The sequence below is a fragment of the Homo sapiens genome, chromosome 4 (genome assembly GCF_000001405.40).
Source record: "Homo sapiens chromosome 4, GRCh38.p14 Primary Assembly".
In the NCBI taxonomy this organism is placed as follows: domain Eukaryota; kingdom Metazoa; phylum Chordata; class Mammalia; order Primates; family Hominidae; genus Homo; species Homo sapiens.
Genome location: NC_000004.12, coordinates 13,019,061 through 13,091,149, shown reverse-complemented (window position 1 = coordinate 13,091,149; position 72,089 = coordinate 13,019,061). Strand labels below are relative to the sequence as shown.

At 39.1% G+C, this 72,089-nt stretch overlaps 1 long non-coding RNA gene across 1 annotated transcript; it reads left to right on the top strand.

Annotated features, from left to right (window-relative positions):
- The first annotated feature begins 41,863 nt into the window (after positions 1–41,863).
- On the top strand, positions 41,864–66,896 carry LOC124900668 (uncharacterized). The gene is made up of 2 exons (XR_007058050.1): positions 41,864–62,923; positions 63,229–66,896. It is a non-coding gene; the product is annotated as an uncharacterized LOC124900668 (long non-coding RNA).
- The last annotated feature ends 5,193 nt before the right edge of the window (positions 66,897–72,089 follow it).

The following is a 72,089-nucleotide window of genomic DNA, read 5'->3' as shown; positions in this document are numbered from 1 at the left end:
CTTGATATACTGTGGATATTTTGTGATCCAGTGGGATAATCTTTTATTATGCTTAGTATCTCAGCAGCTAGCATGCAGGGTCAATGTACGACTAGTATGTTTAGATTGAATGTGAAATGAGATTACACCTGGTCAGACAATGCCCAGATTAGGGAGGTCATATTCTTTTATCTTTATGGCATCCCACTTTTCTTCTTTCTTTTTTCTCCTCTAAATAATTTTTGAAATTAAAAAAATCCATACATGTTTCTTAAAGAAGATTTTTAAATATCCCTATAAAGAACAGATCAAGAAAATTAAAATCTATTTGCAATCCCACCACCCAAACAGACTGATAACATACCCTTCTCTCTATATTTTTATGCATGCCTTTTAAAAGCTATTACATATTCATGTATTGCTATGTGCTGTAATAGAGTAGCACCCAAATATAAACAGGTTAACCAATAGAATTTACACTTCCCTCAAATGAAGTTCAAATGGATGACTCTGATTACAGGGTGTCTCTCCTCTCAGCAATAGTTCATAGACCCAGGATTTTGCCACCTTGCGATTCTGGCATCTTTAATCCAGGGCTTCCAAGATTGCAGGTGTAAGGAAAACGGCTGGGGGATCTTCAAGGAACATTTTATTGGTGGAGCTGGAAGTAGGCACAGTGCTTTCTTTCATAGTCCATTGCCTAGAACTTAGTAGTAAGTTGGTAGTACATTAAGTAATAAGTTGGTAACGTGATCACCACTAACTCCAAGAAAGACTGAGCCATATCAGGTAACTGAGAGCAAAGAAGAAAAAGGACACAGGTTTGATGAACTTCTCGCAGCCCTTCCACAACATAAAATAATTCTCTGTGTACATTATTTATAGGTTATGTTTTTTATTAAAAATTATCACAAGTTTTTGTCCATATTACTACATAATTCTTCTAAACAGCAGATAAAATTTGGGTCCTAATATTACAAATGCAGACTAAGTGGTGTAATAACTTCCCTGAGGCTCTTCAGCCAATGCCTGGCAGAGCTGTTCCTCAGCCCTGACTTCTTTTGCAGTGCTGCGACAACAGGCATTTGGAATTGCAAAGGGAAGAAAAAAACAAAGAAAACAAAACTGCTGTCATGAGAGAAACCAGGAAGATAATCTAGAGAGCGTCTTAAAACTTGATTAAGAGAGACCACTGCTCAGATATTTCAAAATGAAAAAAGATAAACAAAAACTCTCAACAAAAATGCAATATGGATGAGGCTTGGTGGGTTGCAAGTGTTTAAAGAGCTCATCACTTTAAGTAAGTGGTTGGTTTGGCCCATGGCCATTGTTCTTTGAGTTAGCTTTGACCCTTAACAACTTAGTTGACTGACTGGCTAGCATGCCAGGCCATTCAACCCAAGCCTGACATTTACAAGAGAAGAGAACTAGCCTCTCCTGTTTGTGAATACCAACATTGACTCTTGGAACCAAGAAAATGTTTTGTTAGGCTATTTCATTTTCTCACAATATCCCATTGAGGGTCATGGGTTCCTGAGGTGTGAAAATAACTGGGAAAATTCAGAATTCAGCTAATACCTATGTGCCGAATTCTGAGCACACATCAGGCTTGTAGAAGCCAAGAACATGTTTATCAACACACAGAGCAAAGTTTCAAGCTTCCTGTATAATGACCTCTCAATGTGATATATGTATGTTGAGTGCCCTACTGTGACTAAGAGCTATCTAAAAAAGAAAAAAATATAGCCACCTCCTGAAGCATGTATAAATTGCTTTTTTAGACCCTATAAAATTTTAGCTAGCACCAAACATAGAACTTCATTCATCATCCTACAAGTGAGGACTGCCAAGGGAAGCCAGCTCTTCCTGAGCCGAAAGTGGCAACACTCCAGGATTGGCAGAAATCAAATGAATCATTTCCTGCTTTTAGTTTTAGATAAATAATCAGAAAAGATTGTCTAGATTATGATCCAAAAGACATTTTTCATAACTCTGAAGACCCAGAATCCTTAAGAACTTCATGTGGAAGCCCCCTATTTCTAATTATTTTATTGTACAGTACTGAAGCAATGGCAGGTAAATTCACAAAATCCAAACCAAAATTTTAATACAGTGAAGACTTATGAAACTCAGGGTGGTGAGTGTATTGAGCCTGTCTTTTTATTTTTCATATTTTGATGCTGTGACATCTGAGGCTCACTGACACTGGAGGGGCAGCTCCTCCCAGGATTAGCTAATTCCTAGAGATGGTAAACAACTTGCCTGAGAGCCTGTTCTTAAAACACAAACCAACCAATCTAGAGTCCACCTCCCCAACCACCTCTTCTATCCAGCTGTCACACTCTGGGCCACTATTGACCTGCTCTCATCACCCCAGGGCTAGGTACCAGACAATTAGGGACATCCTCTATGCCCCAGGACCACTGAAATTATTCAAAATAGCCAATTTTAATCCTGCTTTCCCTCCCTAACTCATTTCTTCCTGCAGAAACCACAGTAAAGGTTCTTGTCCACATTTCCCTCTACTCCCTCGGTATCCCGACCCATACTGTTGCCTTCCCATATGGCTCCCTCATGCTACGACGCACCCCTTCCTCTTGGGATCTATGAGCACAACAAACTCTCTTTTCAATGGCAGCTGTCTCCTTAACTGTTGGCCTTGTCATCCCTGAATAATAATAAGACCTACGTTTTAAAACAGTGAAATGAAAGAGCATGAAAATAAGAATTGAGGACATGGGTTCCAGTCCTGATTGTGTCATTGCTTTCCTGGGAGACCTTGATCAAATTTCCTAATTTCTCTGGGTCTCAATTTCCTTGTCTCTGAAGTGAGGCAACTGGATTTCTCTAGATGAATCCTAAAATGTCTTTAAATGTTCAAATTCTATGAATTTAGTCTTTTAGCAGGTAGATAGGAGGTTTATGATAGAGACTTTCAAATAATGTGATATTTTCATGAAGCATTTACTGAGTACCTGCTATTTGACAAGCATTGAGCTAGGCACTAGGAATCCAAAGATGGCTAAGAAAAATTTCCTGCTTTCAAATTTCCTGGTTTTCAAAATTTCACGCTTTCAAATGCATAATGCTGTTTTCACATCTATTGTGTTGCTTGTAGAGATTTACAAAACATGTCTGCTAGCTTTCCTGAGAAGGCCTGCCATGCACCAAAGACAGTGAAAAGCACTCGTGTTAAAAGATTAAATATAAGCTGAGGAAATATAAAATTGACATTAAATATACAGAGTAATGTATACAAATATCATGATGAAATGCCTCCCAAATTCCCTTTCCCATTGCATATGTGCAGACATTTATAAACTGCATAGTTAAGCAAGAAAAAAGGATGTCATCTGGCCCCAGAGGTGGCATGTTGCTTAGGCTATTCCCGAGCTTCTATTTGATATTGGAACTTCCTTAATTTTTGATTCTTTGTAATTGTACTTACTGCTCAAGCCCTCTGGGTTCCTTGAGAAAATGCTTTTCATACCATAACACCTTCTATTTTATTGCATCTACAAAAGTGTCAAATGCTCTTTTAACACTGTAGTAGAAGAAATCTTCCAGAATTTCTAGCTTTAATTTTTTTTTGGTGAGAGTAGGACAGATTCCATTCTGAATTCCACTTTTTGGAGTCTTTGTCGACGACTTTTCCTCCCCCAATTTTATATTTTCTTTATTTTTTTGCAGCCTCCCCACTGGCATTAGCCACAGTTAAAACTTTCTACTGCTGTCTCACTGGAATTTTGCTGTTCCCCTTTTCAGGTATACTTTCCTATGTTTGCAGCAGGGATAATATTTTCAAAAAAATATTAAAACAAGGTATTTTCCTTCCCCATAAACTGTGTTGCCTAGCAGTTTCCCCTGCTCAATGAATCAATGCCATTCATTCCTTTCAGGAGATTGTGGCTACCAACCAGAACAAAGAATTCATTGCTCAATTTTGAGTTTCATAGTAGATTTTTTAAAGTGCATAGTGAGATAATAGTCTTGACAGTCTCCTTTTCATAAAGAGAGATTATTTTTCTTAAATTTCCCAATTTTATGTATAAAAGACGAGGCTGAATTTCTGAGCTATATTTGCCTTTAGCCATTGTGTAGGGATGATAAGAAAGAATATGTATGTTTATTTCCAATAGGAAAGGAAGAACCATGCTAACACGGGGAAGAGAGCCAGGAGATGGGGATGAAGATGCTGCCTAGGGCTTTCTAAAGCAATATTCACTCCTTGAATTTCTAATCAAGTTGGGTAACATGTTAGACATATTATTGATAGGCTGAGAGAGAAGCTGAAAGAAAAACAGCTTGCCTCAATTTCTTTTTGAAATTTTAGAAAGAGAATGACTGAGTGTCTAAAATGCATAAAAGGAGACAGTAGTCAAGTAAAAGTGGAGTTCAGTTGAGGCTAAAAAGGGTATCTACAAGGTCACCTCCAATTTTCCTCAAAGACGGTGGGTGACATGGAAGGAATCTCCAAGTTCGGAGGTGACCCTGTTTGGGACAAGGAAGGTAGTGAGAAGTGAGAGACTGGACTCCGTGTTCAAGGAGCATGGGGCAAGGGCCCTCTGTAGAGGAGGCTACAGGATGGAAAAGCCCAAAGAATCCAGTCAGATGAACAATGCAGGAATGTCAGAGAGTTCATAAAGGAAGCAAGAGCAGAGACGGAGGGTCCACTCATCAGGGGAAGATGGCTGAGCTTCTGGGAGAAGTCACAGCAAGGAGCAGCAGATACCTCCCACGCAGCAGCTCTGAGAGTAGAGTCCAAGGTTTAGACTTTATAGTAGCCTAGACCAGGAAGCATGAGCTACCCTTAGGCCAGAAGTTGGTGGGAACCAGCAAAGAAGCTAACACACAGCCCAGATCCCCACTCCTGTTTCCATACTGAGATAAGCTTTCCCCTATGGTCCAACTATGTGTAGAGATGGAAATGGGAGGGCTCTGGGGAGAAGCACTAAAAACTGAACATTTACCTTGAAAAGTCCAAGTTTGCGTATGTGATGATTGTCTTACATTCATTAATTGGTTATCATTTGTGGCACACTTTTTAAAAAATATTGTGCAGGCATGCCTTGGAGATATTACAGGTTTGGCTCCAGACCACCACAATAAAGTATCTCTGTGAAGCAAGTCACACACATTTTTGATTCCTCAGTGTACATAAAAGTTATGTTTACACTATACTGTAGTCTATTAATTGTGCAATAACATAAAGCCTTAAAAACAATTTACATATGTTAATTTTAGAATACATCATTCCAAAAAAAATTGCTGACACAGAGACACGAAGTGAGCACATTCTGCTAGGAAAATGGTGTTGATAGGCTTGCTTGATGCAGCATTGCCATTAACCTTCAATTTTTTAAAAATGCAGTATCTGTGCAAAGTACAATAAAATGTGCTATGCATATATTTAGTGGAAGAGATAAGGGTCTTAACATACACATTAAAATCCACATGTGTTTGAAAATACACATCTAGACAACACATAAATGCAATGAGACCTTATGATCCATGAACATCATTGCACAGCCATGAAAGCTGTTGGCATGCCTAGTTCTAGGTTACAAAGCTAGTTCACAGTGACTCCAAGATTAGACTCAGATGATGAGGCAGGAAGCAGGGGGCTGGGAATCTTCTCATCTGAAATGTGTACATGCTCATTTTGGTTGTGGCAGGTTTTCTATCATTCTTATAAGATTTTATGAATACTTACAATGTTTTATAGTATGTTTTCCTAGTTTTACTCCTTAGAGAATTCTAGACATACCTAAAATGAAAACACTTTATTATCATGGTAGTACTCACAATGTAGTCCCCAGACCAGCAGAATTGGCATCACTTGCGTATATGTTAGAAATTAAAATGATCAGACTCCACCTCAGAACTACTGAATCAGAAACTGTGGGGGTGATGGGTCCCAGAAATTTATTTTAGCAAGGCCTCCAGGTGATTCTGATGCACAACGAAATGTGAAAATCTGCTGTGCTAGCGTATTGCAATGACCAGTGTATCCAGAAAGTCATCCATTTCTTCCTGCTAAGGGCTTATAAGTAAAACTTATATAAATACTTTTAAAACAGAGATGTGGCTACCTGGTAAGTTCAATAGCTAAAAGAGCATTTCTGTCTTTATCACTTTCCTCAATACCCACTGGAAAACAATAAAAGAAGGTAAAACAGAGAGAAATAATAGAAATGTAGGTGGATGTGTATATGCTAAATGCTGGAAAATGTGAATTGGGTCAAGAGAGGTATTGAGCTAGGACGTATTTGATCTCATACTTTGATTAAGACACAGACTTTCCTAAAGGTTAGTGTCAAAGTCTTGGAAAATCTGGTCAGTAACTTCTCCTGAGTGCTGTAAGTCTTGGATAAAGAAGGTCCCTATTTGACACTGATGTGATAATGGAATGAAACTGACAAAAGTCAATGAACTCATTATCTAGTGAGAAGAGAGAGAGACAGGAAGCAAATTGAATAAATAGATCTTACAAGATATTAGAAAATGAGAGATGTGGTGAAGAAAAATAAAAGATAGAAAGTATTAGGGTTGAGAACTTACCAAATTTTACATGGGTGATCAGTGATATCCTCACCAAAGAGGTTTTATTTGAATAAAGACTGAAAGAGGGTGAAGAAATGAGCCATACAGACACTGATTGCTGATATGCTCATTGCACATGCTCATTCATTGCACGAATAGCTGATGCAAATGGCCTGTGGTCAGAGTACACCTGGTGCATTTCAGATGCTGAAGGAAGGGCAGTGGTACCAGGTGGGTAAGTGAGAAAGACAGAGTTTCAAAAAGTCATAGAAATGAAAGGCAAGGTGCTATAGGTCCTCCAGCACACTGTAAGGACTTTGGCATGTACTGAATAACAGAAGAAGCCAGAGAGCTTTGAGCAGAGGGGGATATGATGTAGCTACTGCGTTGAGAAGAGTCTGTGTAGATGAATTTGGTGGCCTTTGCAACAATTCATGTGAGATATAATGCTGTCAGTGGTGGAGGTGAATACTCAATTTTTCCTCACAATAGGACTATTCAGTTTACAAGTTTTCACCATAAAACCTCTTCAAAAAGAATCTCGTTTTTTACATGGTTCCTTTTCTTAGGTATATAACAACTCTTACTTAAAAAACAAACTAAATAAACATGCTGTAAATAGTTTATTGCAATGTTACACTTTTATGCAAATATATGTTCCACAGTTTACTCAACCTAACAGCTTCTAATCAGAGAATATCATATGAAAAAATTAGAATTGCACTGCCTGTTTGCAGGGACCAAAAATGTTTTTGAGTGAAATGAAGAGGTTGGTATCTTTTAGGCTTCTTAGTCTCTTGTGTGCACACTTTATGTGCAAGTGTTTCTAAGAAACTTCAAATTTAGCCTTAATTTGCTCTGAAAATGTTCCCTCATTCTAAGTTTATTTTTTTTTTTTATTTAACAAAAATGGAGATGGGGTCTCACTGTGTTGTCCAAGCTGGTCTTGAACTTCTGGACTCAAGTGATCCTCCTGGGTTGGCCTCCCAAAGTGCTGAGATCACAGGCATGAGCTACCATGCCTAGCCTATAAGTTTATTTTCAAGAGCAGTTTAAGTTCAAGAGCACTGGAATGTTGAAACATTAAAGTACATGAAGAAAATATGCCAAAAGAGGAAGAGACTTCCTAAAGAATGACACCCTCACCTTCACATGCTGCCACCACACTGTCAAGATTTCTCTTCCTTTTTTGGGGGAGTTCAATAAGTTATGTCTATGTCTTGGTTGTGTTAGCAGTTTGTACTAGCAGACTGTGACTGATATGGTTTGTTTCTCTGTCCCTGCCCAAATCTCATCTCAAATTGTAACCCCCACATGTCAAGGGAGGGACCTGGTGGGAGATGATTGAATCATGGGGGTGGTTTCCCCCATGGTGTTCTCGTGATAGTGAGGAAGTTCTCATGAGAACTGATGGTTTAAAAGTGGCAGTTTCTCCTGTGCTCTCTGTGTCTTTCCGTCCACCTTGTGAAGAATATGCCTTGCTTCCCTTTTGCCTTCTGCTGTGATTGTAAGTTTCTGGAGGCCTCCACAGCCATGCAGAACTATGAATCAACTAAACCTCTATCCTTTATAAATTACCCAGTCTCAGCAATGTTCTTTATAGCAGTGTGAAAACAGACTAATATAGTAAATGGGTACTGAGAGTGGGGTGTTATAAAGATAACCTGAAAATGTAGAAGTGACTTTGGAACTGGGTAACCGGCAGAGGTTGGAACAGTTTGGAGGGCACAGAAGACAGCAAGATGTGGGAAAGTTTGGAACTTCCTAAAGACTTGTTGAATTATTTTGACCAAAATGCTGATTGTGATATAGACAATGAAGTCCAGGCTGAGGCGGTCTCAGACAGAGATGAGGAACTTCTTGGGAACTGGAGTAAAGGTCACTCATGCTATGCTCCAGCAAAGAGACTGGTGGCATTTTGCCCCTGCCCTAGAGATCTGTGGAACTTTGAACTTGAGAAAAATGATTTAGAGTATCTGGTGGAAGAGATTTCTAAGCAGAAAAGCATTCAAGAGCTGGCTGATTCTCAAAGTGTTCAGTCATATGCATTTACAAAGAGATTATCTGAAACTGGAACTTTTATTTGAATGGGAAGTAGAGCATAAAAATTTGGAAAATTTGCAGCCTGACCGTGAGGTAGAAAAGAAAAAACAATTTTTTCTGGGGAAAAATTCAAGTCTGCCGCAGAAATTAGCATAAGTAATGAGGAGCTGAATGTTAATAGCCAAGACAACAGGGAAACTGACTCCACGTCACTTTGGAGATCTTTATGGTAGCCCCTTTCATCACAGGCCCAGAGGCCGAGAAGGAAAAAATGGTTTCCTGGGCCAGGCTCAGGGCCCTGCTGCTCTGTGCAGCCTTAGGACTTGGCACCCTGTTTCCTAGCCACTCTAGCTCCAGCCATGGTAAAAGGGGCCAATGTGGAGCTCAGGCTATGGCTTCAGAGGGTGCAAGCCACAAGCCTTAGCAGCCTCCATGTAGTGTTGGGTCTGCAGGTGTGCAGAAGACAAGAGATGAGCTTTGGGAACCTCCACCTAGATTTCAGAGGATGTATGGAAACACTTGGATGTCCAGGCAGAAGGCTGCTGCAGGGGTGGAGCCCTCATGGAGAAACTCTAGTAGGGCAATGCAGAGGGGAAATGTGGGGTTGGTGCTCCACACAGAGTCCTCACTGGGGCACTGCCCAGTGGAGCTCTGGGAAGAGGGCCACCATCCTCCAGACCCCAGAATGGTAGATCTACTGACAGCTTGCACTGTGCAAGGCTTTGTGTCCCCACCCAAATTTCATCTTGAATTGCAATCCCTTTATGTTGAGGAAGGACCGGTGGGAGGTGATTGCATCATGGGGCGATTTCCCCCACACTCTTCTAGTGATAGTGAGGGAGTTCTCATGAGATCCGATGGCCTGCCACCTTGTGAAGAATGTGCCTTGCTTGCCCTTCACCTTCTGCCATGATTGTAAGTTTCCTAAGGCCTTCCCAGCCATGCAGAACTGTGAGTCAATTAAACTTCTCTTCTTTATAAATTACCCAGTCTCAGCTAGTTCTTTACAGCAGTGTAAAAATTGACTAAAAAGTGACTATATGTCAAAACTCACAACAAAATACAGCAAAAAGGGTGAATTGTATTGTATGTGAATTATTAATAAGAGATTATGTGAATGGTAGGTATATATATAGTTGGAGAAGACCTGGAGACAGTGATCATACCTAGAAGACTTAGCCGCAAAGTCAAGGGAAACTTCAGGACCCAAGTAGAGAAACCAAAATTCAACAGAGGCATTGACAACAGTGCCTCCCTAAGGGGATTTGTTCTAAAGGTGAGCAGAGATACGGAGTCAAAGCTTGAAAATAAACTAGATATTATTTTTTAAAATTAGATAAAGGAAGGCTATGGAAGAATTCCAGGGTAATGGGAATTATCTAATATAGTGGAGAGAGTAATGATGTGATGGAGAGAAGGAAGACTTGCTAGAGAAATGGAATGTCCTTCAGTATGCTGGAGGGGGTGTGGTGCAGGGTCCAGGAGGAGGCTGGCCTTAAAGAAGAGCATAGCTAGATCAACCGTAAAAATAAATGCTGGTGGTTGGGTACAGGTAGGTGGGTGGAGGGAGCACGTACAGGTTCTCTTCTGACTGATTTTATTTTCTCAATGAAACAGAAAGCCAGAGAGAGGAAGCCAGAAGGTATTGAACTGTGAGGAGAAAAGAGAAGGTAGGAAACAGTTGCCTTGAAGGGTGTGAGATGGATATCAGCAAATGTAGTGTGATCCTAAGATACTGGAACTATGAGTTAAAGTGCATTCAGAGAACATGAATCTATGGTTTCCTTCAGCTTCAGAGAAAAAGATACCTTGGATTGGTTTTGTCATGAGAGTACAACAGATGGTGAGAATGACAAGATGGGGAAAGTAGCTTTGAGAAGATGATTTTAATGACTCCGCTGGCCTCATTAGTTCCAACTGGAAAAATCCCTTGCTATGGACTGAATCGTGTCCCCCAAATTAATATTAAACCCCTAATCCCCAGTATGATAATATTTGAAGATGAGGCCTTTGGAGGTAATTAGGATTACATTAGGTCATGGAGGTGGGGTTCTCCTGAAGGAATTAGTGCCCTTATAGGAAGAGACAGCAGAGAACTTCCTCCGGCACATGGAGAAAAGGCCATGCGAGGACATGGGAGAAGGCATGAGGATGACCCTTACCAGAAACCAAGTCTGGCAGGATTTTGATCTTGGACTTCCCAGTCTCTAGAACTGTTGAGAAAATAAATGTTTCTTGTTTAAGCTACTCAGGCTATAATAGTTTGCTATAGCTGTGCAAGATGATAGAGACATCCCCCTCTTATTTACCAAACATGTTGAATACACTCCCTCTCATGACATCTGTATTTTCTTGCTCCTGTGCTTGAGAATACTTCTAACTAGTATCTGCATCTTCAAGTGTGTGCTCAAATGTCACATTTTCAATTAAGGTCTTTGCTAGTTGAAACTTTAAACCTATTTAAAGTTTCAGTCCCTTCACTGTATAACACCCCCATATTCTCTGCCTCCCTTACCTGCCTTATTTTCATCATACCATGTAAACTTTTTAATGTTCTGTATACCTTACTTATTTAATTTTTATTGTCTCTCTCCCCATTAGATTGTAAACCTTACGAGGGTAGAGATTTTTGTCTTTGGCTCACTGCTATGTCTCTAATGCCTCTTAAAGACCTTGGAGGATAACAGGCACTCAGTAAATATTTGTTGAGCCAATGAATGAAGTCAGAACATTTTTACTATTTGACATTATGTCTGAATTAGAAATCAACATTCAAACATTTCGCACTGTTGTCAATGCCTCCGTTGAATTTTGGTTTCTCTACTTGGGTCCTGAAGTTTCCCTTGACTTTGCGGCTAAGTCTTCTAGGTATGATTTTAGGTCCAGCCCACCTAATTTCTTAAGGCTGTATATTAGGACAGTATAATATGTGGTTCCTGTACAGAGCTCTCATTAGAGAGAGTATCCAGGGTTCAGTTGATTCCAGTTCCATTTTAATCTGTGGTTCTTTCTTGCAATTCCAAACTTGAGGTTGACTTTGGAACATCGTCTTTCTTGAGTTCCCACAATATTTGCTCTAGACTAATGAAAAAATGAATGATCATAAATATAATTACTCTGAAGGCCTGAGGATATTTTTGGTACACTTGGAAGGAAGATGGATTTGAAAGAAAAGCAATTGACTGCAGAAGACTTTAGGTATTTTTCTCTGTTGAAGTTTAGGGGTACCAAAAATAAATAGCATTTCTTATCCCCATTTGGGTTCTGAACAAATGGAGAATAAAAAAAATAAAGAATATGACTCATGTGGGCCAAAATATCATTTTAATTAACGCTAAAGATGAAGAGATGGCTCAGGGTGAGGGCCAAAGGGTCCTGTGTCCAGGACAAGGCAGACGCTACTACTCTGCCACTACTGTGGGCAGAGCTGGTTTTGACTCAGTCAGCAGGGGTAGTACTGTCTCCAGCAGACAGCATTGGCTCCTCACAGCCAGCCTGCTCCAAAGAGGGAAAATTGGGAAGGGCGGAACTATAGTCAAGGAGCTCATATGATGTTTTTTTCTTGTGAAGAGAGTATTTCCCAAACTTATCTGTTCATGGAATCTTTGTCATGTAGGGTCTTGCGGGACTGGAGAAAGTCACTTTGAGAAATGCTGGCATCGATAATTGAGATGCCTTTCACCTCTAATATTGCACAAAATTACACAAGTATCAGTTCTCTTTGTGAAGTTCTACTGGCTCCTTTCATTGGCATACATTTAATAAACCCCTATAATATGCCAGTCAATGTGCAAGACATTGGATGGCTAAGAACAGACAAGAGAGACAAAGATAAGTAAGATAAGTCCTTGCTTTCAAAGAACCTATAGGTATGATGGCTACATGCATTTTTACGACCACTTGTGGATGTAGTTAGATAACATGTTACAACAGCATATTGTGAAGGATGCATTGGTCATTGGCTAGGTGGCTTGAACAAGGGGTTTTTGAGTTTGTTTCTTGATATGATCTCAAGTCTAAGAATGGAAAGTGATAGAAAAAAAATCCAGTTATTTAGCTGTACCAGACAGTCGAATTTTACTTACTTCAGATTTTTACCAGATTAAAATGTAAGTAAGTGGAAACACCAAGTCACATCAGGTCAAACCTTTTGCAACCTGTGGGCCTCAGTCATGTAGAGTCAACAAAGGGATATGCGTTCAAAACTCATCGTCACAAATAAGTGGCTGCAGGAACTTTGGCAAACCATTCACCCTTTCCAAAACTTTGCTTGTCCATTGGCAAGATGACACTATGACGACAGTTTTCTTACCTTCTAGCACCCTGAAGGGCAGGTGGAAAAAGGGATGTGAAATTCATCTGCAACTGTGTTAATGATATGCTAAACTAATATAATTACATCATTATATGCTCATGAAGTGTTCTGGGACTATCTGAAAAGTAGCCACAGCCTTATTTAATATCCTTGATTCTGAATTTTAATACAATCTGGAAATATACAGATAATATTCACATCAACCAGTTTCATTTTCTGTCCTAAATCTTGGGGTAAGATCTATGATTTTTAAGAAGATGCTTTTAATATGTGAATTATTTAAAAAACATAGAGAGGGTTGCACTAACATCCTATGAGAAAAATCTTTGTTTTATAATCAATTTCACAAAGTCAATTCTTTAAATGTATTAATACTAAAAAATAAACCACCAACAACCGAAAAAGGCATGGGGAAAGAGAGATATTTTACCTGTAATATCAACATGAAGATATTTTTATGGTTGGGTAAAAAACCTCTTAAATTAGGGGTTGTAATGGAAAGTTTGACAGGCTCAAAGAGGGCAGTTCAAAAATATATTCTTAACACTTAACACATACTGTACATGAAGTGTATTTTTAACATGCTATAGGTTTATTACAGATTAAATACTTAAATATAAAAAACAGCCGAAATGTTTCTTCAATATTTGCTTAATATAGTCAGAACACGTTGGGAATTGTGAGCATGAAGAGTACACGTTAAGTGTTTAACATCAAATGCAATAAAATGTTTCATTTGAAATGTTAAGCAGGCGATAAAAATGTCATGTGAGATGACATAGCACAGTTTCACACACAATTCTTTCTAATTAAGGTGAAACTACGGAGAGACTCTTGATTGGCTCAGAGTTGTGATCTTGTGAATACTCTTGTCTGATTCGTGCCTGGATCCATTTTCCCTCCAAGCTGTCTGTTTTTAAGGGCATCTGAAATGGAACTTTTCTTTAGGATGTCACCTCCTCTTTGAAGCCCTTCCTGACTGCTTTCAGAAAAGTTTAGGAACATCTCTTTTCTGCACCTTATGCCAACCTCCATGCCATTATATGCCATTTATTTTATCATATTGTTAGACATCATCAATTTTTTGGCAACTCTTTTGTTACTACTGTGTGACCTTGGGCAAGTTACTCATTAACCTCCCTGTGGCCCAAGTTCTTCTTTTGTAAAAGGGAGGTGATCATAGAACTTAGTTCGTTGGATTATTGTGGAGATTAAATGAGTTAAAATCTGTAATGTGCTTAGAATAGGTCCCAGTACAAAGTGTTAGTTAAACACTTAACATGTACACTTTGTGCTTAAAATTTATGATGTGTTTGGGAGGCTGAGGCAGGTGGATCACCTGAGGTCAGGAGTTTAAGACCAGCCTGGCCAATATGGTGAAACCCCGTCTCTACTAAAAATACAAAAATTAGCTGGGTGTGGTGGCACACGCCTATAATCCCAGCTACGTGGGAGACTGGGGCAGGAGAATTGCTTGAGCCCAGGAGGCGGAGGTTGCAGTGAGCCAAGATTGCACCACTATACTCCAGCCTGGGTGACAGAGTGAGACTCTGTCTCAAAAAAAAAAAAAAAAAAAATTATGATGTGTTCTGGATATGTTAGGTAAATATTTAAGAAGCATTTGAGGTTTTTCCCTCGTTTGAAAGTACTTACAATACAATAAACATATAACATGTTAAAATACTTTTCATGTATATGTTAAGCATTTGTTTTTTAACTGTTTGGGATTTTCTATTTAAAAGTTCAGTTTATATCCCCCACAGGACCATCATTTTCAGCATATTTTATGCCCATTACCACTGTTGGCCTGTGGTAGGGGCTTATAATTGTTATCAAACAAATAAGTGAACGGATGAATGTAGACACCCTACCAGATGACCAGATAAACGTTTGACTTATCAGTCTGATTAGGTTATTTCTCTCTCTCTTTTTAATAGTTTCTAGAGCTTCAGAAATTCCCTATTAAATGTCATTAATTAGAAGACCACTTCTAAATCACAAAAGTCTTGCCTTTTGAACTGAAAAAACACCTTGCAATTAATTCGTCCATAAACTATTATTTCAAACAAGGAAAAAGGAAATGAGCTTTGGCAACTTCTGCAAACATTAGAAAAGCACTTTCTAATTCTGTGAGTGTGGTTAGATATGCAAACTCTCCGTGCCTTAGTTTCCATATCTGCACAGTGGGAATCATAAAATATCTACTACACAGGCTAAATGCATTAATATTTGGAAAGTGCTTGGAACAGTGCTGGGCACATAGTACATTCTCAATAAATATAAGTTATTCTTACCATATTATTATCATATTTTAACATTATAATCATAATTATATAAGGTATATTTATAATAAAATATATAAATATATCATTACGTAGTGTTGCCACAATTATTTAGCATACCGAAGATATTCCGTGTCGTTTTTGCCCCTGTATATTTTCATTTTTGTTTTTCATTTCTATCTTTGTCAATAAACCTGGAAGAAGAGGAATTATGTGCTTTAGTTCTATTGTCTCTTCTCAAAGTTCCTCCCCATGATTCTGACCGGCATAGGTTTTTGAAATATGATCTAGTTTCCCATATCCCCCGGGGCCCTCAGCACCCCACCCCCCCAGCACCCCACCCCCCAACAAATATTCCCACAGAGCAAGGATGGAACTCCACTACAAATAAAAGTAGACATTACCAAGCAGAATGTCAGTGTCTTAGATGAAAAAGATGTTAAGATAACTGATTAAAAATCTTCCTCCTTCTGGCCGGGCGCAGTGGCTCAAGCCTGTAATCCCAGCACTTTGGGAGGCCGAGGCAGGCGGATCACGAGGTCAGAAGATCGAGACCATCCTGGCTAACACGGTGAAACCCCGTCTCTACAAAAAATTAGCTGGGCGTGGTGGCGGGCGCCTGTAGTCCCAGCTACTCAGGAGGGTGAGGCAGGAGAATGACATGAACCCGGGAGGCGGAGCTTGCAGTGAGCCGAGATCGCGCCACTGCACTCCAGCCTGGGTGACAGAGCGAGACTCCATCTCAAAAAATAAAAAAATAAAAAAAAGTCTTCCTCCTTCTTTTTAAAAGAAAATATTGGTGGCTTTAAAACAAAAGTGAAACTAGTAATTGAGTCCAGCTGGCTCAGCTGCAAACAAAAGTCTGTCTCCTAGCGTCGGTGTGGCTCAGGGCACTTGGAAATTAATGGTGCGAAATTAATTTGAAGTTACAGCAATTTTGTGCACAAGTGCTTTTAATTCTAAGCTCAAATTTGAAGATTGTTGTGTTGCCTCTGACCTCAGTTTTTAATCTGTGCACCATTAATAGGCCCATTATTACATTTAGAAAATTTTCAGGATTTATCCTCATTCTTGATAAGTTATCACAGTTTGTAATGGAATCTTTTCTTTTCTCAAAATCCTGTGTTACTATTTAACTTTAAGAAGATTTTCTATGCCTTTATTTCTTTACCCTAAACATGTGAGTGATTTCTAGAACTGTGGGCAAGAAGTCATACAGTTTCTGAAATCCAGCTATTAATTCCTCAGAATGCTCTGCTTTTAAGGCAAGTGCAGAGAAGGAAGTAGATTTCTTGAATTTTAGGCACTTTTCCTAATATGCACTTGACAAAACTTAGGAAGGAGCATTGGGAACTGTGGAACACTATACACATGTAACAGATTTTTAAAAATAACAGCTTTATTGAGATATAATCACATACCATAAAATTCACCCTTTTAAAGGTGTACAATTTAGTGGTTTTTAGTACGTTCATAGAGTACTGCAACCATCACCATTATCTAATTTCAGAACATTTTCATCACTCCCAAAAAAAACATGATACCCATTAGCAATCACTTCCCATTTCCTCCTTTCCCAACTTCTGGCCACCACTAATCTATTTTCCATTTCTATAGATTTCCTATGAATTTATATAGATTCTGGACATTTTATATGAATAGAATCATATGACATATGGGCTTTTGTGCCTGGCTTCTTTTACTTAGCATGTTTCATTCATCCAAGTTGTAGTGTGTGTCAGTAACTCAATTACTCAATATTATTTCTCAACAATATTCTATTGTGTGTCTATAACACATTTTCTTTATCCATTCATCAGTTGAGGGGCATTGGGTTGTTTCCATTTTATTTTATTATTTATTTTTTTATTTTTATTTTTTATTTTTTTGAGACGGAGTCTCGCTCTGTTGCCCAGGCTAGAGTGCAGTGGCGCAATCTCGGCTCACTGCAAGCTCCGCCTGTCGGGTTCACGCCGTTCTCCTGCTTCAGCCTTCCGAGTAGCTGGGACTACAGGTGCCCAACACCATGCTCGGCTAATTTTTTTGTATTTTTAGTAGAGACGGGGTTTCACCGTGTTAGCCAGGATGGTCTCGATTTCCTGACCTCGTGATCCGCCCACCTTGTCCTCCCAAAGTGCTGGAATTACAGGCGTGAGCCACCGCGCCCAGCCGCCATTTTATTTTTTAGCTATTGTGAATAGTGCTGCTATAAACATTTATACACAGGTTTTTGTGTGGATATACGTTTTTATTTCTCTTAGGTGATTACTAAGGAGTAGAATTGCTAGGTCATATGTTAATTCTATGTTTAATGTTTTAAGGAAATGCCAAACTGTTTCCCAAAATGGCTCACAAGTCACAGATTTTAATTCTTCTTTGTCTTCTTATTACTCCTGCAAGTGAGAGGACAAAAAGGAAGAATGCAAATATGACTCTGAATTTGCTGGTGTAGATGGTTTCATTGTGGTATAGTTCATTAACTCAGTAACATAGGAGGAAGAACTGGTTTCAAAAATTGAGTGGGATGTTTGGTTTTGGAAGGCATGAAGTCATAGTTGGGTTCTTGAGGAGCCTCAGGTAGGATTTTTTCTTTTTCTTTCCTTTTCTTCTTTGAGATGAAGTCTTGCTCTGTCACCGAGGCTGCAGTGCAATGGCAAGATCTTGGCTCACTGCAACCTCTACCTTCTGGGTTCAAGTGATTCTCCTGCCTCGGCCTTTAGAATAGCTGGCAGTACAGACACGTGCCGCCATGCCCAGTTAATTTTTGTATTTTTAGTAGAGATGGGGTTTCACCATGTTGGCGACTGACATTGAACTTTTGACCTCAAGTGATCTGCCTGCCTCGGCCTCTGAAAGTGCTGGGATTACAAGAGTGAACCACCACGTCTGGCCTAGGTAGAGGTTTTTAGGAGTTAGTTGAACATTCAGGATTGGAGTTCAGGAAAAAAATCTAATCTGGAAATTGGATTATGAGGATAATCCAATCATTATCTGATATTTCTTTCTTAAATCACATTTGCTTTTCCAAATTCCTTCCTCTGTCTCCCCACACCTCTATTTATATTCTTCCTTTTTGAAGTCCATTCTTCAAGTTTCTCCAGCAATATAGTTTCTTCTTGGCTCATTAATAAATTTATCATATTCTTTTTTTAAATAACTGAGTACTGGTACAGTGATTTGTAGCTTTTGGTAGGAAAAATCTGGACGATAGGATAATAAACCAGGAAGATTCTGTGGCATGTGGGAAGTCGGGAGACACCAGTAGCACCCGATTTCTTCTGGTAGAATGAGCTCATTACCTCCTTTAAAAATTTGATAGCTTTTTGTTTGTTTGTTTAAAATTATTAAGACTGACAACATGATAGATGCTTGAAAACTATCCCCCATTTCAGCCTTATGATAGCTATGAGATGTCGGTATTTTTATGCATCTTACAGCAGGGATTCAGGTCTTTTTTTTGTCCCCTCATATATCCCAAGTGACTATAACAATGCCTGGCACATAGCAAGTGCTAAAAGAAGTTTTGTTGGAAGAGACACGGCTCCAAGAGGTAAACTTACTTGTTTGCCTCAAACTCCTAGGTGGTAGAGAAGAAAGCCAGCACCAGGTCATGTTAATTTTAAACTCTGGGCTGGGCGCAGTGGCTCACTCCTGTAATCCCAGCACTTTGGGGGGCCAAGGTGGGCGGATCACGAGGTCAGGAAATCGAGACCATCCTGGCTAACACGGTGAAACCCCGTCTCTACTAAAAATACAAAAATTAGCCGGGCGTGATGGCAAGCGCCTGTAGTCCCAGCTACTTGGGAGGCTGAGGCAGGAGAATGGCGTGAACCCTGGAGGCGGAGCTTGCAGTGAGCCGAGATGGCGCCACTGCTCTCTAGCCTGGGAGACAGAGCAAGACTCTGTCTCAAAAAAAAAAAAAAAAAAAAAAAAAAATTTCAAACTCTGTGCGTGTTACACGATTCCACATTACCTCCAGCTTCCTTATCACTCGAATGAGGGGAATATACAAGATCAGAGTTTCTGATGTTCAGTCTGCACAACTTGATTCATCTCTGGGTTCATCAAGGCTTTGCTCCAATAAGTCGAGGAATGCTGAGTGATTCAAAACTGATCAGTTTCTTTACTTTAGGGCTGCTCAAAGTCTTTCATATGTTAAGGTCCATCGTGAATCACTGAGGGGAACAAGAAGTATGTTTACAGGTTTCTCCCATATCCTCTATCCTTGTTCCTTGTGCACGTGTGCGTGTGTGTGTGCATGCGTGCATGTGTACATGTAGTGTCTTTTAAATATCTCCAAGGAATGCAGTTTTAGAGTAGATGGTCTCAATTTCCTGAGTTCGTTTTTGATTGATTTTCTTCTAGTCCTATAGTTTGTTGATTTGCATTGTGGCAAGAGAACAAATTAAGGTGAAATCCTATTACAGCAAATATGGTTGGAAAAATATTACTATAACAATAATATTTTAAAGACCTGGCCATAAGCCTAGAGTAATAGAGGCTTGCTGATTTCTCTAGAGTAGAAATCACTGCTCCAAATGAGTACAATAAATGCTTTTCTTCTGCTTCATTTTTACAATAGAGTGAAAAAAAATTCCCTAGAACCTTAGTATTTGTTGTTTACCCTTCCAACAAATATTCATTGACTGCCTCCCAAGCACTGCAGTTCCCCATGGGGAATACCAAGGCATTCCTGGCCGGGGATTCCAGATCTTCAGGTATTCACAATTTGTTGAGGTAGTGAGAAAAATGTAGAATCACAGAGTCAGTGGCAGAGCAAGTAATAAATTCTCCTCTGTACCAGACACACTGTACAATGTAAGAAATTATTGAAGACAACAAATGAAAAGCTACAACAAGATTGTTTAGACTTCAAGGGGAAATAGACGAGGTTATAAGCTTTCTGAGGGCAGCACTGATGTGCTGTGTCATGTCTGAGCTTGGCCTGGAGTCTGCAAAGAGTGGTTTGGAGGGACACAGCACTGAATAGATGACCACCTGCTAGCTGTGTACTTGCTCTTTTCTCTGTGCAGCGCTCTTCACAGCTGAGTCTGCTGATGGACCTCACTGAAGATCCAGTCCTGCTTCAGCTTCTGATCAAACACCTCCAACTTCTGCTCCTCTCCCAGGCCCTGAGGCTTGAGGAAAGTGAAGTGTATGGGCTCTGCATTCCAATATAACAGGGCATCAATCCTGATGCCACAACTTTTTCTCTCAGCCTCCCTGAACTTCTCTTTCTTTTACTGTGAAGTATATGTAACACATTTTAAAGTTTTATGGCAATGATTAAACAAGATGATGCATGGAAAGCCTGCAGTCCAGTGCCTGTCCATGAGTGACAGTAGATTTTGCTATGGGGTTATGTATTTAGACTCAACCATGGGTGCTGGGCTCCTCTCTGCCCAGTCTCCTTTCCTGTCTACCTGCTATGGCAGAGCAGGAGTCTGAGCACTGGCACCTCAGAATCACAGCCCTTCTTTTTCCCTGCTGGTGGAGTCATTTTTGCAAGCCAGACTTATGCCTGTCTTTCCTTGTTTAGTTTCTTTACAGCTACCCTGCTAGGACCTTAGCCCATCCAAACGAGAGTTCCCTGCAACTGTGTGTGTGGGGTTATTTATATTAGGCAGGACTCTTTGCTGCAAGCAATGGACACCACTCAAATTGGCTTAAAAAGATAGTAGTTATAGGCCAGGTGTGGTGGCTCATGCCTGTAATCCCAGTACTTTGAGAGGCTGAGGCGGGCAGATCACCTGAGGTTAGGAGTTCAAGACCAGCCTGGCCAACATGATGAAACCCTGTCTCTATGAAAAATACAAAAATTAGCCAGGTGTGGTGGCAGGCACCTGTAATCCCAGGTACTTGGTGGGCTGAGGCAGGAGAATTGCTTGAACCCCGGAGGCGGAGGTTGCAGTGAGCCAAGACTGTGCCATTGCACTCCAGCCCGGGCAGCAAGAGCGAGACTCCATCTCACACACACACACGAAGAGGAAAAAAGAAAATAGTAGTCATAGTAACAATGCTGCTGTTGCTGATACTAACAGGAAAGTGTAGACTCATGAAAATGGGAAATCATGGCTACATTGAGGGTTGCAAATAGACTGGAAGACTCCATTGTTGTCCATTTTGTAACTCTGCTTTGTTCTGTGTTGGCTTTCTGCTTTGAGCCGCTCTTTCCCTCATGACAGCAAAGATCATTTTTAATAGCTCCAAGCTTATAACATTTCAACTCGTAATGATCCTAGGGAAAGTAATATAGCTCTCCCTTCCCCGTCACCTATATCATTCCCCTAAAACTAACTCTAATTGGCTCAACTTGGGTCCCTGTTTCATTAGATTATCAAACCTGTCCAGGACCCAACATGTGTAAGAAACACTGCCCTAGAAGTGGGTCTCCGTATGAATTCATCAGTACAATGTGCTAAGTCTGTTCTGAGGCACTGGGGTGCAACGTGGCACAGGGGAACATTTGGGAGTTCTTAGCATGGGGAATCTTTTCCCTTCCAAGTGGGTCCCTGCTGCCAGTGGGAAACTTGAAGGCAAAGTTGGCTTTACAGAGGCAAAAGGGAATTTGTGCCAAGGTTAGAAGGCCCAGTGGGACTTTGTGGCAAAAGGAGACAACAAATGAAACAAATAAGAGGTTGTGTGTGGGGAGCTGAGGACATGATGCTGGAGGGAAGGGCAGGTGGATTTTGTTATTGTGAAGACTTGAATGCCTCACAAAAGAGTCATGGGATCACAGAACATTGGAGCTGTGAAGACCTTTAGACATCATACAGAGGAAGAAACCAAGGTGCAAAAAGGTGCAATGACTTACTTAGGTCCCACTGGGCTAAGAAGGAAGACACCAAATCAGAATTCTCATCTCTTCCAGCCCAGCAGCTCTCTTTTTGCCGTATGATGCTGCGTTGGGTCTCTTGGCAAAGATTTATGCAAACCTTCGTGTGCCTGGTGAAATGCCATTGTTCTTTGCTCCTTTTGCATTAATCCTCTCTCTATGTGGCCAGCTCCAGAAAGAATGGGTGGATTCCTTAGAAATAACTCAGGAGTGAAGGGTGTAGATGTCACCGAGAAGCTGACCAGGACACCCAGGACTCAGTGAGGCTGGACCACCATCTCCTGGCTCCTTCTGCAGGTCTCCCATCTGGCAAACCTCCTTATTGCCCCTTGCATCGAGGGAGACCCTCTCTAGGCACAACAGAGTCAGAAAGAAACAGCATGCACTTTTGATAGTCCTGGTCTTGTTCCAAATGAGAATGCCTGCTGTAGAGAAATGCAGATGCCTTCTCTGTCTATTTGTGCCAAAAAGGTACTCTCTACCTGCAAAATTACAGAATTATTAGTTCTTGAAAATGCACGACTTCTACCCCTTCCACCGAAATTTAATCCAACTCAATTAAAACATCGTGGCAGCCTCTACAAGGGCACAGATGCCCTGGAAAATCATTTTGGGGGTGTTTTCCCTGGCTGTGAATGGTTCCTCAATGTGGAGGCAACCACCCATGTGCTTAAAAATGAAAACAGTCCAGATGGTAATGGAGCAATTCAATAATGTTAACTTGCATTTACAGAGCAAACTTCTTTTTAAGGTTAATTTTGGTTGGGTTGATCATGAACAGAATATAGCCTGGGCTTTGTCTCAGCTATAAGCTCTTATTTTCTCTTTGCTCACTCTTCTTTCCCTGATGACTGTCCTCCTGTGTTTGCTTCTGTTTCTCTCTTGTTCCTTAAGGTCTATGTACAGGTGACTCACAAAGAAGCCACAATGACTGATGCTGTAGAAATTCTCTGTCCAGCCAGTGTTTCAAAGGGGCAATAGACAATATTGGTGACCCTACACTGGTATCTACCCCAAGACCCATTGAATTAAGGCTCTATCTTCTTAATAGGCTGAGCTACTTATCACAGAGCAGAGTGCCAATCGTTAACATTTTGGCTCCTGCACACTGACCCTCACCCATCTAACTTCTGGTGTCCCACCACTTTAGTCAGACCTGGACTTTCCTGCTTTTACCCTGGAATCAGAGCCTAGGTAACTCCACAGTCTCCTCCCCAACTGTCAAAATCCTTCCCACTTACCATGACTATATGTCTTCACCCTTTTCCCTTCCTGGAGCCCTCGGTGAAGTTTCTATAATTTCTCACCATCTATTACCTACTGCCCCATACTACTGTACTTGTTTTACTGTTTGACAGTGTATCTTGCTTTCAGCTGGGTGTAAGATCTTTGAGTTAGGAATAGTTTATTATATGGCCTGATATTCTTCTCCCTTATGTTTTCTGCACAGTAAGTGATGAATAGCCATTTGTTGATTCCTTGATTTTTTGTAAACTGAAACTGTCTTCTCAGTAAACAAAGCTTTTTGGAAGTAGATTTAGACACACATGAGGTTCTGAGATTTAATTATAAACTCCCAAGACCACAACTCAGCTGGAGGGACACGGTAAGGGCATGGGGTCTGGAGTCTGCAGGTTGGGACTTGTAGCTGGGCTCTGATATAAATTAGTCATGAGATGCTGGTGAATGCACTGCTCTTTGAACCTATTTGCTCATTTATAAAATGAGATAAGAACCACAACAAAAAATGCCTACCCCCGATTGATGGTGAGGATATAATAAAAGCATAAAGCAGTGCTCTCAAGAAAGCATGGGGTCTGGAGTTCACTTCCTAAGATCATCTCTACCACTTTCTAGCTGTGTGACCTTGGGTAAATTACTTAACCTCTCTGTGTCACAGTTTTTTTTTTTTATTTACACAATACCTTCCTCTTAGGATTTTTATCAGTATTGAATGACAGTAATTAGTAAAGTGATTAGAATGTTGCTTGGCATATTGCTTGTTAAATAAATACACATCTAATTAAAAATAAAACATATAGCTGAGCACACAGTTTACTGCTCAGTTACTGTTGGACTCTGCTACTTCTGTAAGGAAAGCTGCTGCTGCTGCTACCACTGCACATGAGTGTTTGGCAGACAGACTCATTTGCCTGCTGACATTGATCTTGGTAGTGGAAACTAAAGTTATACTGTAATTCAACTCCAGCCCAATCAGCTGTAGTCCCAACTTAGTATGACTTGCACAAGGATCCAGAGAAAGACTTGTCTATTTGTCCCACCAGAACAGATATGCTGGCTTCTGTCCCATAGTAGATTCTAGAGGGGCTCTGTCTTGTTTCTAGCCTGGGAGTTATCCCATTCATGCAGAGAACTGTTGCAAAACTCCTCATCTGTGCCACCATGACAGCCTAGCCAGCTTCCATCTCACATTAGCTCCTAAAGGGGTTCTGAAGCTTAACTTCAGACCCTCTTTGGTGCAGCCTGTGAGCAATCCCAATGACATGGGGAACTGCTGGGCAATATGATAGGCTTGTAGCTTCCATCCCACAGTAGATCCTGAAGGGTCCCTGTTTCTCTGCCGCAGACCCAGAGTTACCAACACTGTGCAGACAACTCTGGGGAAATGCATTTATACAGGCTTGCTGGCCTCCATACCATAGAAGTTCCTGAAGGGGTTCTGAATCTCACCTCCACTCCTATTTAGCTGTGGTCTATGAACAGTCCTGCAAACACAGGAAACTACTGGGAGTCTTGTCTGCTAGTACCACAGTTGGGCTTGCCAGTATCCATCCCATAGCAGGTTCACAATTAGCCCTCAATCTCAGTTTCAGTCCCTTCTATCTGTGGTCTGGGAACCATTTCTGCCAAGCTTAGGTCCCACTGGAAGATGCACCCATGAGTCTCTATGGCAGGCTTGCAAGACTCTTTACCTCAGTGTATCCTTAAATGGCTCTGGAGCTTGCTCTCACCCCGTCTCAGTGATGGACAGAGAGCTGTTCTGCCTGCCTGCAGGTCTGGAAAGAGGCATATCCTGCAGGCTGATGCCCTGATCTCAGTTCCACTGTGGATCTTAAAAGAGCCCTATAAATTGGCTGTGGCCCTTCTGAAACAGTCTGAGAGCGGTCTTCCTCAATCAGGAACTTACTGGGAGACATGAATGTTTGTGATCCAGGAGTCAAGCTTGAAGATCTTGGTCTCAGCTGTGGACCTGAAACAACCTTGTATCTCAGTTCCAGTCCATCTTAGCCACAGACTAGGCAGTATAGGCAGCCCAGGGATCCATTCTGTGATCCAACAGGGACACCCTCAGAGACCCTGAGGAAGCTACATCTGTCGTTGCACTTGGTAACAGGCCTACTGCCTGTGAACTCTGAAGCAGACACTCATCACAGCCTCACAGACCAAAATCCTGGAGATAGTCAAGTCCTCCTAGGTCCCAGATAGGCCCCATACCCACCAGTTCCCCTGACATAGGCCAAACAAATGTGGCCTTCACTTCAGACAAAGCATCAACCATATGATGTGGATCCAACCCCATTCAACTGCAATTCCAGAGGCAATCCCGTTATTCCAGAGACCTAACAGGAAAATACTTCACCTTGCTGAAACCAGTCTGTAATGACTAAAAGAGGGGTTTGCTTCTTCAAATTCATGAACACCAGTGCAGGACTATGTGGATAGCTAAGAATCAAGCAAACATGACATCACCAGATGGACCTTATAAAGCCCCAGTTGTCAACTCGAAAGAAGAAATGAAGAGATACTAATTGCCTACAAAAAATTCAAAATAATCATCTTAATGAAGTTCAGTAAGATGCAAGAAAATACAGGTAGAGAACTAAATAAACTCAGAAACACAATGCATTAACAAAATGAGAAGTTTAATAAGGAAATAGGAACGATAAAAACAAACCAAACAGAAATCTTAGAGCTGAAGAATACCATGACAGAACTGAAAAATTTAAAAATTTCAACAGCCGACTTGATCATGGAGAAGAAATAATTAGTGAACTTGAAGACAAGTTATTTGAGATTACCCAGTTAGAGGGACGAAAAGAAAACAAGATTGAAAAAGAGTAAAAAAAGCATAAGAGACATCAGAAAACATATGAATATCTGTATTACAGGAGTACCTGAAAGAGAAGGGGGGAAGAAAGCTTATTCAAAAAAATATTGTCTGAAACTTGAATCTTGGGAGGGATGTGAAAATTCAGACTCAGGATTCCAAGCAACAAAATTCAAAAAAGAATACTCCGAGAGACCTTAAAATCAAATTTTCAAAAGTCAAAGACAAAGAGATAATCTCAAAGGAAGCAGAAGGAAAGAAACTCATCACATATAAAGGAACTCTTATAGGGCTGTCAGTGGACTCCTCAACAGAAATCTTGCAAGCCAGGAAGGAGTGGGATGACACATGTAGAATGCTAAAAAAATTGCTAACTAAATAAATTTTATTTTATTATTTATTTATTTATTAAATTTTGTTTATTCAATAAAGCTGCCCTATAGAAATGAAGAGTTAAAGACATTCCAAGACTAAGGGAGTTCATTACCATGGTACCAGTCTTACAAGAAATGCTGAAGGATGAAACAAAAGGATGACAAGTAACAGTATAAAAACATATAAAACTATAAAACTCATTGCTAAAGGTAAATCTATAGTCAAATTCTGAATAATAATCTAAAGATGGTATGTAAATCATTCTTAAGTCAAGCTGATGAGTTAAAAGACAAACATGTTAAAACAAGTATAGCTATAAAAAACTGGTTAATGAATATACAACAAAAACAGATGTAAAGCATACTATCAATAACATAAAATATAGGGGCAGAGAGAAGTAAAAGTTTAGAGTCTTTATATGCAACTGAAGTTAAGGGACTATCAGCTTATGTATAGCCTCGTGGTAACAACAAAGAAAAAAACTTTTAGTAGATACACAAAAAGTAAAGAAGAAATCAAAGCATACCACTGCAAAATAATGCAACAAGTCACAAAGAAAGACAATAAAATTAGAAGACAGGAACAAAATAACTACAAAACAGTCATTAAAAATTAACAAAATGCTGGCAGTATGTCTTATGTATCAATCATTACTTTAAGTATAAATGGATTTAATTTTCCAATCAAAAGAAGCAGAGTGGCTGGATGAATTTTTTTAAAAAAAGTTAAAAACAAGATCCAACTCTACGGTCCCTAGCAGAGCCTTACTTTAGCCTTGGAAACACAGACTGAGATTAAATTGTTGGAAAAAGTTATTTCAGGCAAGTGGTAACCAAAGAGAGCAGGACTGGCTAAACTTCCATCAGACAAAATAGTCTTAGCTCAAAATGTAAAAAATGACAAGGAAGATTATTATATTATGATAAAGGAAACAGTTCATTGAAAGGATACACATTATTAAATATATCTTCTCAGTATTGGAGCATATAAATACATAAAGCAATTATTAATAGTTCTAAATGGTGAGATAGACTGTAATGCAATAACAGTAGGGGAACTTTAATATTCCACATACATTCAACAATGGGCAGATTATCCAGACAGAAAATCAGTAGAGAGACAGTGGACTTGAACAACATTTTTGGCCATGTGACTCTAATAGACATATATAGAACATTCCATCCAACAGCAGCAGAATGTATATTCTTCTTAAGCACACAAGGAACATTTTTCAGGATAGATAATATGTTAGGCCACAAAACAAGTTTTAAACCATTTAAGAAGAATGAAAGCATATTAAGTGTATTCTCTGATCAAAATGGAATGAAACTAGAAGTTAATAAAAGGAGAAATTTCAGAAAATTCACAAATATATGGATATTAAATAATATGCTTCTGAACAATGGATCAAATAATAAAAGAGAAATTTTAAAGATATAATACCTTGAGAAAAATGAAAATGCAAACACAACATTGAGATGAAGCAAAACCAGTTTTCAAAAATTGCCTTTTAAGCAATTCTAAAAGGAAAGTTGATAGCAACATATACCTACATCAAAAAAGGAGATCTCAGATAATCAACTTAATGTTATTATACCTCAAGGAACTATAAAAAGAACAAACTAAACCCAAAATTAGCAGAAAGAAGGAAATAATAAAGGTCAGAGCAGAAATAAATAAAATAGATACTAGGAAGAAAATAGAAATGATTAATGAAACTAAGTTTTTTTTTAATACAAAATTGATGAAATTTTAGCTAGACTAATGAAGAAAGTGAGAGAAGACTCAAATAAATAAAATGTAAAACAAAAGAGGATTGCAACTGATACCATAGAAATACAAAGAATCATGAGAGACTAATATGAACAATTATGTGCTAAAAATTGGATTACATAGCAAAAATAATTTATGGAAACATACAACCAATCAAGACAGAATCAAGAAAAAATAGAAATTTCGAACAGACCAATAATGGGTAAGGAGATTGAATCAGTAATAAAAAATATCTTATCAAAGAAAAGCCCAGGACTAGATGGCTTCACAGTGGAATTGTGTATATATACATATATACAAGTATATACAAGATATACTTGTATATATACACACAAGTATATATATATCTACAAGTATATATATCTACAAGTATATATATATACACACGTATATATATATACGTGTATATATCTACAAGTATATATATATACGTGTGTATATATATACAAGTATGTATATATATACAAGTATGTATACATACAGGTGTATATATATACAAGTATGTATACATACGGGTGTGTATATATACAAGTATGTATACATACGGGTGTGTATATATACAAGTATGTATACATACGGGTGTGTATATATACAAGTATGTATACATACGTGTATATATATACAAGTATGTATACATACGGGTGTGTATATATACAAGTATGTATACATACGGGTGTGTATATATACAAGTATGTATACATACGGGTGTGTATGTATACACAAGTATGTATGTATACATACGGGTGTGTATGTATACACAAGTATGTATGTATACATACGGGTGTGTATGTATACACAAGTATGTATGTATACATACGGGTGTGTATGTATACACAAGTATGTATGTATACATACGGGTGTGTATGTATACACAGGTATGTATGTATACATACGGGTGTGTATGTATACACAAGTATGTATGTATACATACGGGTGTGTATGTATACACAGGTATGTATGTATACACAGGTGTGTATGTATACACAGGTATGTATGTATACACAGGTGTGTATGTATACACAGGTATGTATGTATACAGAGGTGTGTATGTATACACAGGTGTGTATGTATACACAGGTGTGTATGTATATACAGGTGTGTGTATGTATACACAGGTGTGTATGTATATACAGGTGTATATATGTATACACAGGTGTGTATGTATATACAAGTGTATATATGTATACACAGGTATATATGTATATACAAGTATATATATTATTCTTGTTGAACTCTTCCAAAAAATTCTTGTCGAACTCTTCCAAAAAATTGAAGAAGAAAAAATACTTCCAAGTTAATTTTACAAGGCAGCATTACCCTGACAACTGATTACCCTGATAAGCCAGCCACAGACACTAGAATAAGAGAAAATTATCCCGAACAATATCCCTGAAGAATGTAGATGCAGAAGTTCTATACTAACAAATGTAATCCAACAGCACGTCAAAAAGATAATACACCATGATCATGTGAGATATATCCCAGTGATGCAAGGATGGTTCAGCATACAGAAAGCAATGTGATACCATATTAACAGAAGGAACAAAAATCATATGGTCATCTCAATAGATGCAGAAGAAACATTTGACAAAATTTAACATCTTTTCATGATAAAAACTCCCAACAAATTAGCCACAGAAAGTCTGTACCTTAATACAATAAAGGCCACCTATGAAAAGTTCACTGCTAACATTACACTCAACAATGAAATGCTGAAAGCTTTTTCTCTAAGATTAGACACCCGATAAGAACACTCACTCTCGCCTCTTCTATTCAACATCATAGTAGCAGTTCTAGAAACAGCAATTAAATAAAAAAAGAAAGTAAAGGTATCCAAATAAAATAAGAAAAAGTAAAATTTTCTGTTTGTTATGATGTGTTCTTCTACATAGAAAACCCTAAAGATTCCAGCCAATAACTGTTGTCAGTGATATACAAATTCAATTTGTAGGGTACGAAATAAACATGCAAAAATCAACAGCATTTCTTTACACTAATAATTAACTCTCTGAAAAAAGAAATTAAGAAATAAGCCTCATTCACAATAGCATCAAAAATTAAAATAAAATTCTTAGGAGTAAATTTAACCAAGGAAATGAAAAATCCGTTTACTGAAAACTGTAAAACATGGATAAAAGAAATTTTAGATGACACAAATAAATGGAAAAGTATCCCATTATCATAGATTGGAAGAATTAATTATGTTAAAATGTTCATACTACCCAACATGATCTACAGTCCCTGTTAGAATGCCAATGTCATGTTTCATGGAACTAAACAAACAAACAAAAAAACCAAACCAAAAAAAAAAACTTTGGTATTCATATGTTACCACAAAAGACCCCGAATAGCCAAAGGAACCTTGAGCAGAAAGAAGAAAGCTGGAAGCATCACACTCCCTTACTTCAAAACCTACTAAAAGCCATAGTAATCAAAACAGCACGGTGTGGGCATAAAAACAGACACATTGACCAATGCAACGGAATACAGAGCCGAGAAATAAACCCACACATTTATGGTCAATTAATTTTTGACTAAAGTGTCAAGAACATATAATGGAGAAAGGATAGTCTCTTCAATAAAGGGTGGTGGGAAAACTGGATGTTCTGCAGAAAAATGAAATAGGACCCTTATTTCACACCACATACAAGAATCAACTCAAAATGGATTAAAGACTTAAATGGAAGACTCAGAATTGTAAACTATAAGAAGAAAACTTAGAGGAAATGTTCCACAACCTTGGTCTGGTCAAAGACTTTTTGATATGACCCCAAAATCACAGGCAACAAAAGCAAAAATAAACAAGATTACATCAAAGTAAAAAGCTTTTGCTAGGCATAGGAAAAAATAGAGTGAAGAGACAGCCCATGGACTGGGAGAAAATATTTTCAAACCACACATCTGGTAGGGGGCTAATATCCAAAATACATAAAAAACTCAAACAACTCAATAGCAATAAAACAACCCAATTAAAAAGCAGACAAAAGACCTGAAAGATGCTACTCAAGACATACAAATGGCTGATAGATACACTAAAAAGGGCTCATCATTACTAGTCATCAAGGAAATTCACATTAAAGCTACTATGAAATATCTCTTCACACCAGCTGGAAACGCTATTATCAAAAGGAAAAATGATAACAAGTGGCAAGGTTATGGAGAAAAGGGAACACTTGTGTACTATTGGTGAGAATGTAAATTAATGTAGCCAGTATGGAAAAGAGTAGAGAAGTTCTTCAGAAAACTAAAAGTAAAATTATATGATCCAGTGATCCTACTACTGGATACATGTCCAAAGGAATTAAAATCAGTGTTGCAAAGATAAACCTGCACTTCTGTATTCATTGTAGCATTATTCACAATAGCTACGATATGGAAGCAACCTAAATGTCCATCAACCAATAATGGGATAAAGAAAATGCATATATACACAATAGAGTATTATTACTTACACAATGGAAGCCTTAAAAAAGTGGAAAATCCTTTAATTTGTGACAACATGGTTGAATCTGGAGGACATTATACTAAGTGAAATGAGCCAGGCACAGGAAAAGAAACACTTATTGAATGGCTGCATTATGTCAGATGCTACAGGGCTCTAGAGATGCACCAGTGAACACTACAGTTCAACATTCCACATTCTAGCCCAGCCAGTCAATAACCGTGAAAGATATACATCTGATCGTTTGTCAGCAGGAGAGAGAGAAAGAAAGCAAGGCACAGTGACAGGAGAGTCAGGAGGGCGTGGCTTTACATGTGTTAGTCAGGAGAGCCCACAATGAGCCGGTAATATTGAAATGACTTGAAGTGGTGAGGGAGTGAGCCATGGTCTTTCTGGTGGAAGAGCCATAAGTAAGTGCAAGTGCAAAGGCTCTGAGGCCAGAGCTTGCCTAGTGTGTCTGGGGATCAGCAGAGATTCCAGTTTGGCTGAACAGAGGGCTTGATGGTGGGGGTGGAAAGAGGTTAGGTGAGAGAAGGGAGAGAGTTGAAAGGTGCACTTTGTCAACCACTGAAAGAGCTTTGGCTTTTATCAAGACCGTGATAGAAGGCATTGAGAGAGTTGTTAGAGGAAGCATGGATGATCTGACTTGGCTTTAACAGAATCTCTTTGGCTGCAGGGTTGAGCATAGACTATGAGGGAAGCAAGGGTGAAGGAAGGCAGAAAGGTTAAGCTTTGCTTTTGCATTAATCCTATTGCAGATGATGATAGCTTGGATGAGAATGGAGGAGATGCAGGAGGCTGATTCTGGGAATTTTCTTGCAGTGTGCCCTAGAGCTTTGTCCTTTTTCTTGTCCTCACTAACACTGACTTCAGCAGCAGAAAATCTGTAAACACACAGGTTCACAAGACCTCTGGAGGATATAGTATAAGTTGGAAGGCTGGATGACAGAACAGGGATCCGTTATTTTTAAAACAAGCTGGAGCAGTGGACTCAGGATAGATTATTCTGTGGCAAATGCCTGGCTTCCCCAAACCAACCATATAGATAGATGGATTATGTTATCAAATTGGCACTCTGACAAATTTAAATTAGCAGTAAGCTCAGTAGGTATGATGTTCCTCTCAAGAAGTGAATGCTGGCCGGGCGCATTGGCTCACGCCTGTAATCCCAGCACATTGGGAGGCCGAAGTGGGTGGATCACTTGAGGTCAGGAGTTTGAGACCAGCCTGGCCGACATGGTGAAACCCTGTCTCTACTAAAAATACAAAAATTAGCCGTGTGTGGTGGCATGTGCCTGTGGTCCCAGCTACTCAGGAGGCTGAGGCAGGAGAATTGCTTGAAACCAGGAGGCAGAGCTTGTAGTGAGCAGAGATTGTGCCACTGCACTCCAGCCTGGGACACAGAGCAAGACTCTGCCTCAAAAAAATAAAAAAAAAAAGAAGAAGTGAATGCTATATTAATATAGTACTTAAGAAAAGGGAGGAGAAAGCTCATTTTTTTCCCTACTCTAATTAAACCATGTCTCGTATATGGACATTGTAATGATTTTCATATTCTCAAAAGGTTAGGCAAACTGAACAGAATTAAGACAAATATAAACAGAGTGATTATAATTGTCATGTAATTATAATTGTAATCAACTATGTAACATAAAATATGATTCAAAGAATTAGAAAAAGAGATCTGAAAAAGAGAAGAATTTTGCAGGGTTGGGGAGAGTAATGAATAGTTTTAAATAATTAGCTGCTCTGCCTCTGGGGTAGCCATTCTTTTATTCTTTTATTACTTTACTTTCTTAATCAACTTGATTTCACTTAAAAAATTGATGGCTGTCATGGCTAGCAGAGAATACTTGGATTTTCCTGTGAGACTCCAGTGTGGACATATTGGCAGAAGCCACAAACACGTAGTTAAATTTCGTGTAAAAAAAAGTCCACCATCCAGAGTACTTCAAAGATGAAATGGTTTAATGTTAACCGTTGTGAGTTATCTATCACTGGAGGTGCTCAAGTTTAGGCTATAACCCTGGATGATCCTGCAGAAATCTCCCGTCCTAAAGATCCTATTTTTCTATGCTTCTACTTTGCTGGAACTACAGCACTTGTATCTTATTTCCTGAGTTGGATTGTAAATTCCATAAAGGCAGAACACATTATTCATCTTTGTTTTTTTCCACAACACCCAGAACAATGTTTTACTTATTTTTGATGCTAAAAGAATTCTTGGAGAAAGAACAAGCACGTGGTTTGTGAAACTGTTATAGATTTGATTTCAACACTGTTTTAGACACACACTGGATTTGTCAAGAGGTTCTATAGGGATATACTACTTCTATTTTTGACTGACATATCCCAGGAAGAGGAAACAGGGTTCATTTTTAATTTTAATCTCATAGCTGAATTTTTAAGCCTCTATTTGCTTTCCTTTTGACCACAGCCCTGCTTTGGGAGGATCTGCCCAAGCCGGGAGCCAGATAGCCGAGGAGCCAGTGGGAGGGTGTGATGGTCTCACCAAGGCAGCCAGGGGCTGGGAGTAGCCAGGAACAGTGCTTAAGCTACAGTTCTCAGGGCCTGCGAACGGTCAAAACTGTGTGTTATCAAGTCAAGGGCCCAATTTATGAAGCTAGAGTAGGGCCCTGGCTAGAAGATAGGTCTGAGTGTGACATGCCAGGTGGACCTTGCTCAGAAAAAGACCAAGCTAAAGTAAGGGATCTGCAATTGCTGCAAACAGCTGTCAGTGGTGTATGGGGGATCAGATTAACTTATGGCATGAGACATCCTTGATAGGAGCTACTTTGCCTAGTCAGCCTATGACCATGGACCTGGAGTGAACTTGTGGTGCTCAGAATGGGACACAAGCCTTGTTCTGTTTTCTCTCCATCTTGCTGTGTCTTCCAGGAAGCAACAAAAGAGGACCAATTCTGCAATTGTCCTTAGAGGACAGATGCGATGCCATATCCAAGATCCAAAATAATGTCCTTTTGTGTTTCCTTCTTCTTTTGTTTACGAGCATGATGAGAATCAGGGAAAATGGGTAGACAGTCTTCTTGGTTCTATCTTGCCAGGGCTTATATCCAAGCTTGTACACTCACCACACTCACCACAGTCCAGGCATCTGCTGTTCATTATAATTATTTAAATGAGCATCTCCAAAGTTTTGAGGCCATGTCTTCTCAGCCCCCATGGGGTACCTGGAAAAGAACCATTTCTGGGTCAGTGTTATTGATGAGGCTGGGGCTTGAGGGTCTCAGCCAGGTGTCCAGAGCCTCGTTATCACCACAGACCATGTCTGCCATTGGGGAACACTCTGTTTATTTTTCACTGAGTGGGTTTGAATGATTCCCTTCCGCTGTTGTGCCATTTCCCTTAAGTTAAATGATGGACTCTGAGAAGGCCTACTATTCATCCAACATCTGTTTCTCTGATTTTCTAGGCTCCTTGTTGTTTTGGAGTGCTCAAAAATCAGTGTTTTAAGTGCATGTGGGCATAATATTTAGTATATTAATACACACTAGAGACAGTCCTGCCTACTAGAAAGCCAGGTACTACAGGGTTATAAAAGTCATTTGATACCTTGTAAAGCCCAAGAAACCTCGCCAATGCCCAGGCCCCGTTTCTTGATGTAGTCAGGTGATAACACGTGTACACTTGTACAGCCTTCTCCAGCAAGTGCCAAAAGTTCATGCTAAGTACTACATAAATTGTCACCTAATTAAGTACTGTTATGGTTTGGATTGGGGGGAAGTGTAAACTTGATTCTCCTTGGAGAGCAATATGCAGAAATATGATGTGGAATTAATTGTATGGGTCCAGGTCAAAGATCAAAGTACAAGTGGAATTGCCTTTGCAAAGGGAGAATTTGTAAAAGATTTTTGTTGGCATCTCAATTATTTCATTTTTTATTATTTGATTCCTGCCAGCCTACAACCCTTTCCCTGTCTTTAAATCTCTCCTTCTGTATCTTTCCAAACTACTTTGTATAGCATTTTGCATACTAAATAATGTCAATTGTCTGGCAGAGGCTAAGCTATTGTGTATAATTCTCTCTCACCATGAAATTTTCTTAGTTCCTAAAATGTAATTTAATGCCTTGCAATTCAAAGCCTTTGCTTTTGCACATTTTCTTCTCTCAAATGGAAACCTCATTTTCTTCTTCTCTGGCTGGCATTTGGGGACATTCTTAATGTTTAATTCAAAGGTCTTTTTACCTGTAAATCATTTCCTTATTAGCTTGAGTCTGAGGCAACACCTTTGCATTTCCAAAACACAATGTGTTCCTTCTGATCTATAATTTCTATAAGTTCAATGTAGTACATATTATAACTTATCATATTGTATGCTCCCTGATTTACTTGTTAACCCCTCTATGTAATACACTGTTTGGGAGAAAAGATTTTGTGTTCCTGGCACTAAATATGCTAATTGTCACACAGTGATACTAGTAAATATTTGTGAAATGAATAAACTAATGCATGAATAAATGAAGTTATATCCAGGGACCATGATGAGTAGAGATAAGATTCATTTTCCCAGTTGGAATCTTTCTATGAACAGAATTCATCTGGTTGTGTTGCGGTACTTTTCTCATTTTCAAATTCAGCTCCATTAAAAAAAGTTATATGTGGAGGAAGGAATGATGGGAAAAAAGAGAAACAATTTATTTATACATGTCAGTCTGACTCACCTTATTTGCTATAATGCCCTCAGGGACAGTGGTGGAAATATTTCATTTAACTTGGCAGGGCAAGAAGAATGAGTTTGGAGAACACATTCAAACATCAGCAGCTCAGCTGAGGGAGCTGGAGTCTTTATTTCCAATCCAATAACTGAATATGTTCTCATGGTGGGAAGAACAGAGTGTAATAACTTTTTGTGAAACTCAGCTGGCAATGCTCATGAGAAAACGCCTTGCTCAGGTTTGAATGGCCTGAGCTCAGGAAAGGCCCTATGAGGCTGAGTCTGTTTAAAATATCTCTCTACTTGAATCATCTTGGTACCAGATTTTTCAAACTCATGGTGCCTTGGATAGCTTCCTCTCTCTAGAATTAAGTGTGTATGTTGGCCAGGGCAGGCGAGGCAATGGCAATCCTGGCTTAGCTGATTCCTGGAGGAATGTTATAGCTAATTGGATAACAAAGTTGAAAGAAACGACTCAGAAGAACAAGACATTGCCTTCAAATAAGTTACCTTCCATTAAGGTTACCTTCATTTATCTGGAAGCCATCTTTCAAGTTCTTGAAAGTAGCTTAGGCTGAGGCTTACAGTCCAGAAGAAATCCTGCAGCCTATTATAGAGAAACAAAATCTGGAGGGGAGTGTTAGGGTTTAAGAGATGGGAAAGAGCCATAAATACTGCCTTGTTCCTCTGCTCTGGCTTCCTTGTCTGGGCTGAGAAATAAGACAAAAGAGTAAAGCAAATAGAGCCAGAACACTACCTTTTGATTGACAGTGACAAGAGTGGAGGACATGGCTTAGTGAGACAGAAAGACTGCCCAAGTCATAGACAATGCATAGGATTTCAAATCTTGGGGTGAAGAGTGACCAAGGAAAACAAGTATACCCTAAGGGCAACTTTCTCCCAAGAAGGAGGGAGAAGTAAGAACCGGTATAAGCATGCCTCCCTTTATTTCTGTAAAATTGACACATTAGACATATTAGACATATCTTTCCTCTTCTGCTAAGGTAGTGTGTAAGGGGACAGTGAGACCAAGAATATTCTGTTGACAAGTCTCCTTTCAAGTGGAAGGAAAGATCAGAAATGGGACAAAGCATTCTACCCCTACCCCATCACAAAGTCAACACCCACCATGTGTCCCATATGTTGCTAACATGAGCCGATGTGGCCCTCACTACAACCCACTATGTGCAAGGTGCTGTTCATATCCTCGACTCGGGCACACATCTGGATCCAGATTGTCTGGGATTGTTATCTGACTTCCTTATTTGCTAGCCTTGTGACTATTGCAAATGACACAACTTCCTGTGACTGAGATTCTTAAAGGACAAAATGGAGACAATAGAAGTGCTTCTCTCACAGGTGTCATGGAGATTAATTAATTAGGACATGGAATCTAGAACTATAGTCTGTGTCATACTGAATTTAACAAGCAGTGTAAATGTGTGATATTATTATTTTTGTAGATTAAAAAGCAAAACCAAAACCACAGAGAGGTTGAGTAATTTATTCACAGTGCCACAGATAACAAAGGACATTCGAGAGGTTATTTGAATTTGGGTCTGTCTGGCCCTGGTGCCTATGCTTTATGTTGCTTCATTATACATCTCTCAAATGGTTGTAAGCATGTGAGGTAAGAGCGAAGTCCACATGAGATAGATATGCTAACATTTAAACTGATTAAATTGATCCTCCGCCCACTCCCATGGGGATCAGTGCTACCTTCATTAACTACAAGGTGGGTACTGGAGTCCCATAAATACACACATTATATTATTTTAATTACTCTTTCTGTATGCCATCTGAGCAGAAAAAATTCCAGGAGCCAGAGTGCCTAACAGGCCTTTGTGGGACCCTTCAATTAAGAGTTATCAAATGTACTCTTCCCTTTGTTGGGCCCATCTATGTCTTGAAATAATTGCCATTAATCTTTTTGTGTCCTGGACCCATAGGAAATATGTTGGTAGCTATGGCCCTTCTTCTACACACATATCAAAAGTTGCCTACATATTGGGAAGAATTCAAGAACCCCCAGGGTTAATAATCATGTTTCTTTTCTTCTTCTCTGCCCTTTGTTCTCTCCTCAATTAACCCAAATGATACCTAAATTCTCATGTCCCATCAGCTCAGGTTCTCCAAGGAATCCTCTCCCATCCTTCAGGCCACTGTGGTCTCCTTCATCTCTGTTTTCTGGAAGCTCATGAAGTGTTTATTACAGGGTCTGGCCATTGTCTTGTCTTGTTGTTCAAGCTGCAATGTTTTGTGTTACCCATTTCTCTTTAGAGGCAGTTTTAGAATTTCTTTCTCTGCTAAACCAAATAATTAGTGCCACAAACATAATAGGCGCTGAAAATGTGAATGTGGAGTGAACAAGTGAAAGTATTATGAAATTGGCCAGGTGCTGTGGCCCACACTTGTAATCCCAACAGTTTGGGAGGCCAAGGTGGGTGGATCACCTGAGGTCAGGAGTTCGAGACCAGCCTGGCCAACATGGTGAAAACCCGTCTCTACTAAAAATACAAAATTAGCCAGGCATGGTGGTGACACCTGTAATCCTAGCTACTTGGGAGGCTGAGGCAGACGAATCACTTGAACCCAGGAGGCAGAGGTTGCAATGAGCTGAGATCACGCCATTGCCCTCTAGCATGGGTGACAAGAGTGAAACCCCGGCTCAAAAAAAAAAAGAAAGAAAGTATTATCAAATGATTTAATGAGAAAGGTGGGATGTATAACATATTAGTGCATGGTGTTTCATGTTCTTTCCTTTCTTGGGGACTATATTAATATTTGTATCTCTTGCCCCTGTATCTGCTAATCCACCAAACTTTACATCAACCTGCTTCTCTCCCTTGAATAGCTCTAGGATTTACCAGCTCATGTGGAGAAATGAGGTCACATTAACATTGATAAACACATTTCACTGGCTTAAAGTTCCAACTTCATACCTTCATAACCGTAGATCCCTACTACGGAGCCTCTAAATTACTTCCAGCAGTCACAATAGATAATGAAATGTGTGATCAGAAACACACCCCTTCATGATCCTTGTCTCCATGCTGTTTTTTGGGGTCTGATGACGGACACACCACACCACTGTTTTGCTGTGAGTGTGTTGATGAGACTGCACTAGGCTAGGTGCCCTACTTACTCCCACTGCATGGCACTTCTCTGTTGGTGGCCACTCTCCAAGGCAAGAATGAACTTGCACCAACTCAGTGTCATGCTTCAATATCCGAACCCTCGAATAGCACCTTAGGATCTCAGAGAATCTCCCTAAACCACTTCTTCTTCTTCTCTCTCTTTCTCTCTCTCTCTCTTTCTCTCTTTTAATATAGAACACGTCACAAATTTACACATCATCATGGAAATAGTGCATAGTGGGCCATGCTATTCCTCTCTGGATCAAATTTGCACAGAGGCCATGCTATTCTTCTCTGGATCACTCCAGTTTTAGCATATGTACTACTGAAGTGAGCATCCCCGAAACCACTTCTTAGCCTTCTGGCTCTAGCTGAATTTTATATAGATGTTATGATTTCGTTCCCAGGTTTGATTGAGAAACAGATGACTTCCCATTCTCATCCCACTTCCCACCTCTCCTTCAGGTGCCCATGGTCAATATTCTTTCCTTCTCCCTCAGAAAAACATAAGCAATGATAGCAGCTAATGTTTAGTGAATGTTAAGTATAGCCAGATTTTTTTTTCTGTATTTTCATGTATTAAAGTGTATGATCCTCACAACTTTCTGAAGTAAGTAATATTATTTTTCCTTGTTTTACAAAGAAGATAAGTGAGGCATAGAAATGTTAGGAAACTTTCCCGAAGACTCATAGCTAGTAAGCTGTGGAGCTGAAATATCAACCTAGACAATTTGGCAGGTTGCAAAATGTTAACTACTGGCTATATTATCTCTCATAGATAACTAACTTGAGGCTTGCTAGCACATTCCTGGGTCCCAAATGCACATCCCCAATTCGTGTTTCGTTCTCCATTCCATGTACAATCTCCTACTGCTATTTCCAGATCCAGATTTCATTCTTGTCTCTAGACTTTCCGGCCTCTCTCTACCAGGTTTGACTGCTTCCTTCTTGGTGCCACTGTCACTCCTGTCAATCATTTCAGTTATAACACTTTTATTACCGGGTGTATTTTTTTTTATTAATAAGATGCCATATTTCACTGACGTATACTTTACATTCAATGAAATATAAAGATCTTAGGTATACAGTTTAATCACTTTTGATAAATGCAATCATCCATATAATCCACCTCCCTATAAGATACAGAATTCCATCACCTCAGGAAGTTTCCTCATGCCACTTCCAGCTGACTTCCACACATCCTTCTCTCTTAAACCAGCCAATGTTCTGATTTCTTTCACCACATGTTTAGTTTTGTCTAGAACTTCATATAAATGAAATCATATAGTATATGCCCTTTCATGATTATTTTTATTTCACTCAGAACACTATATGTGAGATTCATTCATATCGTTGCATGTATCAGTAATGTATTTCTTTTTTACTACTATGATGTAGTTTTCCATAATATGCATATATCAGAATTTATTTATTCAATGAATATCATGAAATTTCTATTTCTGTTGGGACATTTAAGTTTTTTTAAGTTTTTGGCTTTTATGAATAAAGAGTTCAGAATAGTTGTGGGAAAATATTTTTGTGGACATAGAACCTAAGTTTTTATTTCCCTTAGGAAAATGCAGAGAAGTGGAATTCATGGATTGTAGGGTAGAGTATATGTTTAATTTTCTAAGAACCTGTCAAATCAGTTTCCAAAGTGGTTTTACTATTTTACATGCCCACCAACCATGTGTGAGAGTTCCAGTTGCTTTTCATCTTCATCAACTCTTGTTATTGTCAGCTTAAAATATTTTAGCCATTTTAGTAGGTGTGTAGTGGATATCACCATGTGGTTTTAATTTGAATTTTCCTGATGACTAATGATGTTGAGCACTTTGTTACAGGCTTTTAACCATTCACATATTTTCCTCTGTGAGATGTCTGCTCCAGTATTTCGCTTTCCCCCTTTCTCCGCACTGCCATTTTTATGTAGTTTGTTTGACTTTTTATTTTTGAGTTGTAGGTGTTCTTTATATATTCTGGATACAGTCCTTTGTCATATTTATTCTGCAAATATTTTTCTCCCACTGTGTGCCTTGCCTAGTCATTTCTATTTTTTTTTTTTGGTGGATAAAAGTTTAAATTTTGATCAAGTCCGATTTATCAGTTCTTTTCCTTTTTTGACTAATACTTTCAGGGTTCTGCCCAGAAAATCTTGCCTATATCAAAGTCATGAAGATATCCTCTTATACTTTATAATCTCTCTCCTACTTTTAGGTCTATAATCTATTTTGTGTGTGTAGTGTGAAGTAAGAGTTTATTTTTTATATATACATATATATGATATATATTTTATAATATATATAAATCTTTTCCTTATGAATATTCAGTTGTTTCAACACAATTTTTTGAAAAAACTTTCTTTCGTCATTAAATTACTTTGAATATTTCATCAAAAATCAATTGACTGTAAGAGTGGAAGTATATCACTTACCTTATTCCCACTCTTAGGGGAAAAGCTTTACATTGATTGGATTTTGAATGTTAAATCAACCTTACATTTCTTAAATGAACCTTGATTGCACTCTTGATCATGCTGTGTTGTCCTTCTAATATATGATTTTTGAATTGCTTATTTTATTTAAAAATAATTTTTCTATGTTTATGTGGGGTGAGAATTAGGAGAAGTCTAAGCATGAATAAGGATTGAACTGTTGAGTAGTGTCTTGACCAGATACTTTCAGTAACTGAATGAAGGTTGTTTTATGGCTTAATATAACTGGAGGACTACAATAATAAAATAAAGTTATGTTTCCTGACAACTTTTCATCTTCTTCTCCTGAATACATTTGAGAAAGGCAATAAAAGGTGAAAATGTAATGTTTTTAAAAAATCTTATCCAATGAGTTGTGCTTATCTAATTGACTGGCTACATTTTGAAAATGCTCTTTAATTACTAACAGCTATTTCATAGATTTCCTATCCAATTCTCAGATCAGATAAATTCTGTTTCAAATCATCTATAGATCAGCACAAATTTGAAGCCTGTTGCACTTAGGAAGTTAAACATTTTACAATCTATTTGCCAAGGTTGTCCCATGACTCAAGCCTGGATATTGAGGAACCTGGGTGTCAAGGAATCACTTTCTCTGCTTCAAGATCTTTGGTCAGAGATCTTGAGAAGGCTTATTATATTGGTTTGGTGGGAGGTTCACCTAAATGTCTTGGAAGTTTCCTTTTGATGTTGAAATATTTTATTCCGCAAAGGCAGGGATGGGAAATGGGAGCAGGAACTAAAGAGCCCACTAATGATGATGGACAGGTAGGCACGAAGGCTAAACTAGAAGCTATTTTTGGTGACTTCTGTTGCACAAACTGCCTCTCTTAGCTATTTCTTGGGTAAATCTCTCCAGTTCCACTTGGAAAGGCAAACAGCATTAAAACTAAAGAAAGTTCCATAGCTGACTCTATGGGCATTAGAATTATCACCCAACAAAATTGCTATCTGCAGCCAAAGGACACCTTGTCATAATGTCGGAGCAAGTGTGGCCAAAGCCATCTTGGGGAAAAAGAGAAGTCTGTCTAGACAGATCGGAACAGCTGGTGTGCCTAATTAAACAGTCCCTCTTCACACAGCCAGTGCTGTGTGAACAGTTTGCTTGTTTATTAATTACTTGTGGAACACACCTTTAAAGAAGTGCTATGCACTTTATCCGCTTCCATGGATTCATGGAAACCGGGGGCCCAAAAGGGCTGTAGAAATCAAATAATCCAGTCCTGTAAGTTTCCAGAAGAAAAACTGAAGATAAAAGAGATAAAATAACAAGGCTGAGCCATGAATTCGTGGCAACAACAGCACTGGAATCCAGGTTTCTGACATTTGGTCCAGAGCTCTTTCCACCATGCCAGTCTACTTGCTATGTAGACGGACGTTGTCACGTGACCACTCCTGGAGATGCTTCTGTGCAGGCTCTTTATTGCAATTTATTCCCCCTACTGGACTATCTTATTTATTAACATTCTCTCATTCTCCAATTGTCAGACTAGATTAATTCTGTCAGTATTAACTATAGATCAACACAAATTTAAAGACTGTTGCACTTAACAAGTCAAAGATTTTATAATCTATTTGCCAAGGTTGTCACATGACTCAACCCTGGATGCTGATGAATCTGGTTTATGCCTTTGGGCTGTTGCTCTGCCTGTCTGCTTTTAACAGTTAAACGCACCTGAATGGCATAACACAACCTAGGCTTAGATTCCACTAGAAGCAAACCCCGAGATGAGGATTTGGATGCAAATAGTTTATTTTAGAGGTGATTGTGGGAAAAAATGTGTCTTAATTCATTTGTGCTACTATAACAAAATACCTGAGGCTAGGTATTTTATGAACAATACAAATTTATTTCTTAAATTTCTGGAGGCCAAGTTTGAGATCAAGGTGCTGGCATATTTGGCATCTGGTGAGGGCCCTCTTTCTCTGTCCTCACATGGAGAAATGCAGAAGAGCAAAGAGGGCCTATGCTAGTTCTCCCCAGCCCTTTTGTAGGGCATTAATTCATTCATGAAGGTCCTCATGATTTAATCACTTCCTAAAGACATCTTAATAGCACCTCTTAATATCCCCAAAATGGGGATTAAATTTCAACATGAATTTTGGAGGGAACTTATTTAAATCATAGCAACTGGCTTGGGAGTGGGAAAGAGACAGGAAAGACAAGGAAACGAAGAAAAGGTATGCAGTTGAAAAGGTGACTGCTATGGGCAACCAAGGTTCAATCCCTTTGGGAAACTCTAGAAAGACATGTTGACTACACTATAGAATTGCCCATTAGAAGAGTGAGAAAATCAGGGTACTTTTTCTCAACTCCCACCTGCCATTGGTGAGAGCTACTTTCAGGGGACATTAACACTGTCTTCCTGTCTGCCGTGCTAGGGCCAAACTCTCAGGCAGTCTTCAGAGTTTGTAGTAGGTCTCTATGGATGTGTCCTGGAACAGGATAGGGTTGAGGTACAGAGAGCATCTGCTATAGCGTTTCTATCAATCAGTCCTTCCCATCTTGCCATAAACTAGACTGTCTGAATGCTTTCACCAATGATATCTAATTGACGATAGAGTAGTAAGGAAAATAATAGGTTTTTTTTAAGGTGGCAGGAGTTGTGATGAAGGATTTGGGTAAACAGAATGCTGCCTGGAGAATAGCAGGAGCACATGGTTTGAGATGAGTTTGCAAGGCTGTGCTCTGGAGATTTCACCTGTTGATAGTTCTTCCCACATCTTAATGAATTATAGCCAGCAGTGGGCAGTCAGCAGCCTCCCTTCTAGCCTCCTCTCTACTTCTCCCACTCCCAATTTTACACAAAAATGGGTGACTCAGGAAGTAACAGACACCAGAAAACTTAGTTTAATTTAAATTATTTCAATCTAATTTAATTCCAGCCAACCATTTCCATTCTATTTCATGTGATTTAATTCGATAAAATTAAAAATTTATTGATTATCTTTTATGTGCTCAATAAATGTGCCTTCTATGACTTTTCTTGGAGTAAATCACCTTGAGATAGATTTGTGTTTTAAGACTGGGTCATCTTGGGTCTCTCAACTGATTTCAATCTTCAAATATGTTCCCAGTCTGTTCGTCAATCAGGATTGCTTAGGGGAAAGCAAATTGGACTTGAAATCAACTTTAGTCCTGAGGCACTGCTCAGTACCTATTTAGTAAGTTCGTCATTGGGTAAGTCAGTCTGCATTGCTGAGCCCTTTTTTTTTTTTCTTCTGAAAAATGGATAGTCCCTTCTACTACATATGCCTCTCTGTATCCTGTGAAGGATAAATAAAATAATACATAAGAAAACATTTTTTGTAGCCTATAAAGCCCTCATACTTATTCTAAAAACATTTACTTAGTGTCTACCATACACCAGTCACTTGTATATGGTATATTGCATATGGTGTATGTGACAGTTGCTGAATATATGGTGATACACTGATCTTCACCATCATGGGGATTACAGTCTAGAGATATTAATTGTTATTGCTATGTTTACAACGCAATAGGGAAGGCACAAAATTCTGTAACTTATTATGTCTGTTTTTATGGAGTTTAAAATCTAGGAAAGTAGAGGGAAAATTAATGAAGAATAACAAGGCTGTATACAGGGTTCTAGTATAGTGCTGAGGCACATAGAGAAAGAATTATGTGAATGTTGGTAGGACTTCAATAAAATAAACTAGTAAAAATCCTATGTAGAATAGCAGACACTGTTGGAACTCCACTCAGGTCTCCTTGGTTCCCTATTACTGGCTCTCCATTCCTTTCTCTCGGCTTCCGTGCTGTTTTCCTTCTAAAGCCAGCACCTGTGTCTCTTCTTTGGAGGCCTAGCCTTGGCTCTACCCACACTTGTGGAGAGCTGCAAGTACCTTGGAGTTTACATCCCTGGGGCAGCCCTTAGTCAATGACTGATTAGTATGGGTGTAATTTGGAGGGATAATTTACACTTAACAGCTCCCCAGTGGGATTAAGCTGAAGTTACCCTCTCTTATACTTTGCCTGAAATCACACCCTTGCTTGATTTCTCCTGTCGGTCATGCTCCTCACTCTTCCCTGGTTTCTCTTGGGCATAGTTTCTTAATAAATTGATTTCCCACAAGTTCTTGTCTTAGATTCTGCATCTGAGAAATGCCATCTAAGACATACAGGATTTTAGGTGGAATTAACAGCTTGGGGCAAACTGTGAGTTTGGGAAAATGGAAGCAGTGATTGGGGAACAGCAATTTTTATGGTTTATGGCTTGTGGGTAGAAGTTATAAATTTAACATTGAAACCTGTCAAATTAATTCATTCGAGAAACATTTATTGGGCAACTCTCATGCGCCAAGCACTGGTTTTAGTCTTTGAGACATGTGAGTGGGGAAAAAAATAAAATAAAATTCCTGCCCTGATGGAGCTTCTATTCTAATTGGAAGAAAACAAGACAACGAACAAATAGAGTGTGTTTTATATGCAATGTGTTAAAAGATAAGGGCAGCATGGGTAATATGGAGAATCACTGGTTTTATAGAACTTTGGGGAAAATTTTGCCAATGAGTCGTGGTAAGTTGTGATCTTGGCTTTTCAATTGTTCTTTATCAATGATTTTATTTCAATAGCTAGACTTTTGAGGTATGACTTATGATGTGGTTTGGCTGTGTCCCCACCCAAATCTCATCTTGAATTGTAGCTCCCATAATCCCCACATGTCATGGGAGGAACCTGGTGGGAGTTAATTGAATCATGGGGGTGGGTTTCTCCTGTACTGTTCTTGTGATAGTGAATAAGTCTCACAAGCTCTGATGGTTTTATAAAGGCAGTTCCCCTGAACACACTCTCTTGCCTGCCACCATGTAAGATGTGCCTTTGCTCCTCTTTCACTTTCTGCCATGATTGTGAAGCCTTGGCCTCCCCAGCGATGTGGAACTATGAGTCCATTAAACCTCTTTTTCTTTACAAATTACCCAGTCTCGGGTATTTCTTCATAGCAGTATGAAAATGGACTAATACACCTTAGCAATGACTTATGGAGAAACTATCTTAAAATTGGGAGCAAGATTATTGTCTTATTTATGTGTTGTTGTACAACAAATAATCCCCACATTTAGCAGCTTCAAAGAACAGTTATCATTTCATGGTTTCTGTGGATGAGTAAATTTGGATGAGGATTAGCTGCATTCTCTGGCTCAAGGTCTCTCATGGGCTGCAGTCCCATGGCTGGGGCTGGGGTTGGGGCTGGGCCTGCACCTGCAGTCTTCTGATTGAATTGTTTGAGTTGGGGAGAACCTGCCTCCAAGTTCACTCACTTACTGCCTGTTGGTAGTCCTCACTGGCTGTTGGCCGGAGAAATCAGTTTCTTGTCCTGCGGCTCTAGCCATAGAAGCAACTCACAAAATGGCAGCTTATATCTTCCAAAGTGAGTGTTCCAGAAAGAAAGAAGGGAAAGCAAGGGAAGGGGAGGGGAGGTGAGGGAAGGGCAGGGGAGGGAAGGGAAACAGGAAGGAAGTTACAGTTTTTTGTACGTAATTTATGAATGACATCCTATAACATTTGCTTTATGCTATTCAGTACAGGCAAATAACTAGGTACGGCCACTCACAAAGGATTACCCAAAAAGGTGAATGCCAGGAGGCAGACATCCCTGGGGTCCATATTATAGGCCACGTACCACAACGATACTTTGTTTATATTTGGAGCATTAGAACATTCACTGGCTCCTTGCTTTCTGAGAAATGGTTACATCATGTCAGGGGATCTCCAACATATCACTTGGTGGAAACTTGACACAGAAGATGCAAGGCAAATTATCACAATTCAAATTATCTATCTTATAATATGATAACATGAAATTCCAGAAAATCTATTTTATTCTCCAAATATTTATTATACAGATACACCTTTGCATGTGTTAAGATTGAAAAGTTGAATGGTTAATATAGAAGTTTAAAAATTATAGTACGTTACCTTGGGGAATTCTTCAGTGTGGACTGAAGTTGGTGCTACTTCTGAAAAATCAGAGAATAACAAAGTTTAGACTAAAAGTGGGTGCATTATTTCTTAATGAATATTGCTGTTCTTTGGGATCTTATGCCCCAATGTTTTGACGAGGTCAGTGTTTCAATGAGGCCACCTTCCGTGCCACCTCTGGATTGTTCGTTTTGATAACAAACTTGGTGTGAGCTTTAGCCTCATGATTGGCATTTGTTCCAGCTATTAGGTTTCTTAAAAAGGTGGATTTGGGTCATTTCTATGAAATTCTTATTTATAATGAAAATTATTGTAAAAGCTAAGGATTTGAAAATAAAGCATTGAGAATCAATGGTTTCTGAACCCCCACAATCTTGCTTTGAGACATATAAAAGCTTAATAATAAACATCACATTTTCCTGAGCTTCATACACTGGGTTGAGTTCCAAATTTTGGCTTGTCATTGGTAGGGGCCCTCACAATGATCGTGTGTCACAGCTTGTTCCTCTAGAACACTTGGCTTATTGCTATTATCACAGTACACTGCAAGTACTAATTTAAACATGTCCTTCCCAGGGAAGCCCTCATAGGTTTCCCACAGATGAAGTCAGTCCTCGTTAATTTCTATGTCCCCTTAGTTCCTAGTAGAGTGTCTGTATTGCAATAGCTCAACAAATACATTTAATGAAATATGAAACAAACAGACATGTCAAAAAGAGACCCAGGAGATCACTAGGTAGGTGTGCTTGGTTACCACACAGAATTCATCTGGTAGGGAAAAAGGGAACAGGGAGAAGTCCCAGGAAGAAAAAACAAAATGGGATTTATGTCTCAGTATCCCCCTGCCTTCTCTTTCCCGTTGATCATAGTTCATCCCAAAGGGTAGCTAACTCTTTCTCTCTCTTCCATGTTGAATCATCTGGACTGTTGGTGGCTGATCAGATCTCATGTCCCCATTGTAGAATTTTATCAGTCTCCAGAAGTGGAGGCATAATTGGCCCATCAGGAGCTCTGCCTAAGAGAGAGGAAGAAGGGGGTGATGGAAGAAATCTGAGAAAGTGTAAGCAGTGTATATTTCATGAAACATTTCTTTTCCCTAAAATCTTATTTAGCCACAGCGTAAGTGGGATTTTCTCTCAACCTTTCCCCAGGACCTTTTCCCATGTGCCCACTGGTCTCTTTGGATCCCTCTCTGTTCCTGCCATTCAGGAGCCTAGTACCATTCCATTACCTGTCTCATGAATAGCAATTACCCGCTTCTCTGAGGTTTGCGGATTTGGAAACTTCTTTGCTGTACAGGGTCTCCCCGTCCCAGATGGGTGATTAGGGTCTTTTTCCTAAATAAACCTTTTGTCTTTAAGAAAATTAAAAAAAAGTTGACCATTAAGAAAATATAGTTATCCCTACCTCATCACCCAAATGACCTGTCCTGGGCTGGTTACTTTTACTTTGTAAATTTCACTCTCTTCCCCACATATCCACAGATAGAAATAACTTTAAACTGTGGGGCCGCTTTCAGGCACAGATTTTGGAAGTAGGAATTGAGGCTGGGAGTTACTTTTCAATCTAACCTTCTTCTTAATGAACACACATTTGGAACTGGTGGCCAGTTGAGAGGTTGTGTAAACGAATGTGGAACATCAGGGTAGGCAAGGAAAACATGGCAACATGAAGCAGAAAGGCAGGGAACATTTCTAAAGGCAGAATGTAAATCAAGGGCTTCTTTTTTTCCTGTGAGAAGAGGCCACCCTGATGGACAGAGTGCCTACACCAGTCGTGATGTTGTGAGAAATAACAATGGAGGCTGCAGGATGTCATAAGACAAACACCATCTCAAACTGGGGGAAGGCTGCCTCCAAGCCTGTCCTTACACCCTGCCCTCTCCTGCTGCCTGGCCCCTTACTGTCCTCTTCCTTTCTCCCTAAACTTGCCCCTTGCTGGTTTCTTCACATGATCTGCATTGAGCCTGGATGGCCCCCAAACACCTGTTTGAACAATAAACACGAATGACTGTGGTGGTCCTGTCAGCCCTCGCTCTTTGTAAAATAACTGCTGATCTACAGCCCTGACTGGAATTGATTTCCCAGACTATTCTATGTCTTTTCATTGACAGGCATTGAAATCTGCCTAACACTCTCCTCCTCCTCATGATTGTAAGATCTTAAGTAGCCAAGAGTTGTGAGGAACACATCTCAACATTGCCCCTGGAGTCAGTTACAAATCAAACACTGTGCTTACAAACCCTTACATTTTGAAAAGAACACTTTGCAGTGATTAAATATTTATGCGTGGCACACACTTGTAACCTTGATGATTTATTTAGACTTTATAACTTGTAGTAAAATATAAATTCTTTCCCAGCATGACACATACACACACGCATATATGCATATACATATACATATATAATATATTTATATATAATCTCTTTCCCCTGCATATGGGACATCCAGCATACTGGATGAAAAAAATGCATCTGTTTTCTTGTGTGTGTGTGTTTTTTTTCTTTTAGTGGTCTCCATAAATCTAGGGGAGCTCCTTCTTGGACTACTAGCCTCTTTCAATAGAAGCATGTTTTCACTGGGATTTCCACATTCATAATTATTCCTCTCATTTCTCTGCCGTGAGAAGACAAGCTGGTATTTCATTGCTTTGGGGAAGTTAATAATATGGTAGGCAAAACATCAGGAAAAATTATAATGAATGAAGCTATACAAATCGGAGGGAAACACATGTCGCTGTTCTGAAACGTTCCTGTCGTAAATCCTGGAAATTTCACTATAGTCACAAGCAAATAACTCCTTAATGCATAAACACTCAATTAATTAAATGTAATATGCCATATAAGCTTGAATGAGTTCTAAATAGAAAAATGGTCAAATAATAGTACTGGAGACCACTGACTAATAGGTGTTCATCTCAGCCATCCAAAATTTCTCAACTGGTCTCAGACTAAAATGAGCCCCATCCATGGCCCCCTTTAAAAGAACTATATGTTCTATATATAAAAGTAATATTAACTCCTTATTTAGTAATAGTGATTGAGCCTCACACTCAGACTTTTAAAAAAATCTTGTCTTAAATTTCTATCTCTTGGGATGTCTCTAGAGCAGTTGTTTGAAGAGCTCTGTTTTCTCCATTATTTCCAATTTATGGAAGCCTGGGTTTTATTATCCTCCTGCCCCTCTTAAGTTTCTTGAACCATTTTTATATGGTGTTTAAGGGGACACATCTCACCTGACTGATATTTTGTAATCCCTAAATAGCTACTCCTCAAATATGACTCTGAAAATACTTCTAATAGATGTGCAAATATTTTGAGAAGTGAAAAGCCTTTTCCAACACGAGGTTGGGTCAAAGGGCCAATTTGAGTTCTTATATGTGTAGGTTTTTATATCACCCCATGCCTTTCTCTGTTGCTGTACTCACTGTATTTTATTGAAAGTAACTGAAATTGTATCTTTTCCACTTGGGGGATCTTAGTGGCTAACACTAAGATTTTTAGCCTGAAGCACAATGGTGTTCAATATTTGTTTCCTGCATATGCTCACTCAGTCACTCAGTCACTCAGCAAACCTCTATTGAACACCTATTCCATGCCTGGTACTGGGCCAGACATTGGAAAGCTACAATAAACCAGACATGAAAGGATCCTTTGGAGCTTAGGGTTCACTATGTTTTTATATGTTTAGGCAAACTGAAATGAAATAATTTTATAAAAGGAAAGGACCTTGGAGATTTGCTCTTCAACTCTTTAATTGTAAAACAGAGATACTTAAACCTGAGTAAGAATAGGTCTTATTTTTCATTTCAGAGCTGACTAAACCTAGAATTCAGTTATTTTTCAATGTTTTTTTTCCCCAAGCTATGTGGCCTCTACTTGCTATCTTTTGATAGTAACAAAACAATGTAACTGTCTTGGAACAGATGGAAGAAAAAGGAAATGAAATCAGTCCTCATTAATTTCTGTGTCCCCTTAGTTCCTAGTAGACTGTCTGCTCTTTTAGGAAGAGTTGTTGAGCCACTTTTCTTTTTGTAGAAACTGGAAAAATCAGACTCATTTTTACAGAGGCATTGACTAAACCTTAAATTTTTTAATTTTTAAAATTAACTATAGAAGTGATAGCTCTTCATATTATGCTTAATGCATAATGTGGTATAGAATTTGGGAAAGTATAAAGTATTTTTTGTGAGACAGAGAGAAAGGAGGATTTGTATGATGTAGTTTTGTTGCATTTACAAGCCCCCTGCCACATCTCAAATGTCATAGGACAATCATTTATTTCCTATGGCATCTTTGTTGGCATCTGTGGGTTAGCTGCCATTCAGAAACCAGGATGAAGAAACAATTCTTATCAGGGACCTGCTTTTTTTTGTGGGGAAAAAAAGTGTAAAAGAGAGTCTGTAGAAATATATGCAGTGGTTTTTAAATATTCTTAAACATAATAAGTATCAAGTCAATTTGCAAGTGACATGGCCGAAGCCAACATCAATGGGGTTGGGGAAATCTACTCTTCCACAGGAGACACTGTATCATGGTTTCAGGTGGCGATGCCTAATTCACCCACAAGAATGGACAGAAACTTCGATTGTTAGGACAACAAGAAGAATATTATATTGTTAGGAAGAACAATAAAATCTACCCCACAAAGGCAGTATTTGTGAGCTGGAGTGATGTGACTTTTCACTTGCCCTTTCCCTGCCCTGAATAGCCTCAGCCCCTCTTCTAGCTGGTAAACTCCTACTCACCTTTAGGACAAATATGGACATCTGAGGAAAAAGCATTAGTCTCTCATTCCTTGGTGTGCTTGGGTCCTGACATCTCTTGTGAAATTTATCATAATATATTGTCCGGAGGAGCTCTGTTTTGTTCTCTTTCCCAAGAGCTTGGCACTGTCTCAAATATCGTATGTGGTCTCCTGTATTAGGCCATTTCTGCATTGCTGTAAGAAAATACCTGGCACTGGGTAATATATAAAATAAAAGGCTTGGTTGGCTCACAGTTCTGCAGGCTGTACAGGAAACATAACGCCAGCATCTGCTTTTGAGGAGACCTCAGGAAACTTACAGTCACGGTGGAAGGCAAAGCGGGGACAGGAGCAAGAGAGAGAAGGCTGGTGGGTGAGGGGACACACACACAGTTTTAAATGACCAGATCTCATGGGAACTCACTATCAGGAAGAGAGCACCAAGCCATGAGGGTCTGCCCCCATGATCCAAACAACCTCCTACCAGGACCTACGTCCAGCACTGGGAATTATAATTCAACATGAGATTTAGGTGGGGACAAATATCCAAACTGTATCAGCTCCCTAGAAATTCTCTTTCTCTCTCTCTTGTTTCTTTGTTTAACTTTTAAGTTTAGATGTACAAGTGCAGGTTTGTCACATAGGTAAACGTGTGTGGTGGGCATTTGTTGTACAGATTATTTCATCACCCAGGTAATTAGCTTAGTATCTATTCATCATTTTTCCTGATCTTCTCCTTCCTCTCACACTCCATCTTCTGAAAGGCCCCAGTGCATGTTGTTCCCCTTTATGTGTCCATGTGTTCTCATCATTTAGCTTCTCCTTATAAGTGAGAACATGCGATATTTGGTTTTCTGTTCTTGCATGAGTTTGTTGAGGATAATGGCCTCCAGCTCCATCCATGTCCCTCCAAAGAAATGTCCTCGTTCTTTTCTATGGCTGCATAGTACTCCATGGTGTATATGTTCCACATTTTCTTTATCCAGTCTATCATTGATGAGCATTTAGGATGATTCCATGTCTTTGCTATTGTGATTAGTGCTGCAATAAACATTTGTTTGCATGTGTCTTCATAAGAGAATGATTTATATTCCTTTGGGTATATACCTAGTGATGGGATTACTGAGATAAATGTTATTTCTGTCTTTAGGTGTTTGAGGAATTGCCACACTGTCTTCCACAATGGCTGAACTAATTTACATTCCTTCTAACAGTGGATAAGCCTTCCTTTTTCTCCACAACCTAACCAGCATCTGTTATTTTTTTATTTTTTTTAATAATAGTAATGCTGACTGGTATTAGATGGTATCTTGTGGTTTCGATTTGCATTTCTCTTATGATCAGTGAGGTTGAGCTTTTTTTCATGTAATTGTTGGCTGCATGTATGTCTTCTTTTGAAAAGTGTCTCTTTATGTCCTTTGACCACCTTTTTATGGGGTCGTTTGCTTTTTTCTTGTAAATTTGTTTAAGTAGAGTATAGCTGGAACATTTGTAATTAGGAAATGGCTTTAAAGTAACCATATTGTGGTTTAGGGGATAGAAACAATGAGTACAGGTGATTTTAGAAACAAAGACTCGTATTTTATAGTTCTCTGTGCTAGAAAAGTTTCCTTTGTGACTGTCTTTTTCTAATTCCTCTAAGAACATAAGCACTAGAGAAGGAGAATTTTTTTTTCTTCAGATGTATTTCCACGGTGTCAAGCTAATAACCAAATAACCTGAAGTACTCAAAGAAAAATCACCCCCAAAGTACTTATCATGCAACCTTGTACATAATAGGTCCTTCATAGATTTTTAAAACTAATTTGCATCTGATAAAGAAAAAGAGAGAAGCCAGGATTTTAGTAGTAAATTTAGTGGTAGGAACTGAAACACTTTTTGGCAGGAGGAGGTAAGAAATTATAGGCATTTCTGAGGCCACTTTTTCCTAAAAAATGAGAAAGAAGGAAAAGAAGGAGAAGGAGAAAGAAAGAACGTATTGCATGGAAAAGGTCTGAAAGTTTACTAATGAACAGATCACTGATATGTATTGTAGATATCAAGCATGTTAGGAGCACCTGAGTGACTGAATTTGAAAACATGGATTTTCAGGGATCCATCTTCCTGATTTTCTAACATCTAGGGAGTTACTCCAGGGTTCTTCAGCAAGCACAATGCTACAAGTTCGGTCTATTATTGGCCCCATGCTCTGTTTACTGAATTCTTCATCTCAACTCCTGCTGAAATTCCTTCTAGACCAACTTCTATGGGCAAATATTTTTCCTCATGTCATAAGTGCTTTGAAGTTTAAAGGGATGCTGTCTTAGGAGGAAGAAAGCAAGCAAACAAGAAAAAGTAAAGAGGTGAAGAGATGGGAAGGAGAGAGCTTACTAGGTGAGAGAAGAAGGAAAGAGGGATACATAATGATGAAGATGCCGATTTTGAATTCAGTGAATGAAGTTCTAAATCGTGATATATGTGTGTATCTACTGTGTATGGAGGGGAGAGGAGAGGGAGAGAGAGAGACAAAGGTATGGGGAGAGACTGTGAAGTGACAGAACACAACCAGCTCTCCTGGAAATTTACCCTTTCCCAGGTGTTAGGACAATGAAAGAAACAAAATTTCCATTTATCAAAAGACTTTCTGCATTCCAAGTAATTTCCTAGATGTTTTGTATCAATTATCTTATTGAATTTCTATTTTCGGATGTAAGTATTACAATTCCCTCCTAGAGGTGAAGAAACTGTGGCTCAGGAAGTTTGAATGACCAGATTGGGAGGGTAGTGAATGAGCCCATAATATTTTTCCCATTGCCTTGGGGCTTAAACTCAATTAAATAATGGCCTAATTAAATAGACATGATATACATTATTTAAATAAGTGTATAGACCAGAAAAGCAGGGAAGAGACCCAAAGAGTATGATATTTTCTGCTGTCTGGATTCAGATCTACTCGACACTCTTCCCCTAATTGACTTCGCACCACAGAGAGTGACCTTTGCAACCTGCAAGGCCAGGCAACCTTTATCAATTGGCCAATGGGAGGCCCTTTCAGGAAGCTGAACAACAGGGAAAGGGACAATGCCAAGGTCTTTCTGCCTGCCTCTTTTTGCTTCAAGAAGCATCTCTGGCCATAGTCACAGCTTCCCCTGTTGTTCCAACTCCTGCTGGGCAGCCCCTCACTTCAGAGTAGCTGTAGGTCCTGAGCTCTGGTCATGCCACCACCATTTGATGCTCTTTCCACAGAAGGGATAGTGGCTTTCTGCTGTTGCTAACCTCTGGGTGGTCTCACCATCTCCTGTTTGCTCTTTTAGCCCTCCCAGTGCTGTAACTAGTTCCCATATTAAATTACCTCTAGTGTACTCTCTGGCACGGCTTCCATTTTCTGACTGAACCCAGAATGATACACCATCGGAATGAGATGTCCTAATAGAAGACACCAGACAAGATGGGGGCAGATCAGAAAGGCCTTTGTAGTAAAGGTGACTAGAAACTATCCTTTGAGAGACCAGCATTGACCACACAAAGCAAAAAAGGGCATTCTAAAGAAAACTAATAGTAAGTGTATTTTGCCTTTCCTTTAGTGCTCATTGGGTAGAATTGCTTAGATAGGAATGCTGGATCCAGGCAGTGAATGTACATGCATATGATATATGTCCAATTATAGTTTGTATGTATTCTAGGTACAGTGAGAAAGCCAAAATATCAGGGAAGCAGGGAAAGGTGAACTCAAGAGACAAGAAAAGAATGTGTCTAATTGGAGCAAAGAGAACAGCCAGAAACAGGCACATGAATTTAAAAAAGGCTTTTGAAGACCAGAGCCAATACTATTCTGTTTGTATTGCTCTATTATTTCTTTTAGAGGGTTCACGCATCTACTGTCATACATAACATGTTTGTTCCTTTATTTAGCCAACATTTGCTGAGCCCCGGTGCTATGTCAGGATCTGTGCTAGGCATGGGGCACCCAGAGACAAAGGAGACTCAGCCCTGCCTTTTAGTGCTTGGAGCCTAGTGGGAGAGATAGAAAAATGAAGTGGAAAATGAGAAGCAGCACATCACGATGCCGTATCATGAACATGCTGGCAAAAGGGGTAGACCTGGAGCTTCCTGGGCAGTTTTAAGAAGCATGCAGATGGAATTGGCAAGACTTGGTGATCAGTCTGGAGTTAATGAATAAGAAAGAATTAGAATTGACATTTCAGAGTTTCAGGGTTTGCCATGTGTCGGAAGATAGTGGCATGTGGCAATCCTGTGATAGCTATTGGATCATTGAGCAACTGAGGCAAGGCTAGAATTCAAAACAAGAGACAAAGCATTGACCACTAGTCTTTTTAGAAAACTTCATTTTTTGTCTTGTTTTCATCTTATAGATTATTTGGAGTGGGAAAGGGATGGAGACTCAAGACTATTGGCTCTTGAAAAAAAATACATATTCTATTTGTAAAGGGCAAGAGCTTTAGTGCCTTATCTAGTTTGTGTTAAAGTCCAGTTCACCCACTTAATTATTATGTGGCCTCAAGTAAATTGCTTCTCAGCTCCAACTACCTGGCCTCTGAAGGGCAGTATCACTGGGGCAGATGACAGCTCTCCAAATGCTGATGTTTGGATCGCAGAGATGTTGGAATGGAAAAGGCCTAGTCACCTATCTGGCACATAGAAGAAGCTCCCAAAATATTGATTTCCATTTCACACACTCTTTGTTCTTAAAATCTCTGATATAAGGTTCAGTATCTTAAAATGTCAAATGCATAATTATCTTTGCTTTCTTGAAGATGCATAACTATTCTTCTCATAAATAGGCTGATTAGGGAGAATTTCAATGAAATTTTTTTTTATTATAAATGAAAAAAAAACAAAGGCCTTAGGGTATGTTCCAGATAACTAGGCATAACAAGAAATTTTAAAGACTAAAATTAATGTTAAAAAATGCTCAATAGGTCCCTTAAATATTTGGAGTTATTTTCAGGTATTTGAGGTTCTTCCATGTATGGAATACACACTGTTTTTGTAATGCTGGTAATTTAGTGACAGATGCTGTTTGAGGTTCAATGTAATGGAGTATGTAAAAATGAGGAAGCAATTAAGGAATTTTTAGTTCCCTCTGAGGCTTGCAAAAATTGCTTAAATATAGCTATCCAAAGCAACATACATTTTTTATCAAAGCCAAATTTGAATGTTATTTAATGCTCAACCTTTGGCCAGGAATAGATGTCAAGTTTTTCTTTTTATTGTTATTTTTAATTTAAACAAATGTTGCCTTGGATTGCTTTCCCTTTAGCAGAATGTTTGTGAGTCTCAAAGGAAACTCCTAGAATGCTTTTTTTCTTGGTTTAACATTTACAAAGCATACTGGATCTCTGGCTGAAGGGAATGGTGCAAATACCAAATGCACGGCATAGCAAATGACTTGGTCATTTCCCACTTTCTTTCCCTTCATGTTTCTGCCATTAGGAATCCCACCCACCTTTTAAAGCCCAGCTCAGAAGCTTTGTAGTGGAAAGAGCCTAGACTTTGCTGCCAGAGAAAAAAAAAATTGTAACAGTGATATTCTTGGGCTCCAAACTCAGGCAAGTACTCCATTCAAATCCCTTGGACTGGTTGCTTAAACTTGCAAGACTCGCTCTTCCCTCCCATTGAATGGAAGTCCTAGTACTACACAGCGTTGCTGAGAGGAGACCACAGGTTACAGTCAGCTGTTGTTACACTGCCCAACATCCATGGCACTTTCTTCTGGTAACAGCAGTCCAAATGCACTTTGGATATTCTGATAGTGAGACGTTGATCAGTGGTCATGTGATCAAGGAAAGGTCAATCAGAGGCTCTTTCCCTGGAATTTGAGCCTTGCGGGAGGAGCACCAAGATGCAGAGCACGTGGAGCTCATCACTATTGGTGCATGTAGCCTCCAGTCACTAGTACTCACTGCCTGGGTTTTCAGAAACTGCCTTGGGTCTTGCTCTTTGAAAACTGGTTCTTCAGTTTTCTCTTCAACGTGGTGAGCTGCTCCTTGTATTCCTGGTAATTTTTTTTCCTAAATTATGCATAATTGATTTCTGTTGCTTATAATGAAAGAACTGCCAATAGACATTAGAAATATTAGACCCTTCATCATTTTCTTACCAACACAAACTCTATGTGTTCTTCTCCAAAGTCAGAGGTCTGTTTCCTTCCCCAAGGTCAGATAGCATTGTTTATACCACTGTGTGATGGTTAATATTAGGTGTCAACTTGATTGGATTGAAGGATGCCTAGATAGCTGGTAAAATATCATTTCTGGGTGTGTCTGTGATGGTGTTGACAGAGGAGATTGAAATTTGAGTCAGTGGACTGGGAGAGGAAGACTTACCCTCAGTGTGGGTGAGCACCATTCAATTGGCTGCCAGCACGGCTGAAACAAAGCAGGTGGAAGATGGCAGAAGAAGCTTGATTGCTGAGTCTTCTGGCTTTCATCTTCCTTCCGTGCTGCATGCTTCCTGCCCTTGGACATCGGACTCCAGGTTCTTTGGCCTTTGGACTCTTGAACTTACACTGGTGGTTTGCCGGGGGCCGTCGGGCCTCTGGAAATAGACTGACACTGTCAGCTTCCCTACTTTTGAGGCTTTTGGACTTAAACTGAGCCATTACTGGCTTCCTACCTTCTCACTTCGCGGATGGCCTATCATGGGACTTCACCTTGTGATTGTGTGAGTCAATTCTCCTTAATAAACTACCTTTCATATATACATATATCCTATTGGTTCTGTCCCTCTGGAGAACACTGACTAATACAAACTGTTAATGATTTATAGCCCTTTATGCCTTGTAGGGTCATTCACCTGTGACCCTGGTTCATCCAAAGACCCTATTCCTTGTGGGGAGGGAGTCATGCACCCCCTCAAGACTCTGTGCCTGGTGGAACCTTTGTCTTACTGACTTGCTCATCCATACAGGTGTGGGCCTTTCAGGAGACCATGCTTCTTTAAGGACTGTTTCTCAAACAGAATGGCATCCAAGCCCAATGTCTTTGGGAAATTTTGCATTCTGCTGACACTCAGGCTGATAAATCTTATGATAAAGGCAAATCAAATCAAAACAAATTGAAACACTTTGAAATCAGGATTTTCTAAATCATTTTGACAGTAGACACTAACCTCTACATTTAGTATTTGTTGGCACAGGGGTATGATTGAGGAGTAGGGAGAGTAGGTTGACTGAGAACACATAGCTACAGCAATGGCATTTTGTGGCCTTTTGGAAACTAGGATTTTCTAAACCAGTGTTTTGGATCACCCCAGTTTTCTCAGTAGCAGCCAGTTTGATTCATTACCATTTCATTCAAGTACTACTCAACAAATATTTATTGAGGATAACTTTATTCAACAACTATTTTGTACTAGGCCTGCACTTCGGTCCTGGGATGCAAGGAATTATAAAATGCAGTTTCTACTCTCTAGGGGCTTACACAGGGGTAAGCCTGAGACACAGGTGTGATCGCCACCAAGTCAGGCAAGGCTGCGACGCAGCAGACATGGGGTGATGTGGGGGCACAGGAGAAGGGCTGTTCCACTTGGGTAGCCATGGTTAGGAGAAGGTGTTCTGAATGACACTGCACCTGAGCTCATTCTTGAGGGATGAATAGGAGTTATTTGTCTTTAGTAATAATATCGTCAGAGTTTGGCTAACATTACAAAGTGTTTACACTGAGAGAGGCCCTTTATGTGTGTTTTTAAATTTAATCCTAGGCCAGGCATGGTGGCTCATGCCTGTAATCCCAGCACTTTGGGAGGCCGAGGTGGGTGAATCACCTGAGGTTAGGAGTTCAAGACCAGCCTGGCCAACATGGAAAAACCCCATCTCTACTAAAAATACAAAAATTAGTCGGGCATGGTGGCACATGCCTGTGGTCCCAGCTACTTGGGAGACTGAGGCAGGAGAATCGCTTGAGCCTGGAAGGCGGAGGATGTAGTGAGCCGAGATCGCCCCACTGCACACCAGCCTGGGAGACAAGGTGAGACTCCATCTCAAAAAAAATAAATAAACAAAATTAAAAAAATAAAAATAAATTAATCCTCACAGTGACCTCACAATAGGTACTGTTAGTATTCTCATGTCACTCATGTGGAAACTGAGGTACAAGGTGAAATTCATGTCTGAGTTGCATTCCCCCAGGCCCAAGAAAAAGTTAAATATTTTTCCTTTCATAGCACTTCATACTCACCATTTCTATGGATCGCCTAAGGTCAGGAGTTTGAGACCAGCCTGGCCAACATGGCAAAACCCCGTCTCTACTAAAAATACAAAAATTAGCCAGGCATGGTGATGGATGCCTCTAATCCCAGCTACTCAGGAGGCTGAAACGGGAGAATCGCTTGAACCAGGAGGCAGAGGTTGCAGTGAGCCGAGATCATGCCACTGCACTCCAGCCTGGGCGATAAGAGTGAAACTCCGTCTCAAAATAAATAAATAAGTAAATAAAATATCTTACTTTTAATAAATCTGAAGGCTTATATTGTAGTAACTGTGGGTTTTTTTTTTCTAATTAGATTGCTTAATCAGGGACACTGAGATTTAGAAAAGCTAATTGACTTCCTTGATAAAATGTTGGTATATTGTGATTTGGAAGAACCTCTCTTACTTGCTGATATTTATGTTATACAGTCTCTTACCTGACACATACTCTAGCAAACTGTAAAGAAAGAACAAGCAGCTGAGGGTGTGCTGTAGCAGCTGAGCTTTAGCCTAGAAAAAGTTGGAAACAGAGTACAAATTTCCCATGTTGGCTCCCTTTGATGTTATAGTGCATTTGACCTCAAGAAGCTCAACTCTTAAGTTATGTAACTTAAAAAAAAAACATATTCACATATTCTCTGTTCCTCTCCAATGTCTTAGGTTTCTAACATTTATAATGTATTACAGTCTTGGATTGTAATTACCAAGATAAATGATGAACATATTTTTTAAAAAATATATTCCCTGGCTGAGCAACCTGACAGGCTGCTTTGGTCTATTTCCATGTGTCCTCAATGAGGTGCGCTGGCAGGAACCTCTGATGAAACTTTCATCTCTCTTGATCCTGATCATGATTTTCTGCAAAATGTCTCTACAAATTCCATATGGGGTTTTCACATTTTCCATATCTTCCTGGGGCCAAAGCAGTACAAGTCTAAAACCTGGATCAGCATTTTCTCCCTGAGATGTTGGTACTGCCATCATTATGGGATACATTACCTTCTCTTTATCCTCAATTTCTACCTTACCAGTGATCACTTCTGCACATACAGATACATACACATATACGCATCCCCAGAATGGCAGTGTACCTGGAAAGTCACAAAGGAAGGCAAGTTTAATGTCTAGATTCCTGGACTAGTAGTAATACGTACTTGAACGTCAGGTAATGTTTACCCATTCTACCCCTGAGCGACCCGAAAAAACACTTTACCTATAAATATTTCACGTGACAAAGACTGGTGTTAAAATAGAATACTCGTGCCCTTTTCTCAAGTTCCTCCATGGACCCTTTCCTAGGCCTTAGGGAGCACAATCTATAGGAAAGGACCCAAGAATCCCCAACTCAGTCCTTACATGGCTGCCTAAAGTGCCCTGTGACCTGAGACACATCACTTAATCCTTCTGTTTTATCAGTTTCTTCAACTTTAAAGGAGCCCTTGTTCTACCTTTTCATAAGTTGTAGCATTAAAATGCAAATTCCCGGCCTGGCGTGGTGGCTCACCCCTGTAATCCCAGCACTTTGGGAGGCTGAGGCAGGTGGATCACCTGAGGTCAGGAGTTCGAGACCAGCCTGACCAACATGGAAAAACCCCCTCTCTACTAAAAATACAAAAATTAGCCATGCATGGTGGCATGCACCTATAGTGCCAGCTACTTGGGAGGCTGAGGCAGGAGAATTGCTTGAACCAGGGAGGCGGAGGTTGCAGTGAGCCAGGATGGCACCATCGCACTCCAGCCTGGGCAACAAGAGTGAAACTCTGTCTAAAAAAAAAAAAAAAAAAAAAAGTGCAAATTCTCTTGGGAAATGTTACATACTATACTTTAAAAATCACACTTTACTATGAGCAAGTAATCATTTAAGTTTAAGAGGTCTTGCTTGTCAAAAAGTGAAATTCTCATCTTCTTTTAATTGTCTTCTATCAACAGATTGGGAAAAAAGAATTCATTTTAAATGGTGCAGCAAAAACAGCTGTTTTATATGTGTATCAACCTTCATTTATGAAAAAGCAGATAAGCCTAAAAATGCCAAGTAAATAATAAAATAGAGAAACATGTTGGTTTAACCTCCTCCTTAAGGTAACTGTATTACCCTTGCCTCCATCCTTTTTGATTTGTTTAGTGTTTACATAGTCAGTGTGCATAGATTCTAAATGTGTTCTTGACTTTACATAGTATATGGGAAAGTGGCCTGGGTGGGTTATGTGTTTTCTTATTGAGTGCCTGGATTAATTGGCTAGCCTGAATGCCTAGGAAAATGCCTGCTTCATTAAGATGGTGACATGCCTCATTGCAAAGCATTGTAGACCAGTCGAATGGCATATAAATGCAACATTTTGTCCCATGGGCTAGACTTCTAATGCAATTGTCTGCTTTTTGCCCAGAGTCATCGAACTAGAGTCTACATTGATGTTCCTCCAAGAACAATTTCCTTTTGGAACAACTTCTTTTTAACAGCAGTTTAAATAATAATGTTTGCTATTGGTTACATTTCATCTTCCCAAAACTCACCAGTCGAAGTGCATCTCCCCATTCCTCAGAATGTGACATCATTTAGAATAGGATCTTTGCAGAAGTAATCAAATTAAAAAGAGGTCATTAGGGTGGGCCATAATCCAACATGACTATTGTCCTTATAAAAAGAGAAAATTTGGACACAGAGAAACACATGAAGGGAAGACAACACAAAGACAAATCGGGAGAAGATGGCCATCTACAAGCCAAGAAGGGAGTCCAGAAACAGATGTTTCTGTCCCAGCCTTCAGAAGGAATCAACCCTGTGGACACGTTGACTTTGGACCTCTAGCCTCTAGAACTGTGAGATGATAAATTTCTGTTGTATAAGTCATCCAGTTTGTGGTACTTCGTTACAGCAGCCATAGCAAACTAATACAGTATAAATAGCAATATAACTAATATTGATGGTCAGTTCTAGCTAATGTGTATTGAGTGACCACTACATTTCAGGTCCACTACATACATCATTGTCGCTGTGTTACCTAGTCAATGAAAGTTTCCATCAGAGTGTGGCTATAGAGGTAAATTCCGGGTAATAAAAAGATGCTACCTTTTTGGATGATGGGGAGGAAAAAAAACATTCATAGCAGAGGGAATGGTAAATTCAGAGGCTTTGAAGGGGTATTAACAGAAAGGTCAGTGTGGTTTGATTAAACTAATTGAGGAGGAGAAGAATACCTGTTGTCTAGGTTAGAGATAAACTTTTTCAAAATCAGGTAGGGCCCACTCAGGTATTCTAAAATATACATGGCTCAGCTTACTGATATCAGCTTACATATGGAAGACCTCTTTCTAGAGTCTTTTCATATCAACACATTTCTACAAAGCATTGGGTTTAAATTTGGAGAAAGACATTCACTTAAAGAGAAGCCCTTTACATCCAATACCTTAAGCACTTTTTTTCTCAAGCCCTGTGACAAATTAGGGGGAAGTCAAGAAAAGGATCCAGAGGAATGGGATGATTATTCTTTCAAATGAGAAAATCAAGGCCCAGATAATTTAGACACACTGTAAAGAGAGACTGAGCCAGCCCTGGAGCCCATAAGTCCTCAAATCCATGTGACCGTCTTTCTTGCTTTTATAGATAAGAACAACACTAAGGATTTAGCAGAAAGTGACCTGCATCAAAAATGTCCAGCTATTGAACTCCTATTTATTCTTCAAGGCCCCAGCACTACACTACTTCATCCAGGAAAGCTTCCTGTTTTTCTACTAAATCCAGTATCTCCCTCCTCCAAAATCTACCTCTCTAGGACACCACTTTATACCTTTCTATGTGCATGTTTTATTTCTCTCATAAGACAGTAAACTTCACTCGTGTAATATTCTTCCATAGGGCACAACTGCCTTATATAGCCAATGAATTAATTAGTATGGAAGGATTGAATAAAAACATTAAACAGACCAGCAATTTCTCTTCTCCTTTTTGGGTCCATTTCCGTACCCAAGAGGAAAGAAAACATATATCTGCACACAGATTTGAGTGTTCATAGCAATTTTATTTATAATAGCCCTTAAACTAGGAGCAGTGCAATGCCCATTGACTGGTAAGTAGACAGACAAATGTGTTATTGCCATGTAATGGAATAAAAAGGAATGAACTACTGATGCACATTATATTATGGATGAAACTCAAAAACATTATGTTAAATGAAAGAAGCCAGACATGAGAAACTACATATTATGTGATTCCATTTATATAAAATGTCTCCAAAAGGAAAATTTATAGAGACATAAAGTAGACTAGTTTTTGCCTGGGGCTAGGGCTGGGTTGGGGATTATTGTAGTTGGGTGTGAAAGATCTTATTGGGGATGAAAATGTCCTAAAGCTGATTTATGATAATGGCTGCACCACTTAATAAATTAACTAAAAAATTATTAAATTGTACATATGAATTGGGTGGATTTTATTGTATGTAAAATACGCCTCAATATACCTGTTAAAAAAAGAATAAAAATAGTATTCAAGTAGATTGAGAGATAGGATGAAGGTGAAGATGGAAGAGAACATAACTGTCCTCCCTCCCCAAATCATATAAAGATCCCAACACAATACCCCAATATACTACAGTTTAAAAATTACAGAACAGTCTTGTATTTCATATACTATCAGTATCTGAAATCAGTTTTATAAATGTGAGTCTATTTTGTCTGTTGTGGGATAATACTCATATTTCCTCCTCTTAATATAAAAAATAACGACTTGACATGCCACCTCCATGTGATCTATGGTCTTCTCCCAGGGTAATTTTTTTTAACTTGAAAGTAAAATCAATGAGTCCTGATAGCACTTAAAAGAAGAGATTAATTCTACCAATAAGAAGGCCCACTGGAGAAGATGGCATTGGAGCTGGCATCCTTGCTCTGAATTTATTCATTAAATGCTTTTATGATGATGACTGTATGTGGTATGCCTTTTCTAGAAATAACTCATTAAGGCTTTAGCATAATGGATGGTGAGGTAGTTTAGGTAGTTTTGCAAAAGAAAACATAATTAGTCAAGCAATCTCATCTTTCAACCTGAATGACAGGACCATTTCCTAAAAAACAAGGCCATTCAAATAGCATTCAGTGCACTCTTTTTTAGTAGAAAGAAAACTTGATCTTTCCACTCTAGTGCACTTCGACAATCAAAGTCAGAATTCTCTTAGATTCCAAGAATTGCCCCCTGATCTACAAACTTTCTATCATGGTAGCTTTTGAGCTATTTCAAAAAGGAAATGCTTTCAGCCAACTGCAAAAAATAAACAAACAAACCCAAACTGTTCACTACTATCAGTTAGAAGAACTTATTATTCTTGAGAGTATCAGCAGTACTCTGTGCTGTGGTTTACCAGCTGACTTCCCCGTAATATTGAAGTAATGCTTCAAGCAAGTTTCTGAGTCTCTGGCACACTTTGCCCCAGCCACGTTTGCTTTCAATGTTGAGAAAGAGTCCAGTGATCAACAGCATTTTCTGATTTTGTCTTTTTTCTGCAGTGTTTATGACATCATAACACCAACTATTTCAAAAATAGTTTAAAAATCTTTTTTATAATCTGAAATTTAATTGTTGCATATATATTTCTACTTATTGAATGGGCTGGGAATTGTGGCATATGGATTATGAGACAACCAGAATGGAACCGCTTGTTAAAGCAAAGTAAATATGGCCTGAGCAGGACTCTGTACTTCTATATTTGAGTACTTGTGAATGAATTGTAACCCAACTTAATAGGAAGACAGGGTTGAAAACCTAACTTAGGAGTGTGTGCCTGTAACAATAGCTGAGTCTTGGCCAATCCCAGAAGCCATACTTCAGCCACTCATACACTGCTAAGTGTTCAAGCTGTGTTCAATAAGGCAAATGCCAACCTGTAACCAATCCAGCTGTTTCTGTACCTCACTTCTGATTTCTGTACGCCACTTCCCTTTTTTGTCTATAAATTTGTTCTGACTATGGGGCATCCCTGGAGTCTCTCTGAGTCTGCTGTGATTCAGGGGGCTGCCCGGTTCATGAATCGCTCATTGCTCAATTAAACTTGTTTAAATTTAATTCAGCTGACGTTTTTCTTTTAACACTATAGTAATAACATTATACATTGTGGAAGGCAAGAGCTGTTTTTAAAGCTGAGTTTTGGATATCTAAACCTAACTCTTTCATTTCAGAAGAAAACTTGAGGCCTGGAGAAGCTGACTGCTCCCTAAGGTCATACACATCATATTAGCAGCAAAGCCAGCACTGGTGTGAAATTCTCTAGACTTTCAGTTCAGTGCTTTTTCTGCCACACCAGGCATCCTGCACCTCTACTCCTTCTTCTTAGCAGTCTTCCCTCAGTAGACACGTCAATACCTTCTAATAAAATTTGTATCCATTCGCCCATTGATTTCTCCATATATTTATTCAATAAAGATGTCTTCAATGATGGCTATGAGACAGATGTGGTATTAGGGTCTACTGATAGACACTTTAAAGTAATAGTAAAGGCAAGCATTTGTCCCTTGCCAAATAGCTTTCCATAGGAGTCATTTTAACTGTTTATTTTGTGTATGAAGTGCAAGGATGGTTCCTTGGATTCATACATTGCTCAATCATGATCAAAGAATGTCTAATGCTCTTTAAGGAAAACTTAGAGAAATTATCTAGGTCATACATTAAATTTTTTTGCCAAACACTGTTCCGGTGTTGGGTAAGTTCCTATGTGAAACACTCTTGTCAAAAGCACCTTTTAATTATAGCTTTTATGAGACAGTAACATGCCTGGAATGGAGGCAACTGGCTGAAGGAGGAGCCTGCAAGAGTGGTCACTTGGAGCACTACTGATTCTGAACATATTGATGACTAGGTTCAGGACTTACTCATCTTTCAGTCCCCTATACTTATCAAAGTGCCAAGGATGTACAAAAGTTTGTTGAGTTGAATAGAATCCAGAATCTGGAGAAGTAAAGATGATTTCTACAAGAGATTCCTTGACATTGGTGCTCACTAGAATAACCTGTGATTTCAGAGTTAGCAAGGCCAGAATTGGCACAAAGAAAATATTTGTAGGAGGGGAATTGCATAGATGTTTTTTCAACTTAAGCTTTAATTTTAGATACAGAGGGTACACATGTAGGATTGTTACATAGTTATATTGGACCCAGGTAATGAGCATAATATCCAATAGGTAATTTTTCAGCTCATGCCCCCACTTCTGGTAGTCCCCAGTGTCTGTTGTTCCCATGTTTATGTCTGTGTGTGCTCAATGCTTAGCTCCCTCTTATAAGTGAGAACATGCAATATTTGATTTTTTGTTCCTGTGTTAATTCACATGGTATTATGTCCTCCAACTCCCTCCATGTTGCTGCAAAGGACATGATTTTATTCTTTTTAATGGCTGCATAGTATTCCATGGTATATCTGCACCACATTTTCTTTATTCAATCCACCATTGATGGGCATCTAGGTTGATTCCACGTCTTTGCTATTGTGAATAGTGCAGTGATTAATATACAAATGAATGTTTCTTTTCGGTATAATCTGTTTTCCTTTCGGATATACCTAGTAACGGGATTGCTGGAAAAATAAAAATAGGACAAAAAAAGACACTTCTAAAAAGAAGACATCCAAGCAGCCAACAAACATATGAAAAAATGCTTAATATCACTGATTATCAGATAAATGCAAATCAAACTGCAGTGAGATACCACCTCACACCAGGCAGAATGGCTATGATTAAAAAGTCAAAAAACAACAGATGCTGGCAAGACTGTGGAGGAAAGGGAAGGCTTATACGCTGTTGGTGGGAATGTGAACTAGTTCAGCAACTATGGAAAGCAATATGGAGATTTCTCAAAAATTTGCATTGATTTCTTTACATTATTATTATACTTTAAGTTCTAGGATACATGTGCAGAATGTGTAGGTTTGTTACATATGTATACACGTGCCATGGTGGTTTGCTGCACCCATCAACCCATCATCTACATTAGGTATTTCTCCTAATGCTATCCCTCCCCTAGCCCCCCACCCTACCCCTGACAGGCCTCAGTGTATGATGTTCCCCTCCCTGTGTCCATGTGTTCTCACTGGACAACTCCCACTTATGAGTGAGAACATGAGGTGTTTGGTTTTCTGTTCCTCTGTTAGTTTGCTGAGAATGATCGTTTCCAGCTTCATCCATGTCCCTCCAAAGGACATGATCTCATCCATCTTTTATGGCTGCATAATATTCCATGGCATATATGTGCCACATTTTCTTTATCCAGTCTATCATTGATGGGCATTTCGGTTGGTTCCAAGTCTTCGCATAGATTTTTTAAAAGCATGGTAGAGTTGTCTCTTTACAGAATGACTCATTTTAAGAAATTTAGTTTACATTTTCAATCTATTTAAAGTACCTGTAATTTTCTATAGTCACCAGAACAAGTTATATAGAACTAATTGAGGCTCATAACATAAAATATTTGTATTCATTTACATAATAGATATTTTAAAATGCATTTTATGGGCCACCATGCTACAGTCTAGAGACAGAATGGAGTGAGAAAGCAAATGTGTTTCCTATGCATCTTATTCCTACCTTATGGAATTTGGTGGAAGAGATTAACTTTGAGATAACCACACAAGTAAATGGAACACTACTACTGTGGTACGTTTCCTAAGGAGAGTTTTGGTTGCTCTGGATCTCTGAAAGGTACAAGGTGCTGTAAGAGCTGACGATGAGGGATTTGACCTGGTCGGGGATGTCAGAGGTGTTGTCCCTGAAGCAGAGATAACTGAAGTGAGAAGCAGGAGTTCATGTCAATTGCAAAGGTTCCATTCTGAATAGGCAGGTGATCTTAAGCATGAAGAAGTGAGTGACATGAAAGGAAGCCTAAAATGTTGCAGGACTTTTTATTAAAAGAATTATGGGAATACATTAGAGGATTTTGGTCATGAGCATGGAATAATTAAAATTAGCTGCTTCCAGGTCGAGCACAATGGCTTATGCCTGTAATTCCAGCACTTTGGGAGGCAAAGGCAAGAGGATCTTTTGAGCACAGGAGTTTGAGACTAGCCTAGGCAACATAGGGAGACCTCATCTGTATTAAAAATTAACAACAACAACAAACATAACTGGGAGTGGTGGCATGCAGCTATTGTCCCAGCTACTCTGGAGGCTGAGGTGGGAGAACCGCTTGAGCCCAGGAGGTCCAGGCTGCAGTGAGCCATGATCATGCCACTGCACTCCAGCCTGGGCAACTGAATGAAACCCTGCCTCAAAAATAAATAAATACATAAAAATTACAAAAATAAAATTGGCTGCCTCTTGAATAGATTGTAGAAGAACAACGGTGTGAATAGATCACTTAAGAACTTTTTGTAGTATTTTATGCAAGAGATCATGGTAGCTTGGTCTTAAAGGTGGTAGATATAGGGGAGAGTGAAGAGTGAAGAACTATTTAAGAGTGACTACAATAGGGACAATAATAGTGGGATTTGACAGGGATGGAGAGGGAGGGGCCTAAGAGCAATGCTAAGTATCCAGCTTATATTCCTCAGTGAGTTATAGTATTATTTACTGCAACCATGAGTACTGGGAAATGATGACTTTGAGCCAAAGAGTTGGCTCAAAGGCATTGGGACATAGGAGACTATAGATATAGATTGTCCCTCTTTCCAAGGCTGGCAGTGTGCTGCTGATGGACTCTGAGATTTATATCTTACACTACTTGCCCAGCAGAGAGAGTATCCTTGATGTTTCTGGTCGCAAGACCAAAAACCCTGGTGAAGATTCTTGTTGAACTCATTTGCATCATGCGCCCATACTTGATCAAAACAGCTATAGTAGGAAGTAGATGTAGATAGGGTGGTGGAATAACTCACAACTTCCACGAGAACGACATAGGTTTTGGAAAGCGGCAATTATCAGAAGCAGAGGAAAGAAGAATACAGATAATATTATAAAATTCCACTGCAGTGGTGCTATGCTGATTAAATGTATGAAATTAACTTTGTGGTAGTCTACATTTCCAGTGTTTAGATACTTCCGAGAGCTCTGGGATATGGAAAATGGGAGGACAAGATATTGAAAAGTGGTAAAGGCAGCCTAGGAAAATATACAAAGGGATGCTCTACCATAAGTATTATATTACATGATATTATCATTATATATTTATGTACCCGTCTACTTTAACAGGCTACAAAATTCCTAAAGTCTCGGATCATTCCTTATGTATTCCTGTGCTTCAACTGAGTATAAAATAGCAGCCATTTTGAGCACTGTCCATGCTCAAACATTCTCCAATGACTTAGTTGTTGAATAAATGCATTCATAAATGCACATATTTAAAAAATTGACAACAGTATGACTTTGAACTAGCTTCTTAGACTTCCTAGACCTAAGTTTTACATCTGTATAATGAACTTCTTGGTATTTATTCTATGATATAGTTCTAAAATCCTATTTGTTCTATTAAAACAAGTTTTCGTGGAGTTTTAAACTTTTAATAATCTGCATAGATAATTGTCCAAGTAGTTGATAATTTCAAATTCTGTTAGTTTTCTAGTCTCGTATATATTGTAAACTGAGGTATTGGAGAAAACACATGGGCTTTGCATCAGATGCCTGTAAGTTCAACTCACAACTTCTCTGCTCACCAGCTCTGTGCCTCTGGGTAATTTATTTAATATTTATAAACCTTAGTGTGTATTTTTCATTTCCAAAATAAGAATAATAATGTCTAAATTTCAAGTCTTTTGTGGATATTGGAGGGAATGGATTTACAGGCACAGAAGGAGAGAAGTCTCCTAATACACATGGGTTATTGTTTTTCTTACCTTTACGCCTTGGTGCAAGTGCACATCGGGTTTGGGTTGTAGTAATAAGAATATATTTGCTTATCAACTTTTCTTAAGTTAATTAGGCTTCATGTTTTTACCTGCTGCGTGTAGTTTTGGATATTTCCAACAAATTCTTAATCAGTGTTTCCACAGAATAGCGGTATTCTACAAATTTATTTGATAATGTCAAATAAAACTGATCTTTTCCCAATGATCGGGAAAATATTACGATTTCCCCCCACCCATTTTATTGACTTGTGACTGACAAATAAAAATTGTATGTATTTAAGATATTTTATGCCATGACATTTTTATATATGTATACATTGTTAAATAATTACCATAATCAATCTAATGAACATATCCATCACCTCATGTAGTTACATTTCTTGTGTGTGTGGTGAGAACACTTGATATTTACTCTCTGTGCAAATTTCAAGTATA